At 44.8% G+C, this 72,089-nt stretch overlaps 1 protein-coding gene across 2 annotated transcripts; it reads right to left on the reverse strand.

Annotated features, from left to right (window-relative positions):
• Positions 1–1,551: 1,551 nt before the first annotated feature.
• SLC1A4 (solute carrier family 1 member 4) lies at positions 1,552–38,917 on the reverse strand. 2 transcript variants are annotated; one of them, XM_030557898.1, is made up of 8 exons: positions 38,382–38,917; positions 26,266–26,308; positions 23,448–23,510; positions 15,961–16,127; positions 11,088–11,321; positions 10,206–10,400; positions 8,412–8,546; positions 1,552–5,180 (listed from the first exon to the last, which is right to left on the reverse strand). In XM_030557898.1, exons 1-8 carry the CDS (start codon positions 38,900–38,902, stop codon positions 4,946–4,948), a joined length of 1,593 nt encoding a protein of 530 aa, XP_030413758.1. In that variant the 5' UTR covers positions 38,903–38,917; the 3' UTR covers positions 1,552–4,945. The 2 variants fall into 2 exon arrangements, with proteins under 2 accessions (XP_030413758.1, XP_030413759.1); XM_030557899.1 differs by lacking the exon at positions 11,088–11,321 and having other exon boundaries at positions 38,382–38,720.
• Positions 38,918–72,089: the final 33,172 nt, after the last annotated feature.

A 72,089-nucleotide genomic window follows, 5' to 3' on the forward strand; every position in this document is an offset into this window, starting at 1 on the left:
TTTGCCCCAGGCCCTGGGCCCTGCAGTGGCCCCCATGAGAGTTTTTCGGGGCCCCTGGAGTGGGATCCTTCACTCGCTTCGGGGGCCCTGGAAAACTCTGAAGGGCCCAGGACCCCAGAGCTTCTTCCACTCCAGGTCTTCAGCGGGGAGGGGGGTGTCCTTCCGCTCCAGGATGGAAGGACCTCCCCGCCACCAAATTACTGCTGAAGTGGGGGCCCCCCACTGCCGAAGACCCCAGGCCCCCTGAATCCTCTGGGCAGCCCTGTAAAGTGTCTTCACCAGACACACTACAGTGGAGCAGCTGCATCAGTGAAGTTGTGCCAATGTAGCGCTTCTAGTCAGCGGCAGCTCCAGGCACCAGCACTCCAAGGCTGCCTGCCTGCCGTGCTTGGGGCAGCCACAAAGCTAGAGCCGCCCCTGCTTCTAGTGTCGACCTGCCCTATGTATAAATGAGAATCTGGGTCAGACAAGTCAAGTGACTTGAGTCAAGTGGCAGAACTGGGACTAGACCTCAGGGGTTCCTGGCCACCAATCCCATACTTATGCCTAGCCCACACTGCCCCTCACAGGCTGTGTCTCTGAACCAGAAGCCTTCTCTCCCGTAGTACATCCCACAGCTGAATCACAGCAAACTGACAAAGACTTAATTGGGAAAAGGGCCACACCACAACATTATACTAAAAACAGCAGCACTTTGGAACTGCAATACAAAGATTGCTCCTCACACTGACAGCCTGAGGGACGTTCAAAGTACCAGAGTGAAACCGACAGGTCCCTATATGCTGACACCTGCTCTCCTAAGAAGGTCTAGAATACTCCTGTTTGTATAACTTCTTGGACTGTTCGAAACTAAGAAACTTTAGATACCTCCCATTACAGAGGTAGCCTCCTACCCAAAGCAAAGGCAGGCTACTTGAAGTCTCCAAAGAACCTCTACCCACTCAACAACAATGTGGCACTCTCTTCTCTGATGCCACATTCAGAAGTGCCAGCAACCTCTGCAATCAGTATTTGCACGAGCGTTGCTGGCTGGAATAGGCTGGTTGACGGGTGTAGTGAGGTCATACTGTGGAAATATCGCTTTGTAGAATAATGTTTCCAGGAGTGATATCAAGAAAACAATGGTCTTGTGTCAGAGAAACCCACCACTAAACCAGAGAGTCTGAGATAGCTGTGGATAACCTGGTAGATCTTCTAATTCCACCTATGGTCCCTCTTTGCCTCCCCTCTCACTGGAATAAATCAGTAGTAACCTTAATGAAATCCCCGCACCAGTGCTAAATAGGGTTAAGTGAGGGCCTTAGAACCTAAACTATGCCGTTATGATCCTGGTCCCTGGCTCCCTCCCCTTAGAGAGTGCAGCCACAGGAAACGGAGGGCACAACCTCAGAAAATGCATAGCAGCCTGGAGTCTGTTGGGGGAAGGCTCTCTTTCAACTCCTATGGAGTACACTGGCTCCAGGGAGAAGGGACAGTAACTGCCCCTTCTGATTCAAAGACCAAAAAATACTTATTTCATACAAAGGAACTGGTATATTAATGGCAGGAAAATCAATTGACTCAGCATGTTTTCAGCCTGGAGACAAATTGAGGAAGGGACCAGTGCAATTGTACAACTCAATTCTACACATTAATGCAAAGGAATTGGAATTGTTTACAGACCATATCAATATTACAAAGAAATCCTGGTGATCTGTGCTGGCAGCAGTACAGATGTGATTGGCTTTACTGGCCTGGCTGCTGAGCACACAACAGCTGCTTTGTCTGCCAGCATGCAGTCCCTTTGCCACAGCTTCTGTAAAGTGCTCTGAAATACAGTGTTCTTTGTGTAATACGGTCTGGTGCATCATAAGTACTATAGCCGAATACCAGGCCAGTCCTACACAGTAAGAAGACGCTTCAAGGACCTTTTATAGAATTTTTTTTGTAATGATGTTATTTTAAGGACCCAATTTAATGTCAAGAAAAGTGAACAGAAAGTTTCTCATCAACTTAATTGCATTTTGGATCAGGCCCCACGTTACAAGAACAGATGCTAAAATGTACAATCTCATTTGCATTAAAGATACTATAACCTTGGCTCCATTACAATTTTGCATTGTACATGCACCTCAAAGAGTACAAACTACCCAAGTAGAAATGACAAAGCCGTCAAATAGGACTGCACAGTGTTTAAGGCAAGTAACATCATGTGTAAGAGCAGACAATGAGAAATATTACTTATGACAAGGATTATCAAAAGAAATATGTAGTTTGACTGGCACTGAGAAAGTGATTTTCCAGGGAATCTCTTGGATGTCTCTTGCTACATTAGAATAATGAAAGGACTGGCTCATTGTACAAGCTTAAAATAGTTTTGCTACCTGCAAGATTCCAGATTTCTTGAACATTAAGAAGAATGGTCCTGAACAATCTTGTGGTCCATACAAATTCTCTGGCACTTCTTTGCACAAGCAGGAGTGTTGGCCTTGGTTAAATTCCAGCTCCAGTAATTAGCCTAGCTCCCTAAATGTAACTAATGCAATGTGCTTTACATGAGGCTCCATCTAAAATCTATCTAGAAACTGAAGCTGCTGCAGAATTCCACAGCTCGTTTGTTACAGGGTACATCCTGTGGGGAACACGACACCCCTGCTTTTGGATCGGCCCTGGCAACCTATCAGGTACCGTGTAGAATCTGAACTATGCGCTTTGCCCTATAAGGCGCTCAATGGCCTGGGACCTAATGAACACACTATGCTGCCACAGTTGGGACTGTGGAATAGGGACAACTGAGTTGGCACCCCAGAGAGAGGGGGCAGGGTATTCTGCCAGGGGCCCGCCAATCTAAGAGTCATACCCCACGTTGGTCCAAAATATCCCTAGTGTGTTGACCTTCAGGACAGGTGGTAAGGCCCTTTCGTGTTCCTGAGCTGAGGGGAACTGGGAGGAATCTTACGGGGGATTGTAAGATTGTGACATTACTGTCAGGTGCTGGGTGGTGAACACGTTAATTATTGGGCAAAGGGGAGTCCCGCAAGGAGTCTCTTTATACCACTATATTTTTAAAATGAGTCAAGGAGTGTTGTGGGCTCTTTCTTTATAAACATGGGTTTAAATCAAAAGAATAAATTCTATGTGCAGTTTCAGAGCTGACTGACTCTTTCATCGCTTCCTATCTTAAGCATGTGTGTAGCATTGCTGTGCACAATTCATTTCACCTCACAGATGGCTGCGTTTCATTGGTGTGGGCTGTGATCCCTGTGTACACCTTGTGTAGCAGTTTGTAAAGGAAGACTAAGGGAGAGAATTGCTGCTTTTTACCTAGGGTAAATGTTCATTGCTGAGACAAGCCAACAATAGCACAACTGCTCCCCTCTGTTCCATAAGCAATAATGATGCTAACCACGCCTGGGAGGCTCACACAGAGAGGAGCTGGGACCATGCATTGCATTGACTTGTGAGGAAAGGGAAGCCCCATCCTTTGAACAGTGTTCATTCTGAGGCCCTGTCTCAGTGGCAGTCTGGCCATTGATTCCAATGAGCTGTGGCTCTGGCCCTGTGGGGGCAGTGTAGAAGTCAGGGAGCAGCTGGTTCAGTTTCAGGCAGAAGACCCTGTGGGAATTAAAACTTGCACCATTAAGTCTTGGCCTATGGCTTCTTCCACCTCCTGTGGTAAGAACAGACACGATGAGAGCAAACTGCTGCAGACAAGGGGTCCAACAGTGGCACTTCTGTCAAGCTGGCTATGCTGCTCAAAGGGACAGGGACACCAGGGCAGCATGCAAAGAGGGGCAGGCACAGCGTGCCAAGAGCCAGGATGATTACCAGTAATCATTGGATTCCACATGCCTTCCCCTCTCATGCCATCAGTAGTCCCTACTCAGGACAGCCAGGGGATAATGCTCTGGATTTTTCATCAGTTTTCACATTTTGAGTTTTTAATATTCCTTTCTCATCTGAGAAATGTTGCCTGGAAAAGGATGTGTCCTAATATGTCTGACTTGAGCCATTAAAGAAACAGGAACAGTTTCTAGCGGCAGTAGGTGCATGTGTGTGTTTAGGTGCGTAGAGCTGAATTCTTTATCACTCAGGGTTGTTATAGACAATTCTCTTGTAGACGCAGTTATACTGTAACTTGCTATAGAAGTTTTCAACCCGGTGTAATTACTTTGCCAAAACTGGCTTAAAATTGGTTTGTCAGTTTTAAATACGGAGCAGAGCAGATCTTTGGTCTGCATCCAATCTTTGTTATGTTAGAGTTTAAAGTTGCGGGGCTGATTTCTATCACTGAAAGCTAGGAGAATAGAGAGTGAACACTGCCACAATGTCTGCTTCCTGGGGATGTTTTGATAAAGTTGCTTGGCAATAGAATGAAGATCAGATTCCCCTGAGCTATTAATTTGGATTCTAAAATGACTGGTCTTCAGCATTTATTTGCTGTAACATGTGCACAAAGGACAAGGGGGTGTGTCTGTTAGAAATGCACTTTCTATTTTCCCATTAGATACTATTAAATAGGTGTTTCTGAGAAAGTACTGGCTCCTGCATAACATTACCGTGCCATTCAGGATCCCCTAGTTCTCAGATCTGTTTGTGGTGCAAATTCCATCTACAACCAGTATGTCCTCTCGGTTTAGCCTCTTTTCCCCTCCCCATGGACTTTTACTAATAAATATATTTTTAACTCCAAAAAAGAATCCTTACTGGTACTGTTGTCATACACATGTATGCATGTACACACACCACACACATACCTGTGTTGTAGGAAACATCATAACATCATTATGAAGTGATCGCTCTCTCCAGGGAGACACAGACAGCCACACGCCTAACAAGTCTGTAGCTTCAAATCATTGCCACTGAAACTCAAAAGATGAACACACAGCCAGTTCCTAACTGCAGTGCAAATGGTCTAGCATGTTAACAAGGCAGCAGTCCACCTGTTTGCAAGTTTTCCCCGAGTTCACAGTACTGATTCTTTTGAGTCTGGCTCCGCAGTGCTGGCTGGGGTGGGGACTTGGTTCCTGTGTGTTACCAGAGGCGATGTTTCCCCTTCAGATTTGTAGTTGGGAATCGCTTCTACATTGACTTCATCTAGCTCCTCCTCTTTCGCTGTCTTTTCTTTTTGATTCAGATAATGGAGGATACCTGCTCCTAAGGCATCTCCTTCAACATTCACAACAGTGGTGGTTCGGTCCCTGGTCAATGGCAAAAGCACACAGGCACCCTTTTAACTTAAGCAATACAAATGATTAGGGGGCTGGAGCACATGACTTATGAGGAGAGGCTGAGGGAACTGGGATTGTTTAGTCTGCAGAAGAATGAGGAGGGATTTGATAGCTGCTTTCAACTACCTGAAAGGGGGTTCCAAAGAGGATGGATCTAGACTGTTCTCAGCGGTAGCTGATGACAGAACAAGGCGTAATGGTCTCAAGTTGCAGTGAGGGAGGTTTAGGTTGGATGTTAGGAAAAACTTTTTCACTAGGAGGGTGGTGAAGCACTGGACTGGGTTACCTAGGGAGGTGGTGGAATCTCCTTCCTTAGGGGTTTTTAAGTTCAGGCTTGACAAAGCCCTGGCTGGGCTGATTTAGTTGGGGACTGGTCCTGCTGTGAGCAGGGGGTTGGACTAGATGATCTCCTGAGGTCCCTTCCAACCCTGATATTCTATGATAATTCAATATATAGGGCCAAATTCATCCCTCGTGTAACGCCACAGAAGTCAATGAAGACAGAAGGAATACTCATGGATTGACAGTGGTATTAGCTGTTCTCTATAGGTATCATCATAGTTTAAGTATTATAGAAATGTAGAGTGCTTTATGGGTGGCTCCAACTATTAGCGTTGGCTGTTCTCAATCTCTATGCTTCCTCTTCAGCTGCCAGTGTAACACTTCACCTCTAGACAAGGGGGCACTCACAAGGGATCTCCCCTAAGACAGATGTGCTTTCTCCACTATCCCACTGCTTCCACTTCTCTCCCTCCACAGCTGTCCCCACCAGCATAGGAAGAGTGAGCCCTGAATCCATTCCTGACTTTGAGTCCCCTGAATGGTCACTCGTGGCCCACTGCTAGTCTTCCATCACAGAGGTGGGAAAGGCTGCCAAGTTTGAGTATGGATGAATTGGGCTCTTTATTTTTAACTAAAGAGAAGCCTGTAGTCTGCACATCACCCAAAAGCTCAGTGAGCACACATGGGAGCCTGTTCCAGGATGTAGACAGGCCCTGTTCATGCCTTTCCTTCTCCTGCGCTGAGCTTCTTTTCATTACTGCCTCTGTCCCACCGGGCCCAGCTTTTCATCCAGCTTTCACTGGATTGTTTCGCTGCCTTTGCTCCCCTAAGCATAGTGAAACCTGGCCATGTTCTAGCCTGAATCAGACCTTCCAACCCATGATGTTCAGGTGAGTATGAAATCAGACACCAAAGCACCATCACTAGTGCTGCTGTCTGAGCTTTGGCACCATGTCCCATCCTGCTGCCCCTGGGCCATGCACCACAAGCGAATGTGACAAGGCTACAGAGTAATGAAAGGAGGTTTCTGGATCACGTTGTTGCTCTGAAGTGGGAGAGAGGATTAAAATGACGGCTATCTGCTAAAAACGGGCATATTTCTTCCCTCTGTGCTCTGGGACCTCACTCAGTCTACTCATGGACTAATTTCACCATGTGCTTAACTTGTGACTTGGTACTATTTGCTTATTCAACGCTTTGCAATAAAATAGGTCACAAGGTTACTTCCCTCCCGCCCCAACATCCTCATCATTATAATCACATCAGCTGCAATAACCAGGCTGCTTCCCGTGCAGTACTGACAGCAATGCATCGCGGTGTACTATGAAGGGAAGGGGACTGTGTGGAGGAGGCACGCGATACACAGAGAGTGCAGTTTATTACTCAAGGAGGAAGGGGCTCAGAGCCATCCAGACCAAGAGGGAGCCCTGGGAAGCCCTATGCACAACTCCTGCAGCTTCCTGGCCCACAAAGGATGGTGCAGCCACTGTCACACCTGTCAGGAAGGTGCATCATGTGTGGCCACGTGTGGAGGGAGGGGGCTAGGGTCACTGCTCAGCCTCCTCCCACAACCCCTTTTAAAGTGGCTGGTGCCCAAGGTGACCAGGCCAGTGCCTCTAGGAAGCATAGGGACTGCGACTATGCCTGGCCCTTCACAATGAGAACAAAGTGGGTGGGGGTGAGGTAGGAAGGGAGAATGATTGTTGCTCTTTTCCCTTGCCTTGTGCATCCAGCAATAACCTGGCCCAGGGATTTGCCTCAATAGCCTTCTCCAGCCAATGGTCTTGACTGCAGACTAGGTCAGCGCACTCTAAACCTTTTATTTCACTAGCACTGAAAGGTCGGTGTTAAAGTACTTTAATGTTAGGCTTTCTGGGTTATTAAGATTGATTGATAAATTTCCTGGGCATTGGGGCAAGGAGAGGTTCAGAGTCAGTGAGTAAAACTCTGCTGTAAGTGGAGAGTTCGCAGGCGGACAGCAATGATTAAAGGGCGTAAGAGATTGGTTGAGCGGAAAAGGCTCAAAGCCCCATTTTAGACAGCTCAGTTAAAGTGACAGAAGAGCTATCTACACCTCTCAGGTATTCGCAGATGGTACCCATGTTACTTAACTGAGCTATACAAATGGGGTCTTTTAACCTTTCCCTCTGGGAGTGAAGTTATTTAGGGCGGTACAAGAGGGTAAATCTAGGAGTCATGAGAAGAAAGTTAATCTGAATAGCAGGATCATGATTTCAGAAGGGAGATTTGTCTTGGTAAGAACTGAGCAGAACTGAATAAGAACGTCAGAATTTGGGCCTTATCTGGCTCTTTCCAACAGCAAAGAAAGGAGAGGAGCAAAAATAGCTAACTAAACTCCTGATGAAAACTGCTCCTGTCCAATAACATGTTCATGCAGCAATATCAGCTCTGTTTTATGAGCACCGCTTGTCCTCTGACTCCACTCTTCTGCCAGTGTAGGATTGTTCCCAGCCCTTTGTCTACCCTAGTTTTAAATGTCTGAAGCAACAGGGTGTGTACAGCTTTCCCCAGGAGACCATCGCACTGCCTAATAAATCCAATGCTCAGGAAGCTTTCCCCATTATTCAGCCTCAGTCCTCTTTTTCTTCTATCCCCTATACCCTTCGTACAGCTCTAAATAATTCCTCTCAAGAGAACTAGCATCAGCGGGAATTTCATCTCAGCAAAGATGAAGTACAAGTTGAATAAGTACTCCAGGATCTGCCCCATAGTTCTTATTTAACTGAAACTGAATTATGTTATTCTTGGCCTTTTCTGGGGAAGAGAGAGAGTGTGTAAACTCGATATACAACTGTTTGATTTGCGTTTTTGTTTTCTAGACTATTGTTTTTGTTCCTCTAGTGCTCTGCTTCTAATTACATATGCAGCTGCAGATGATATATATTATACAGTACTTACACAATCCAGTCTACTGCTAATATCAAGGATAGATCGTTGGTGGGAAGTCCAATGGCCTCCAGGATAATAGCAATGGTCAGAACTCCTCCAGCTGGGACTCCAGCCGCTCCAACGCTGGCTGCAGTGGCAGTCACACTGAGAATGTTTTCAAACACGAGTTAGTGCAGTTTCACTAACACGCTCATTCAACGGTTACAGTGCCTATTTTCCTACAGTGGCAATTTTAACCAAAGCAAAAGGAGGGGGGCAAATGTAACTTCTTTGTCTACAAATTCTTCCGTATCAGGCCATGTATTCTGCAGATGTCCATACAGAAATTAATACTGTTGGGTGCTGAGTGCTGTTATTCTGCAAGAATCAAAACTAGCTATCCAAGTAATGACTCTGCTGCGAATACTACCAGTGTATTTTCAGATGAGCAACGTGCATCACGGTGCATCACTGACATGTACATGAAAAATGATCACAGCAATCAAAGTGTGCTGGATGCTTTGCACTCAGAATCAGACCTGTTCCTGCCCAGAGGAGTGTAAGTGATCCAAATGGACAAGATGCAGGCAAAAGAGCAAGGGAAGGAAGCAAATAACAGGAACAGGGGTGGCTGGAAGGAAGGAAGCGGAGCACACAGAATATAGCCCAGGGATGTCTGCGGGATGCAGAATGTTGGTGTCTTAGAGGTGTTAAAAATTATTTGTGGGATCACTGAGAGATTTTGGAGGGTCTTGGGGAGGGATCTGAAGGAGGAAAAAGACAGTTCATGGTATATAGGTTATGTCAGGTGTGGAAGGAATAGCTCAGCATGAGGGTGCTTGTGGGAGAAGGTGCTTGATTAGCACAGGGATGGGTGCAGTATTGATAGACAAACAGGAGGGCACAAAATGAACATGCAAAATGATAGGCGGAGAAAAGGCTCCCAACAAGGCAGTTGTGGAAAGCTAGGGATGGGTCACAGGCCGGGGCAGAGGCACCCAGCACGTGAGGGCAAGGTGTATGAAACTGATGATGTGCAGCTGCCAAATGGAGCGCACAAGGGGAGCAATGTGGTCAAAGTGCTGCACGCAGATGACAAACTCGAGGGCAGCATTCTGGGTAGATGGGAGGGCAGTGGCCTGGGCACTGAAAAGGCCAGAGAAAGAGAAGTTACCGTAGACAAAGTGGGAAATTATCAAGGCAGGGAGGAACACAGCAATTAGCAGTGAGGACAGGAAGGAAAGGATGGGGTTTGGATTGATTGTAAAGAAAGAAGTGACTTATTGGTATCCGAACACGAAAGGTAAAAGAGAACAAAGTGTTAAGGAGGATATGGATGGCAGGGGCATAGGAGAGGCCATGGAATTACCTAGCTTGATGGCTAGGGGATAGGGACAGGGGAACTTGAGATGGAGAGAAGAGTTCTGCACAAATGATGTTTTTGAGATGCTCAGCATCCATTTAAGATTCAGATCTAGCCTTTAATCTCCAAATCTATCAAACCTCCCTAAATTTCAGTACACGTCAAAACGAGATTTATAAAGCTTGAAAGACTCCTGTTGTATTGTTGAACAATATGTTCCACAGAATTTACAGACTGCAGTTCAAAGGTCTGGTCTGGGTTGTCCTGGAGTCTCCAGGAATTAAAGATTCTGCCATATGATGAAATCTCCAGGAATACGTCCAACCAAAACTAGCAACTGAAGGTCTGGAATTTGAACTGCTAGGTATTAAAAAATGATTAGTGTTTAAAAACAGAAAGACCTCAGGCTTAGCATGGTGTTTGGGGGCCAGGGAAATGTGTTTGAATCACAAGCAACTTACAGAATAGTAAAGATCTGTCCAGCATTGAGGTCAACATTATTCAGCTGAGCAATAAACACAGCTGCCACGCACTGGAATATAGCAGCTCCATCCATGTTCACAGTGGCCCCAATTGGAAGGATGAACCTACTGATCCTCTTGTCTACTCCATTGTTTTCTTCAATACACTTGATCATTGACGGGAGAGTAGCTGAGCTAGAAACAGACAGGAAATAAGACAATCATGGAGCAGCACAGTCCTGTCCCACCCAGTGCATAAGCCGTCAGGTTACTAGCATTTTTATAATTTCCATAGTACTGCTACATCGAATTCTAGGCCAAGATTTTCAACATTAACTAGTGACTTTGGGTGCCTGACTTGAGATGTCTTAAAAAGGCCTGATTTTCAAAGGGCAGGTTGGGGGTCAGCACTTTTTGAAAATCAGGACCTTTTATAATGCCTCAAATTGGGCACCCCAGATCACTAGTCCCTTCTGAAAAGCTTGGCCAAGAGCTATGTGTAACTATCCTCAGCAAGTGCACAGCTTGTTTGTGAAGTGGTGTTGCCTTCCTCCTTGGTTATGGTTAAGAAAGAGATTTCCTTTAAATGAGAAAGCAAACAGATTCCCCAGTCCCACACACTGTGTCGCTGAAATTGTCAAAATATGGGCTGCACATCACTGCTAATAATGGCATCAATATTGCAAAAGGTTATGCCCGGATGTCTAGTTACCCCTGCTGATGCCCTACTGGCATCAGTGGAAATCTGTAAGGGGCATACCGTATGCCTAACCACAGTCCTTTGCAGGATCAGGGCCAATATTTGCATCTGAAACTTGTTCACATTAAAACATTGATTTACCATACCATCATTCGATACCAGAAACAAGCACAATAGCACACCTTGAACACGTGGCAAAGGCTGTTGCGAATGGTGTTATAAGTCCTAAGAGAAAGCTGAAAGGATTTTTGCGTGTGAATGCAAAATATATAAGTGGCAAAATGATTCCTCCATGGATAACGTGACCCAGAATTGAGGCAAAGATGTATTTTCCCAGGCTGGTTACCAGAAGGACAATATCTTCCATTTCTACAATCTTGCTTCCAACAAGGAATGTAATGCCAATAGGCACATACCTGCACAAAGAAAAACAAGGGTTGTCTTTCATTAATATTAAGCAAGAGGAACAAACCTTAAAAAGCCACATACCACTTTCATTTTTAGGGACCAAATTCTTCCCTCCAGGAAACCTGTGTACAGCAGTCTGCCCCTCCTGAAGAAGTGGAATCTGCAGGGAATTCCATGCCTCCAGAACCACAGAATACACGGGGCCATGCGCTCTATACACTTATGCTAAACAAATTTACAATGGTTCGAGTTCTCTCTTGATTGATAAAGGGGATATTGTCAGCCTGGATAAGTTGCCATTGGCCCCTGGCCTGAATGAAACATCGAGGAAGGCTGTAAGTGGCACTGCCAGGAGAGGCGATGGTGCAGGAATGTTGGCAGACGCTATCAGGGAGATTGCATGCCCATAGGAGAGAGTGCAGGAGAAGATGTCTATTGTGGAGTTTTATTCCACCAGCGAGGGTGCCAGGTTAGTTCCTGAAGCTCAGAAAGCGCAAGGCCAGTCCAGGGAAGGCATTTAATTCTAGTATTTGTCTACAACAACTGAGTGTCTGGAGCCTCACTCAGGCCTATAGCTCTATACACACAGCCATCCGCGGACACAACAAATCTTCGGACATCAGTAATTTGTTTGTGGTTTCCTTTGTCAGCAACAGTTTACAGTCCTCAAAGGGAGCTCCTTGGGAGCTGCATTTAGGCCCAAAACACGTCTCCAGCTCAAGGAGCCTCGCTGTGTGCTGGGGAATTCCCTGGTCTGAGAGAAAGAGAGAAGAAATTCTCACCACATCACAGCAGCTACTACTCCAGTTTCCAGGCTTACTCCAGTCCATGGCCCCTAAAGCAACAGCTGGTGGATCAGAATATGAGTAGATCCACCAACATGTCCCTTCCTCTTCCATCCCACAATCTGCCCCAGCCCTCAGAAGAAAACCAATGTCACTTCTTGTACAGCACCCCAGTCCTCCCCCTGGCCTGTGTGAGCAGCAGCTCCCCCTTCTTGGCTGGTATGATGAAGGCTTCCCATCTTATTTCAATTTACTTTAGCCACTGGCTGACAACAGCCCTTAAAGGTTTGACGGTTGGGTTTGGTTCACAGAAGGCGAGGAGATTCCAGACACTTCTTATCTTGTAAGAACAGTTTTGCCCACCCCTAACTTTAACTCGAAAAGTGTGAGAGATTTTGGGTAAATATCAGGACGACACCGATAGCCTTACAGAAGGAAAGAGGAGAAGTGAGAATTACTGTACATTGCCATGTCAGGCTCAGAAACATTCCAATAATCCACAAAGAAAAGGATTACACACAGCTGATTAATGTGGAGAGTTAGCTTCATAATGAGCTGAGTACAAGAACCACCACCTATCAGTTTTTGATAGCCTGGGAATTACACTCCAGAGTGAAAGCCGTAAGCTGCTTTGATACTTTTACATTTAAATCCCTAATGACAGAAATGAATGTAAAGGTCTGTATTTATAAGGTCAGATATTTTGTGGAATCCATTCCATTTCTTGGGGGAAAAAATAGCAGTTCAAGTGAAAAAACTCACCTGTCAGGATGTATATACATGGAGTTAGAAAAGGAATGAGCATAATTTGAGAGACTTTTTGAATGGTTACAGGTTTCAGAGTGATAATCCTGATTATCACTACAAAAGTTTTTTTCTCCTGCTGATAATAGCCCACCTTAACTGATTACTCTCATTGTACTTAGTATGACAACACTCATTTTTTCATGTCGCGCGCGCGCGCGTGTGTGTGTGTGTGTCTCTCTCTCTCTCTCTCTCTCTCCTCCAACTGTATTTTCCACTGCATGCATCCAATGAAGTGGGCTTTAGCCCACAAAAGCTTATGCTCAAATAAATTTGTTAGTCTCTAAGGTGCCCCAAATACGCGTCGTTCTTTTTTCTTGAATGGTTGTGGTTCTTCTCTACAGCAGTTTCAGCACCTAGAGTAACATGTTATTGAATAAGCATTGTTTGACTGGGCTTGGCAGAATGATATTCCCCACAGACAGTTGAACAGTTTGGGTCTCTTATGTAAGATGTAACCTCCAGCCATTCAGCATACAGTACATAATGAATGGGAGGCATGACATTAGGGGCTCTGGTTTGGATCTCACATAAACAGGTGTAAATCAAGTGATTCTTCCAGCAGTGATTTTAGAAACATGCTTTGAAACTGCAGAACTTTTCAGAGGTCTTTGCTGAGTATGAGCTACTCACTGTGACCTATCTACGGGGACCTTGAGTCTTTCAGCTGGCAAATCTGATCTGAAATTAACACCATCTCTTACCCTCCCATCAATAATTACACCTCAGATTATTAAACCGGGAAGAGTGTTTAAAATTCCACTTTCCTCTTTCCACTGTTTCTTTACTTCTATTTTGCTCTCAGCTTAGACAATGAAAAACAAATCAATGGATTCACTTTTACTTTCCTTTATAGTCTTAATGTAGCACTGGTCAAGTTGCAACTACCACATGGTAATATTTACTTTTTAAAAACTGAAATTAAAACAACAGATTTCCACTGGATTAAAATATATATAATCTTGGAAACATTTACGTTTGACCTTAGCTTTTGTAAAATGTTGGGACAAATCAGTTCCAGCTATCTTTTAATGTAACTGTACTTATGGTTTTTCATTTCTATACTTTGGATAGTAGGATAGTTAGTTCTCCTCATACGTTAGCAGGGATCTAAAACTCTTATGGCAAATGTCAAACAGAAATGTAGGCATGGATTCCAGAGAAGTGGGTGAAGGGAAGGTCCTGCTAATTACAACTCTGCAGAGGAGATAAAATAAACTATCATCAGAGGTTCAGCCTCCTTAGAAAATACATAGGCATCCAGCAGATGAGGGAGCAGGGTTATGGAGGGCTCTCTCGGAGATTAGGTAGGGTTGCCAACCCTCCAGGAGTGTTCTGAAGTCACCAGGAAGAAAAGATTAATCTTTAACAATTACGTAATGTGATGAAACCTCTAGGAATATGTCCAACTAAAATTGACAATCCTATCTGTATGTTGAAAGTATTGGCTCCCACATTCCCTTCCCACCCAGGAACGTGAAAGAAGTCTTTCCTATATGAATTGAGACCTAAGATCTAAGGTGAAATCCTGGCTCCACTAAAGTCAATGACAAAACTCCTGTTGACTTGAATAGGGTCAAGATTTTCACCTTTTTTGTCACTTTAATGCAGTGGTTCCCAAACTTCAACAACCTGTGAACCCTTTCACTAAAATATCAAGTCTTGTGAAACCCCTCCTAAAAATGAATAATTCCAGGGATTTTCTCCTTTATCTGAGTATAAATTATAAAAGCAGTGATCTGGGAAATATAAATTTTGTTATGACATGCATATTACACACTATTATTATTTATTATTACAGTATTGTTATTACATTATGAAAATGGCAACACTCTTCCAATATCTCACTTTCATAGCTTTATCACCTTGAATAAGCCTGTTATAAAACAAGGCTCCTATGTTTCATTAAGGAGTATCACATGTGAAACATCATGATGGTATTTAAGAAGCCAACTCAGAGTTCCTCCTATACAAGCATTCAGGTCTTGAGCAGTCCAGGCAAACAAGGCACATTACAACAAAGCTTAAACTTGTTCTTCATAATAATTAAAAAAAAAATACTATTTAATTTAAAAAACAGCAAAAAATATCCACCTCCCTTTCCATTTCTTATAAGGACTATTGAAGTTTAAATCTCCTCAGTGTGATAGACACGCTTGCTTTGATCTGCTTAGCTCTTGGAAGTCCAGGGGCTCCAGGCTGCTGGCCCCCTGGTTTCTAGGGCCAGCTCTGTCCGGCATTATGGAATTTTTCCCTGAGAATCCCCTGTAACATTTCATGGATCCCGGTTTGGGAACCACTGCTCTAATGGGAACTCCTAACTACTCTTGTTATATGAAGGGATTGAGGTATTCAGTTGTGATTTGTCAGTTCTGCATTCTGTAACCAAGTACTTCTTCAACAGCAGACATTTCTTGAAACCCAAATAATGTTGTGTTATTGTTAAACATCTTTTTTTTTGCGTGTATTGCTACAGCTTAGTTTGTATTCAGGGCCTGAGTTTCAAATAACTGTAATTTAAAGGAATGAACTAAAATATGTGATCACAGCTGTGCACCTAGTTTGCACATGCAATTATTTCAACTGTGCATGTAAACTGGGGTTTTGCATGTACAAATTCCCAACTTCCCTGTGCAGTCACAGTGACATCGCATAAAATTAGGCACGTAATTGTGTGCTCACCCAGGTTTCTGATGCTTAGAAAAAATAGGGCTTGATTTTCAAAGTAATCAAAACTGAGTCCTGCAGCCGATTCCTAGAGGACTGTCTGTCATTCTCAAGAGACAGCCTATGGTGCGAGCGACTTTCTGCATACTGCTCATGTGCAAAGAAAGAGGCTGCATTCTTTATTTTCAAGAGGCAACACTGATAAACACGGGAGAAAATATAGTGGGCAAAACAGCCATCGAGTACCAGACTCATTGCACTGATGCCAGGCCACTCACTCTTTACTCTGGTGATGGATGTGGCACCAAAAACCCAGCTAGGTAGGTAAAGACAGACACTCCTAAACCAGGAAGCACTGCTGTCATGGTAACATACTTACAACCACACTTACCACATAATCCAAGACACCAAGACCATAGTTGCCTCATTGAATGAGTTAAAGAAACGAATCAGTTCTTCTCCTTCTGGGCCAAGTTTTTTCAAAGCTACTCCCAAAACCAGAGCAAACAAAACCAGTCCCAGAATATTCATCCCTTCAATCTCTGTGCCAATAGGGATCTGTGATAACAAAATAAACAACGTGTTTGTTAAGTATCATACTGATGTGGAATTGAATAAAAATGAATCTCTTGTTATTTTGCTCTCTGATAAATCTGAAATCAGCATGGCAGAACCTCCCAAGGCACGGAAAAGGACATTATGCAAAGCAACCCAACAACACTGCAGAGGAAATAAAAGGAAATGTGCTTCTGTTTCAGTATTCATGGGAACTAGTTACCATCTGATCCTGCAGTTCTTGTGCATACAAAAACTTTCCCACTGAGTCCAGTAGTAGTTATGCAGGCATCAGGGCAGAAGGACTGGTACAGGTCAAAATGGTGACAAATGACTCATGGTCAGGACAGAACTGGGGAACTAGTTAAAGATTAGAAAGTCTCTTCTCCATGACTCTGAAAGGGAGCATGGTCTGTAAGATATTTCAAGTATTGAAGCTATTCGTATAGTTTTGTAAAGCAGGTATCAGCCATAGCTAATTACCCATCTCTACCGATAATACATAGCATTATTTTGTGGGAGGAACCAAAACCCATTCACACTTATTACACCTCCTAGAATAATTCATTTATGCAAACAGCCTGCTGCAGTCCATGGTTTGCTATTGGTTAGCTATGGATACATTCTACAGGTGGTATTTAAAAAAAAGATGGGAAATAGTGAAAAATTCTTAATCCATCTCTCTCTGTCAGCACCATCAGACTTGGGCGGTGCAGATGAAAAGATGTATCATGTTCTCAGAAATAGTTTGGCTAATTGGTGCAAGTTAGAGGATAACAAAACTGATCTCGCTTTTCACATAAATGAGCTCACTATGTGCTGACAAGCGCTCTCTGCCAGTCCTTTTGAACTCATTTCCCTAGAAGAATGGTGGACTTGTTTGACATAATAACAAAAAATGATCTGACTGAGTGCTCTCATGGCTTAATAAAAATATAATCGTTTTGACAAACCATTTTTTCCCATTGGCAACACATGCTTCTTAATATCCCAGGTTGTTTTATTAGCTCATCTAAGCACAATAAAAGATTAGATCAATGACTCACAGAAGGTTTACACTTCTGGCTAGTTGAAGTAGACATTTGCTCTACACCAGAAAGATAAATATATTCCCAGATAAAAGTTTAAAATGTAGAATAAATGTAGACAAAAATTCAGAACACTGATGCACTTCAAATAAAACCAGCAATTTTAAGAGAGAAAATCCTTGTTTGAAAAGTGGCGGAGGTTGGGTGCCAGGGTTTCTCGATGCACAGGGGTTGGGCCGACAGGGGGAGCAGCTCCCTGTACAGTGATCCCTCCCCTGCCTGTGCACTTCCCACACCCAGAACCCCACCCCACTGAGCCCCAACTAGCTGCACACTGCCCCCCACACCGAGTCCCATTCCCCCAGCCCGCCCCACCTCACACTAATCCTTAACCACCTTCACCTGGACTCCCCTGCAGAGTCCCATTCCCTCTGCACCCAGAATCCCGCACCAAGCCTCTGTGCATCCAGATTCCCCCCTGCACCCAGACCCCCGACTAGCTGCCCGCACCCAGATTGCACCACACAGAACATTGGTACTCTTGAGGGAATGCTGCACCAAAACATTTTAAAAAATTAAATTCTGCAAAGTTCTGTATATTTTAATTGCCAAAATAACACAGAAATACTAACAATGTAATCGCACCATTTTCAATCCTTTTGGTAATTTACTTCAAAATACTTGTCAGCAAACAGTTGAAAACAGTGTGATTATATTGTACTATTTTGACAAATAAAATATGCAGAATTTAAAACTATTGTGCAGAGAATTTTTAATTTTTTTGGTGTAGAATTCCCTCAGATGCAGGTGATGTACAGGTCAGAAAGAACCCAACTTGAATCTCAGATTCCAGTCTGTTTGCTTGCAGGCAGTAAGGAAAAAGAGTGTCAGTAGCGCTGCTAAAATTTTTTCCAACCGAACATTTTTTCCATCAGAAATCCCTTTTGTTAAAACTGAAACTTTTCATGGTACTGTGTTCATTTTGATGAATTTTCATTTTGGAAAAAAATTGAAAAAAAAATCATTTTAATAAGGTCAAAATGACCTTATCAGAACATTTTGATTATTCACTTTGAAATGACTTTTTGTTTTGAAATCTGATGGTATAAAAATTTAAAACATTAAAATCAGAACAAAATGTTTCATTTTTGAACTTTTTGTTTTGCAGGAAATGTTGAAGTTTTCTCACCTCTACATGAAAGGATTTATTTAATTATATTTACTTATGTATGCTTATTTACATAAACAGTGGAGTTACTCCTAATTTACACTGGTTCATATGACAGAAGAATTTTCATTACTAGTGCACTAGGACAAATTTTGCCAGGAGTTGACACCCCAGTAAGCTGCATGGACTCAGGCCCACTGTACTTATCTGACTGGGATTCAGCTGCCCAGCATGCTTTGGGATGCACTTGGAAAACCATGTTTCTTTTTCTTTTTCTCAGAAGATCTGAATGTGACTTTTGGCAGCTTAAAGGGTGGAATTCTTTACTATTCTCTTCTCTTTTAACTTTTACACCTTGCAGGGCTCTTGTTTGATCGAACTCTGTGTTTCCTGGAACACCATCAAGTATTCTTACTCTGACATTAATATCTGGCTGTGATAGACAGTGATGTCTTGTAAAGATTTTCCCCCATCATGTATAAAAAGTTTTTTTCCAAACACTGGAATTATGCCAGGGTGGAGCCACTTTAATTTCGCTGGGAGTGGTCCTAGTGCCTCTAGCGAAGGGTGGCCCGACAAAAGGAAACAAAGCACCATTCAGCAGTTAAATTTCAACTCTGCTATCATGTTACTTATGGATGGATGATAGTTACATTTGAACAGGGGTGCTTTTTTTTTTTTTTTTTTTTTAAACAATACATAGCGTCAGTATCGAGATGGGCTCCAGACTAGATCTGAAGGTGACAGGTGCCTCACAGCAGTATTCTTCATCAAGATATGAAGTATTCAGTTTAACACGGGGCAATGTTTTTCCTCCTTCTCCTTTTTGTGCGACCAATGTTAATTATATTACGGGCCTGATTCAAAGCCCACTGAAGTCACTGGAAAACCTCTCATTGATTTGAATGACTCCTGGATCAGGCCCTGTAGTATCGGTGGATTATGCTAGAGGGGAGTTATATTTCTGCTCAGCTATGTTCATTTATTATCTCATGTTCCCACTCAACTCCACCCCATCTATCTGTTTTGTACTGCTGTTGCACCCTCTCTGTCACTTTCCATCTTTATTACTTGTCTACACATTGCCTACCATAGTGGGGCCCTGGACTGAGATTCACAGATGCTACTGTGATATAGTTAATACTAATCATGTTTTAATAGTTATATTTCTTACCTACACCATATTGCACATGTACATCTTTTTTGATGTTAACTACATACTGAAACTGGATAACCCATATCTCAGCTGACCCTTTCTGGGATATAGATTTCATTCAGCGTGCTAAAAAATAAACAAGCAGTAGGATCTTCAGATAGTTTTGAGGAACAGAACAATGATCAATAATGTTTCTGCTAAATGCCTAAATTAAGGCAACAAGATGTGTGTCCTGTATATCACCAGGGAACAAAGCTCTCATGAAAGCTATTTTTGTTTTCTGTCCATAAGGCTGCTCTGTTGGGCAGTGTCTCAGGGGTGATGCACTCTAATGTTAGAAAAGAAAAGGCTTTTCAGTGTCAGACAGTTTTAGAGACTAGAATTAAGAGGATCTTCTTCAAAGAGTTTATCAGTGGGCATTTTTTATTTCCCCATCTTTTTCAAGGTGTAGTGAAATACTTTAAATATCACAGCTTACTCACTGGGAGCAAACTCCTGGCGTAAGGTGCTAAGGGCTTGGCTACACTAGAGAGTTGCAGCGCTGGTGGTGGGTTTACAGCACTGCAACTTAGTAACTGTCCACACCTGAGAGGCACATCCAGCGCTGCAACTCCCTGGTTGCAGCGCTGGCTGTACACCTGGTCTGCTTGGGGTGTAACGCTTGCAGCGCTGGTGATGCAGCGCTGCTCATCAAGTGTGGCCACCAAAAGGGCTGTTATTGGCCTCCAAGGTATTAGGAGGTATCCCAGAATTCCTGTCCACAACAAACCGGAAGAATGGCTGAACTCCGAGCTCCCCGGAGCTACTTATCTAAAAAACAAACACAGCTGCTCTTTGCTCCAGAGAGCGAGCGGAGGCAGGGGAATTGCTTTGGAATGTTCACAGCTGTTTGCTTGAGGAGAGAGGGGAGTCCGTGTTGAGCCGCTGCTTATGGGGTCTGAAGGCTATTTAGGAGTGCATAATTTGCATTTAGTGAATAAGAGAGGGGTGGGGGAAGGGGTCAAAACTTTTAAAATGATTGAAGGTAGGTGCAGTGTATCTTCCAGTTCTTAGAACTTGCAAGGCAGGGAGCTGAGAACAGTGTCAGCTCCAAAAATCCACTCTCTCTGTCTCCCCCACGCTCCCTGTCACACTCCACCCCACCCCCGTTTTGAAAAGCACATTGCAGCCACTTGAATGCTGGAATAGCTGCCCACAATGCACCACTCCCAACAGCGCTGCAAATGTGGCCACATTGCAGTGCTGGTAGCTGTCAGTGTGGCCACACAGCAGCGCTTTCCGTACACAGCTGTACGAAGACAGCTGTAACTCCCAGCGCTGTACAACTGTAAGTGTAGCCATACCCTAAGACTCCTTAATGACAACTGGCAAGGGGATTACAAGGATAATCCTGATCCTGGTACATACATTCTGGTTCACCAAAGAACGTCATGTGAGGTCTCAAATGAAAGCCAGGATCACACTGGTCATTGATATCATTGTAAAATGTTTGTACAGATATCACTTAAGGAGTTATGTATATATATTGAAATGTGTTCTTAGATTCTGTGTCACAACAGAGATGGAGAAACAGGTTTTCTGTCAAACAAAAGATGTCTATTCACCTGTCTCTGTGGAGATGTTAATTAAGCATTGTAAGCGAACACAATGGTTGCCCATTTACACAGAAGCTATCAAAGCGAGGTAAAGCCCACAGGGCAGCAGCACATAGGAAAACAAACCAAGGGGGTTCTGCTGTCTCTGAAACATACACGAACTTTGGGGATATAAGCAGAAGGCAAAGAAGACACCTCTAGATCCTGCACCTAGGAAATAAATGGGCTTCGCCTTTACAGTCATGGAAACGGGATGAAACCGTGGGTGAAATGCTGCACAGGACTTCGGGTGAGATAAGCTTCTTTAGGCAAGATAACTTGTGAAGTCTAGTCTCGTCTCTAGAAAGCGTGTTATAGTTTTGTTTTATATATAACCTTTTGTTTCCAGTTTCCTTACTCACTATCACTTGACTCTTTTATAATAAACATATTGTTATTTTCTCTATAAATAAACCTCAGTGCTGTGATCTTAAGCAACGTGCTGATCCCGCGTTGGATAGTAAAAGCTGGTGTGTAGACATCAGACCTGGTATTTCTGTAAGTGTTCAGCAGATAAGGGGTTGAACACTTCAAAGGGACGTGGGGACTGGAGTACACCCACTGATAACCTGCACGGCAAAGTAAGGGCTGGCATAGCTCAGAGGAGAGTGCTTGGGTGGCTACTATGCCGGAGGAGACTCTTGGTCCTGAGTACCCTGAGAACCATCACAATGAGTACCTGCCACTTCCACTGCAGTCAGTGGGGGAAGGGTTTGATCTCTCAGGAGTCAGCACTGCTCAGGATTTGACCCAATGGGAAGAAAGTGACTTCTGGAGGCAGCAGGATCTGGGAGGGTTCTGACAACAAAACAGGGATGAGGGAAGCAGTTGACAAGCTTGTAGCTGCCATGCACAGATCTTGCTGTGGAGGAAGCACTCTTCTCCTTGCCTCCAAGAACTAGGATGACCAGATAGCAAATGTGAAAAATCGGATGGGGGTGGGGGATAATAGGAGTCTATATAAGAAAAAGACCCAAAAATCAGGACTGTCCCTATAAAATTGGGACATCTGGTTACCCTACCAAGAACTGAGAATCCCAAATGCCAGCAGGTTGCAGACCCAAGGGGCCAGCCAGGATGAGAACCAGCAGAAGAGGGCAAGCGACAGCTGCTGCTCTGCTGGAGCACATTAGAATCATGGATCCAGCCATGGAAGAAATGCAGTGGGGATTCCCAGTCTCGTTATCCTGGTGGGTTGAAAAATAGGCTGGCCAGTGCACCTTCAAGCCAGTCTAGGTTGTGGGTAAAGGCTGCTGCCACAGCTACCAGCAAGGGGAGAAGGAGGTGCTGAAAACCTGAGGGAGAGGAAGGCCATGGCTCTCTTTCTGCAGCACTAACAGGATCCACCTCCTATCTCCATTCCTCCACTGCCTTCCCCAGTCCCTACTGCTAGCAGGGAGCAAGGGCAAGCATGGGCAACCCCCCTGTACCAGCAGCTATGAAGCAGACTGGAGGTGCTGCTGCTGGTGGAGGCTGCGAGAGCCTAGACTTGAACTGGAAATGCATGCAGGGGCCTGCTGAACTCCAAATTCAGGCTAAACATTAACTGATTAAAAAATTCCTCCCCTACCCAACAGAATGGGCTGAAAGTGCTGTTATGCCTGGGAAAGTGAACATGAAAAATAGTATCCTGGAATCTTGTGTTGGTCTCTAAATAACTTCCAGGTCAAATATACTTAGTTTACAAGACTAACAACAGGCATGTTTGAAAATCTCACCCTATGGGCAAGATTCCCCTGAGTGGGGAGCAGAGGTAGGTCAATGCTGGCCACTTCTGGAAATGACACCCAAAGTCTCCACAGGCTATACTTTTGAAAATAAGGATGGCTGCCATCTCCACCACCTGCAAATCAGATGTAGTTTTCTGGCTACTTGCAGATATGCCTCTGTTCTGCTTTAATTTGTCATGTTCATCCTCTTGAACCAACTGTTTCTGCCTTAAATCAGCGACTAAATAAAATAAAGATGCAATGAAGCTGTGACTAGAAACAATCTTAACCAATTTACTGGTGTAAATAATGCAAGGAGGATAAGAGTCATGTCTGAGTTTCTCTTATATTGTTTATATCCTCCAGCGAGTAGGGCACTAACCTCGGACTCTGGAGCTGTGATTTCAATTCTCTTCTCCTCCACAGACTACCTGTGTGACCCTGGGCAAGTCACTTGGCTTCTCTGAGCCTCAACTCCCCAGCTATAAAATGGGAGTATTAACACTTCCCTACCTCTCATGGATGTTGTGAGGTAAAGACGTTAATGACTGTGAAACATACAGATACTACAGTAACACATGCCAGAAAAGTATGATAGATATAGAGCGAGAGATAGAAACTGCCTTACCTTCTCAAACGTAACATTTCCAACGGAGATGTTTCTTACTATTATCTTATAATCCGTTGCATACTGTGGATACAAAAAACAACACATTTTCTGTCCATCAGATTATCACTGTGACCCTATCTGTGTTAGTACAACATTTCATCACTGTAAGGTCACCAGTATGATTTCACCAGATTGTTTTGATCTGGGCCCAAGCTCTAGATCAGGATAAAAAAGGATCTCTACAAACTAACTAAACTTGCATAGAGGGAGGGGACACTAGTGAGAATTAGAAATAATTCTACTGATAATAGATAAATGGAGTTATTCCTAATTTACACCAGTGCAATAGAGATCAGAATCAGGCCCACTAACCCGGCTTGACTTTGGCCCTTCTTGCATAAGAAATGGGAGCAATTAGGTATAAAGTTTCCTCCTTGTGTGGAGATACCAGAGCACAATCTTCTAGTGCACAGCTTTAAAGAGACAGTGCTCCTTTAAATTGTCCAATAGCTGTAAACTTTCCACTAAAGTACATTGTCTATAAATATCTATTTCTTAAATACCAAAAAGTTTTAAATTCAAAGTCATGACTTATATTTTCAAAACTGATGCGTATTTTGGGATTGGCATGTATTCTGGTATGCAGTGTTGTAGCTGTGTTGGTCCCAAGATAGCAGAGAGACGAGCTGGGTGAGGTAATAGCTTTTATTGGACCAACTTCTGTTGGTGAGAGAGACGAGCTTTTGAGTCTTGTCTCTCAAATATATTTTTGGCAGCTTTTCAGACAAATGTACTGATTTCAATTAGTATTCTTTGAAAAACAGACAGCAAATGGTCCAGAGAATTAAGGTAAATGAAGTTATTATCTGAAAAGCTCTTGCTGGCTGAAATTCACCCTGATGCAGAGGACAAGCACAAGACCTATGTAATACCTACATCCTATTTTGGGGGCTTAAGTGGAATGTATATGGTGTTTATATTGGCCACCTATACAAATATAAGTGTCATCCTTAAAACTGACCTGTAAGTTAGATTGGGATATCAAGAATATAAAGTAACACACACAAAAATAAGGCCATAAACGACAGGTTTGAGAGTAGCAGCCGTGTTAGTCTGTATCCGCAAAAAGAACAGGAGTACTTGTGGCACCTTAGAGACTAACAAATTTATTTCAGCATAGCTTTCGTGAGCTACAGCTCACTTCATCGGATGCACAGAATGGAACACACAGACAGGAGATATTTATACATACAGAGAACATGAAAAGGTGGAACCAGGCATACCAACAGGAAGAGTCTAATCAATTGAGATGAGCTATCATCAGCAGGAGAAAAAAAACTTTTGAAGTGATAATTAAGATGACCCACAGAAGGTGTGAGGAGAACTTAACATAGGGAAATGGACACAAATCTGACATCAGGAATCATAACATTCAAAAACCAGCGGGAGAACACTTCAGCCTCTCTAACCACTCAGTGACAGACTTGAAGGTGGCAATTTTGCAACAAAAAAACTTCAAAAACAGACTCCAAAGAGAGACTGCTGAACTCGAATTAATATGCAAATTAGATACAATTAACTCAGGCCTAAACAGAGACTGGGAATGGTTGCAAAGAATCCTGTGGCACCTTATAGACTCACAGACATTTTGGAGCATGAGCTTTCGTGGGTGAATACCCACTTCCTCAGATGCACGTAGTGGAAATATCCAGTGGCAGGGAATGGTTGTGTCATTACACTAATTGAATCTATTTCCCTATGTTAAGTTCTCCTCATACATTCTATGGGTCATCTTAATTATCACTTCAAAAGTTTTTTTTTCTCCTGCTGATGATAGCTCATCTCGATTAGATTCTTCTTGTTAGCATGCATACTTCCACCTTTTCATGTTCTCTCTATATATAAATATCTCCTGTCTGTGTGTTCCATTCCATGCATCCGAAGAAGTGAGCTGTAGCTCACGAAAGCTCATGCTGAAATAAATTTGTTAGTCTCTAAGGTGCCACAAGTACTCCTGTTTTTTTAAGGCCATAAATGTATTTTGACGCTCAAATTAAACACATCCCAAGAGCAAGGCTTTTGATTTTTATTTTTTAAAATAGGGAAACAAAGAATTTGAATAATTGTGAATTGTGTCAATGACAGTGTAAAGAAATGCAGACTCTCCCCACTTAAACCTTATTACAGAACACCACTACACCAAGGAATACTGTGACTGTATTTCCCACTTTTATTTCATATGGGATTTTGACCTGTGCTATTTTACGGTTTTATATGAAACCCGATTTTGGAGTTTGAGCTTGCTTTGAGGAGAAGAGCACAATGGAGCTAACAATGCTTATTTTCCAGCTCGGCTATCCGAGAGAATTACCCTGTCTTGTAGCAATACAGTATCTTCAGCAGTAAATATCTTTTACATACATCTAAAATTAGAAATAGGCCCAAACCAACACCTTCTTCAAACTATACAGCTCAGGCTCATCTAGTTTAAATATGTTCATATGTTCTGGTGCCAGCTAGTGTACGACTATCACACTTAACTCATAGCACTGTACGTCAGATGAGAAATGACACTGAACTGGGGACAAGTGACGTAATGAAAAATATTAGGCAGCAAAAGGAAAAGCCAGGCACCTAACTCATACTGGCTTTCAAAGGGTGCTAGGTGCCAAGTTACCACATGTGCTTTTGAAAATGTGGTGAATTATTGTGGTGGGGTTGTTTTTTTTTGTTTTGTTTTACAATCTACCACATCTCCAGTCATTAATGAGAAGCCAGCATTCTTTTGGCCTGCCTGCTCAGTGCAACTCATTTCTGAAAGCTACATGGGACTTACCGTTCGAAAAGCTGCAACAACCAGGTTGGAAGGAAACAGGTTTCTGTAAAAATAAAACAAAACAAAACGAAGTAAAATATTTCCCCGTTTAAAGAATAAAATGAGTGTATCATGACTTTTTATTTTGGAGAAACACCAAACCTATAGCAAGGGCAAATATTTTGGCATTAAAATGCTGTATATTTAATTAACTTCCACCAGTTTTATGCCTGAGGGCTCGTCCAGACTAGGGGGGGAAATCGATCTTAGATACGCAACTTCAGCTACGTGAATAACGTAGCTGAAGTCGAATATCTAAGATCGAATTACTCACCCGTCCAGACGGCGCGGGATCGATGTCCGCGGCTCTCCGTGTCGATTCCGGAACTCCGTTGGGGTTGATGGAGTTCCGGAATCGATATAAGCGCGCTTGGGGATCGATATATCGCGTCTACATTAGACGCAATATATCGATCCCCGAGCAATCGATTTTAACCCGCCGATACGGCGGGGTAGTCTGGACGTACCCTAAGTGAAACTATTACTTTCCTCATTACTGAATAGCAGATAAATTAATACCCATTCTTTCTCCTAATTCTCATGCTATTGTTTTTTCATAGCAAGAACTTGACATCATTATAATCAGCAAAATCAATCTCAGGGGACCATTTCACCCTTTAATACTGCAAGGGCCATTGAGTAGATCCAGGAAATCCGCTTCCCTAAATAGCCAGTATAAAGCCTGACAATACCACAGACAGCTCCTGCCTGCAGCACTGAAGTGGTTAAAAGTCCTAGGTTTAAGAAGGTGCAATCCCATAGAAATCTGTAGTCTAAATTCAACGGTGGTTTAAAATAGTGGTGTAAACTGCACATCAGACATAAGAGTCCTGAAAATGGGTGTAAAGTAATAACAGTCTAACAGTCTATGAAGTGTAAAGTAATAACAGTTTATAAGGTGCTTTACAGATCCAGACTAACACGGCTACCCTTCTGATACTTTGCCAGAGCAGTTTATTTCACTCACCAAATCACTATACCAGCAAAAACATACACTACATGCATCCGATGAAGTGGGTTTTCACCCACGAAAGCTCATGCTTCAATACGTCTGTTAGTCTATAAGGTGCCACAGGACTCTTTGCTGCTTTTACAGATCCAGACTAACATGGCTACCCCTCTGATAGTTTTGTCAGTATAACTGTATCTACACTAGGAGGGTATAGCTGTAACATCAGTAGACCTCTGTCTACACTATAAAGGTATAGCTTTATAGAAAAACTTAAGTTTAGCTGAGGCCTTAGGGTATAGAAGAAATGGAAGGTAGCAAATCCAGGGAGCAGCAAAGGGAAACTGTGCAGAGAAACTACATCTTTGAAAGGAAAGAGAAGCTAGTTGAAGGTAAGGGTATGTCTACATTAGCACTTTTGTCGGTCAGGGTGTGAAAAAAACCAACACACCCCAGACCAACATAAGTTTCACCAATAGAAGCAGGGGTGTGGACAATGCTATGTCAGCAGGAGAGCATCTCCCACCAACACAGTTACCACCACTTGTGGGGGTGGTTTAATTATGGCAAAAGGCGAGCTCTCGCCCACCCATCCCTTCAGCGCAGAGCAGCTCCAGGGGAGAACTTACAGCAGCACAGCTGCAGCTGTGGATGCAGCCTACCATGTGCTATCAACTCAACTGATAACCTATTCACAGCTCCTTTATCCAGTCACACCGGACTTTCCCACAGCCTTGATGATACTACAAAGTACACAGACTTTCACAAAACAACTGGTTGTTAACACTCAGGGCCTTTCTATTGCTTTTGTCAACAGCATTGAAAGCATGATAGGAATAATTTGTGGCTTATTGAGTCAGATCGCATTACAGCTGAGAAATATGATTTTATTTCATAGAAATTCACAATATAAATGTTTTGCTGAGCTATGAAAAGAAAAGAAAAGAAATTCAAGCCGGCTCCAGTACTGCAAACAGTTATGCACATGATTAACTTGATGCGTGTGAGTTGTGCCACTGACCTCCATGGGACACCTCATATGCATCTAGTTAAGTGCAAATGTAACTGTTTGTAGGATCAGAGCATTAAGCCCAGAACTTAAGCACATATTTAAATTTAAGCATGTGCTTAAATCCCCATTGTGTTTTAGCAGGTGGCTTAGCTGCTGAAAGCCCCAGTTCAGCAAAGCAAGTGGCAATTTTTGGCTTTAAGTGCTAGATAATGCTTCAAGGCCATTCTGAACATTGGTGAATGCTTCAAGGCCATTCTGAACATATGCACAGAAATGTGACTGTACTTCTCCAATCACCTGACCTGATTTTGACCCTGAAGACAGAAAAGAACATTTTAGTTTAGAAAAGGATAGAATTATGGGCCAAATTAATTAACAATGAAAGATCAAATAAAAGATTGGATGTTTTGTCTGCTCAAATAATAAAGTCACTTTTGACTACCATGGAAGCATCTAATTTAATGTGTTATTCTTATTTGTTGTGGAATCTACTATTTAGGAAAATATTTTTAGCCATAAAAGCCTATTATCAAATAAGTGATTTAATCAGCTATACACTAAGATGCAATTTTACACAAAGCAGAGTTATAATTCATTAAGATAAGTCAGCATGTGAATTAAATCAGCCTTTGATGAGAGACAGGACACTGTGAAAGTGCACAGGCTTTCAACTTCATCAGAGGGTGAATCTGTGAAGACACTCCCGCAGTAAATAGTTTAATCGAATGTGTTCCATAGGAAAATGCCATCCCACAACTGACTGGCTATTTGGGCTGATCACGTGCTCACATCAGAGGCAGTGTTTATCATGAGCAGTGAAGCAAAACTAAAAGACCTTAGAAAGCCAGCCCCAGTTCTGTCAGTACGAGTCTGTGTTCATTATGTCCCCAATTCAAAATGGAAAATTCACACACAGAAGCACAAACATACTTCCTGTCATTACCCCCACTTTACAGAGGGGTAACGTGAGGCACAGTGAAAGGAAGTAACTTGCCAAAGGTCACCTGTTAGGCCAGTGGCAGGAATAGAACCCAGGTCTCCCAAGTCACAGTCCAGTGCTCAATCCACTAGGATCCACTGCTTCTCTATAACTTTTTTTTTTTTTTGGTGGCGATGGGGAGGGAGAATAGAAGTAATTCAGGTGATGAGACAAAAAATAACTGCCAGAATCACTACAAACACACACATTCACTCGCCCCCGCATCTATTGCTCTTTTCCTAGCCTACTTTCTGCCATGAAGGATAGACAGCCTCCCACAGTACGCTGCTCCAATTAGAGCTTGTCTAGACAGGGAAGTTATTCTTCAGAAGTGGATTATGTTAAACAGGAACATGGCACTCTTATTCTGGAATATGAGTGTTCACACCAGGAGATACTCCTGAACAGCTACTACACTTCAAATTCTCACCCTTAATCTGAATTACTTTTCAAATATTGACAACCCTTCTTTCCAGAATTAAGGGTGTCCACATAGGAAGTTATTCTAGAATAGCAATTTCTCCAGGCAGACAAGCTCTTAGAAACCTGTGAAACAGGGCCAATCCAAGCTCAGGGAGGGAACCACAGGGGAATGGTCCAGAAGGTCCACAGTAGTTGTGGATAAGGGGTGTGATGAGCTTGGGGAGTAGGGTTAGATTAATAGGTTATTTGAATGTGTAACATTCAAAGTTTAGTTTGCTCTAAAAAGACTCCAAGCCCTGAAGTGCCTGTTACATCTTACTAAAGCACATGAGTGTTATCACTCTGCTGGCCACCCTTGAGCAAACATTGGGATTGTCTGATACTGAGTACGCTGTTTATCCTGCCAGCATGTGGTTCAGTGATAGTACAGTCCTTGCTACCATTACCGAGGTGGTAGAACTGAATGCTGTCAGTGCTGGGAAGGAAGAGAGTTACATAACTTATATGGTGCATGTTTCATTCCTGTTTAACTCCAGAGGATCTGCTACAGATCCTCCCCTCCTCAAGAAAGGGGAGGATCTGCTACAGATCCTCCCCTCCTCAGGAAAGGGGGATGCCTTACACATAGAAGCCACTTTAGCCTCAGGGAAGTGGTAGCAAATGCAGACCACCTCTGTACTTTGAAGGGGAGGAATGCTTCTCATTGTGCCTCTCCTCAGTGCCCAGGCCAGCGACTATGGCTGTGAGCTGGGCAGAGAACTCCCCACTTGTCACAACACAATATACATTTTGCAAAAAGAAACAGAGCCACCACTCATGTGGGCATTATTCAGCATGAAAGGACAGCGCTGCCTCAGGTCTCGGGCACTGGCAGAGCTCAATGAGGAAGCTTGCAAAATAACTGCCCTATACCTGATGCAAGATAGCACAGTCACCTAACTTAATTTCATCATTTAAAAAGGAACCTAGATAAGGAGACAACTACTGTTAGAGGAGATTAGACTGGGGTCTTCTGTTATAGGTATACACCCACTTAGAAGCTTTTCTCCTGTTCACAAATGTACAACCGTGTAAAAACAGCAACTGTTCCATTCCCTAATAATTATAAAGAATCGGTTCCACCAATAATGCAGGGGATGTTAGTGTCTGAATCAGAATGCGGCAAAAAAACAAGTGCAGACTGTAACATTTCTCGTTTAACCTACAACATTCCCTTTTTCATAGTGTATGCAACAATCATGAGGTATCAGAAAAAGACATCGCTGGTTGCCAATAAAATGACACTCTGTGTTTAGCATTTCTTGAAAATACACAGTTCAAGCAACCGTATAATTGTAACTACAAACCCACCATTCCCTATCCCACATCATGGTCATTACAATGCAAGACTTTTATCCCTTTTGGTCTCACAGTAGTGTGTTGCTATTTACTGATATTCTCATTTTTATAACTCTTTCAAAAACAGATTGAAAGTTTGTCTCTGTTTGTTTCTAAGGACCATTACTTCACCACAGCTGCGTAGGGCTAGCCACTGGAATCTATGAAACCCTGTCCATCCCTCAATTTACAGGGCTAATCCATGGCTGTGAGATGCAGTGCCACTAGATTGTTAATTTAAGGCCACTGCAGGCAGGCAGAGTATTCTCTGCAAACTCAACTGAGAATGGCACTAAGAGCAAAAGTACTCCCGCATTCTGAGCCTGGCTCTGATACTAACTCCTGGAGTCTTGATCCAGCCTGTTTTGGTTTCTCCATCTATAACATGGGGATGATAATTTTCACTCCCTCCCAGGGGTGTTACAACTAGAGCTAGCCGAAAATTGGAACTTCCATCCTGCAGGAAACTTTGAGATTTTGAAATCTGGTTTCACTCCAACAGGGAGGGGAGAAAAATATTCTTTTTTGTTTTGACCTTCAATAAATATTTCATTTTCATAAAGTCAAAACATTTCATTTAGACTTTTATGTTAAAGTATAAAATACATAAAAGTCAAAATCATAAAGTAAAAATGAAATGTTTTGGCATTATCGAAATGAAAGTTTTTGATAATTTTTCATAGAAAATGTCAGTGAAATCAATTTTGCTACAAACAGTTTCAACTTGATCAAATCAGTATTTTCCAATGGAAAACTGTTCATGCAGAATTTTTTTGACCAGCTCTAGTTTATGACATGTTCATTTGTATCTGTAGAGCGCTGTATAAATTCTAAAATTCACCAGAACAAAGTGAACCCTGTACCTGGATGCAATAATTGTTTTCCCAGAACTTTTCTATATGCTGGCAGTTATGCCTGGATCCCAGCACCAGCAGTTACCCTCCACTTCCACAGCAGGAGGCTGGCAAAGATCTGAAAATACATGCCTTAATCCCTGATTTTTTAAAAATATAAAACAAGTCAGCTGAATTTGAATCACTCGCTAGCCTTCCTCAAAACTGCAGTGTGAAACTAGATCAGCGAACTCAGGACCAGATCTCATATTATATGCCAGCCCAAGCGAATTTAATGGCAGTATAGGAGAATCAAGGATACAGGAAAGGGCAAAGTGGATACAAAGCATCCTCTAAACCTGTATTTCTCAGGAGCCTCTGTATTTTTGATGGAGGCCTCTGTATGTGCTCAGATGTAGCCCTAAACCTTTTTCTCCCTTTGAATCTATCCACTCATTAGTCAGCTTGCTGTTAAACCAAAGGAGGACCTACTTCTGCAGGAGCTGTGTGTCTGTATCACCTCTTCAGAGGTCTGGCCTAGTGAATGAGTGATCAGTGGCCAAGCCAGGAACAGAGCCAAGCCTCAGCCTCCCATGGCACGATGCAAAGCACTACCTCTGGCCACCAAGCCAACAGACTTTTTAAAAAAACAACAAACAGAAATGGCATGTCCTGATAAAGGACATCTTTTCTAATCGCCAGAGAATCCATGTTAAATATTGAGTCTCCAGGCTGGGCCCAAGCTCCCATTCACTCTTTCCACCCACAGGAAGGTTTACACTAGCTTTCAATTCTGTGTTGTGCCTAAAAAGTGCACTAAGACTGTGAGTGCCACTTACGCTGCCATTAATAATCACCTCATGGTCCAATTCACAGATACATGGCTTCTCAGGCCAGAAGGAACCATTATGATCCTCTAGTCTGAACTCCTGCATAAAATAGGATATAGCATTTCACTGTTCCACTAACTCCTGCCTCAAGCCCATAACCTCTGGTTGAGCTGGAGTGTATCCTTCAGAGAGCCGATCCAGTCTTGATGTTCAGGTGGGTCACAGCCACCTGTTTTTCACAAGCTAATTATGAACTGCCTTGGTACCAGTGAAAATGTTTTAATTGATTTTTGACTGAATATAATTATGACCAGCCTACATATTTTGGAATTTGCTGTTGCCCCAATTTGAACTGAACTGAGTAGCAGAATCTGAAAGACACCACAGATTATAGCCAAAAAATCAAAGCCATACATCTTTGTGTTCAACTGAAGTGTTTCATGCTAAAAAAAAAAAATCATAGTGCATCAGTGTTGTGTGCTTTCAGTGTGAAAGTGATTTTGCACTGGCTACCAGCTGGATTCCAGGCACAGTTCAAGGTCTTGATTTGAACCGGTGAAGCCCTAAATGGTTTGATGCTTTGCCAGCTTAAAGACCTTCTCTCCTGTAGCATTCTGCCACAGCTGAGATCAGCAAAACATTTTAAAAAGCAATACTTGGGAGAGAGGGAAACAACCAGTGGGGTGTTTTCCATGCAAGTTCCTCACATAACTTACTCTACTCCTGGTCTGCCAGAGCCTGGATTTGTTAACCTTCAGGACATACTGCAAAGCTGTTTAAAAAACAAAAACAAAACAGGTGCTTGGGGAGGGGACAGAGCAACAGTCTTGGGATGGTGCTTCCAGGTTTCAGGGTGGGATTCTGTGTTGAGCTGGCTAGTGTGTTGGAGGCGATACATGGGGGTAGGGGATGGCGGTGTGTGGGAACAGTCCATTTCATCTGATATTTTCAAACTGGATTTTGTCCCATCAGCGCAGTGGCCCGAGTGTGTTTTAGAGGGGTGCTTATTGCTAAGGATTAACAGACTGCTTCTCTCCCTGTGGGACGTTGCCACAACTGAAATCAAAGCAGAGGGACAGAATTGGAGCACTGCTCCCAGAGCATGCTCCTCGAGGGATTCTTGACTTTGGAATTTGCTCCCTTCCCTCATTCACCAAAGGCTGGATCTGTAAATCATCAGGGCATGCGTCATGGGTCATCTTTTCTCCAGGACATTTGAGGATAGGTTGGCTGAGGTACAAAGGGGTTTTTCTATCTGCTGGGGGAGGTTTGTATGATTAGTGTGTATTTCTACATATGGATGGGAAAAGCAGTCCATTATCTTAGGATATTTCATTAGATTAAACTATGTATGGGCACCCTGAATATAAGATAGGCACTTAGTTATGTCTGTATAAACCAAAATAGGTGGGAAACCAGTCAATGTTTTTTCTCTAGAAATGGCACCAATGTGCAAACTAGTGTTGTTTACTGAGCCAGCATGTGTATTTTATTTTATTTATTTTTTTAGCATAAAGGATTAAATTTCATTGACAACTGGGACACAGACACCCATTAGGCAAAGGGATCACTGCTGTTCTTTACAAGCAGCTCCTGTCTCAGATCTGACTACACTTACACCTACACCTAATACTCTGCTTTCATGGTATTCACCCATAAAAGGTAGCATGTAATATCTCTACTGAAGGCTTGTAACTTATCAATACTCAATCACTGTGAGATGTATTTACACATAATATTTAAGGAATAACGAAGTTATATTGAAAACTATCCCTATGGGATTGGAGTAAAAGTTAGTCGCCAGAGGATAATGTGGCCCATTCAAGCACGAGAGAGTTGTCATCCCTCCTTGGTCAGCCAGAGATGTAATATAAGGTTCAGTTGTCTACCCTTGACCCACCTCAGAATAGTCAATGGAAAATCGTCAAAGACAACTGCAAACAATCAAAACCACTTAGGGGTAAAAAGGAACATTATGGGGGTCACCCTGTCTATGACTAAAGACATAAGATAGATACGAAAGACACTCTGCAGCCATTCATTGAGGAGACATCTCATGGAGTGGGGCTGTTTCATGAAAGACTGGATCCTGGTTCCTGTGAAGCCAGCCAGCTCCAAACCATTTTTTTTTTTTTTGGGGGGGGGCTACTTTATGAGATAAAAAAATGTAACTATTAATAAGGATGGGCCCTAGTTTGCGTTTTAAGATTTTGTTTTGTATTGTTACCATTCGTTTCCATCATTCCCTTGTTTCTAGTGGAACCTCTATTCTTCTTTAAAAATACATTATTTTGTTTTATTGTAAGTGCTCATAAGTGCTGTGTGTGATACAGCAGCAGTGGTTTAAGGTAAAACTGGTAAAGTGGGGTACACTGCTCCATTGGGAGCAGAGGATCCGGGATTTCTGTGAGTAGGCTGTGTCAGGGGCTGGATATCAGAGGGGATCACTTCAAGGGGATTGTGGTGCACCTCTTGTTTATCTTCACAGCAAAGACAGGATACTGGCACAACCTGGAGGAGAGTGAGTGAGTAGCTAAAAGGCTGGTGGTCTTAGGAATCGAACACCCCACTACCACAGCAAGACTCCCTCTCGCAAGAGGCAGAAGGTAGGGAACAAGATGACTCAGTCCTGGGAGCCCCACGAACCATCACAATATACCTTATCAAACCCGACTCTGAGTTCTATCAACATCATTTAAACTCAGCATTTGCATTTAGATGATGCTGGGGGAATCTGTCCACTGCTCCCAAGTTTAGGTGGAACTTCAGAAATCCTGCCAAGCTCCCTTGGAAGTGCCCAGCCCCTGTCCATCATGTATGCATTCAGAACACTCAAAACTAAATATAAAGAAACCACCACACACACCCAGCACCCTATGAATGTGCAGCCTCAGGCTTGGGTCATTATAATGGTCTTCTAGACTCTCACAGTTTAGCATTGAGAGGTCGATTCTTTCTACATTTTAAACAAATTGTTTTTGTTTTTCTTAGGGTACATCTACACTACCCACTGGATAGCGATTGATCTATCGGGGATCGATTTATCGTGTATAGTGTAGATGCGATAAATAAATCCCCGATCGCTCTCCCGTTGACTGCTGAACTCCAGCTCGGCGAGAGGTGGAAGCAAAGTTGACGAGGGAGCCACAGCGCGCTACAAAAACGCAAAGTAAATCATTTTAATTCGATCTAAGATGCGTCCACTTCAGCTATGCTATTCTCATAGCTGAAGTTGCGTATCTTAGATCGATCCCCCCTCCACTCTCCTGTGTAGACCAGGCCCTAGATTTGTTTCCCCAGACCATCAATTCCCATTCATCTGAATGGGCATTCTACACTCCCCACTTTTATTTTTTAATTAGGACTCTCAAGATTTCTCACAGTCAGTCCTTGGGAAGTATGGGATGAGGAAAGACCAGAATGTAGCTAAATACATGCATGCTGTTGAAAGTGTAAATCAGCACCACTGATTGCCGTTATTATCACTAATGGGCCTGCTAACAACACTGTGTGAATCCATATTTATAGCACAACAAAAACAGGATGGAGAGCTCAAAAGTATTCAGTCAGATATGCCACTAGTTTTTACTGGTGATAAACAAATTTCCCTCAACAATAACAAAACGTATATTTAAAAACAAGAAAAACACTAAACCTTTGAACTAATATGTTTGTTAAACATAAGTGCTCACTTTGCTTTTATATTGTAACTCTTCTCCCCAGTCCAAAATATAGAAAAGAGATTATCAACTCTTATAAAAGGGAATTTATCTCCATACATTCACACCCATGATACTGTATCAATTTCCCTCAGTATATTTTTATCTGGAGACACTACACTGCAACTTGCAGGTTCTCATTTATTCTGCCACTTTTTTCAGATTATGTAGTAATTTTCTCACTGGTTAATCTCCGCAATGGGACTACTCACAGAGTAAAGCATTACTCAGTGTGAGTAAGATGACGCTATCAGGTGCTGAATACTGCTAATATATTGTGCGTTACACTTTCAAAGTGTTGAACAAAGATTAATCAATGAATAAGAGATTGCATTTGGAAGTAATTTTGAGAATACTGTATTAAAAGTCTCTCCCTTTGATGAAGAAAATGTTGGGTCTTGTGTTTCACTGAAATGTGTCTTTTTTAAAAACAAATCTCTCTTATTCAGATTGTCACAGCATCTGCACACTAAAAATAGTGAACTGTAGAAGTGTTACAGGCAGATCCTGATCACCGCCCCCCCAGCACCTATTTAAAATGAAAAAACAACAGCTACTATGCAATAAGACAAAATAAGAATAACTGCTCTGTAATTAGAAATGGAAACCTTGCCTTTGAAGGAAGTTCTCACAGGGATGTAAACTTTGCCGCTGGCCACCTTTCTCTATAATAGGTGGAAGGAACCTACCAAATGTCAGGATGAAAAAGGAGTGGGATGGAGGATAATACAATCATGCCCCTCTATAAATCAATGGGATAGCTTTAACTGGAATACTGCGACCAGTTTTCATCACCACAGCTCAAAAAGGATACTGCAGAATTAGAGGGAGTTCAGAAATATGCAATAAGAATGATTTGAGGGCTGGAAAAAAATTCATATGAAGAGAGAATGAAAAGACTGGGTTTCTTTGCCTTCAACAGGGGAATCTTGAGTAGGAATAGAGAGACTATTTTAATTCTCTGTTTGGCACTGGTGCAACTGCCACTGGAATACTGTGTCCAGTTCTGGCACCCACAATTGAAGGATGTTGGTATATTGGAGATGATTCAAAAAACCGCCACAAGAATGATTAAAGAATTAGAAAACAAGCCTTACAGTGACAGACTCCAAGAGCCTAATCTAGTTAATTTAACAAAGATTAAAGGGTGACTTAACTACAGTTTGTAAGTACCTACATGAGGACCAAATATTTAATAATGGGCTGTTCAGTCTAGCAGAGAAAGATATGGCATGATCCAATGTCTGGAAGTTGCAAGGGGGCAAACTCAGACTGGAAATAAGGCGTAAATTTTTAATGGTAAAAGTAATTAATCATTGCAACACTTTAACTAGTGGATTCTCCCTCATTGACAATTTTTAAATCAATACTAAACTATATGCTCTGGGAATTATTTAGGGGAATTCCCATTGCCTGTGCTATACAGGAGATCTGATAGATGATCTCTTCTGACCTTAGTGCTATGAATAACAGGGGCCAGAATAAAAGCATGCAGACTAATGAATGGTCTACACCCTGTGTTAACCCAAGAACCAGGGGGCTTTCAAGGAAACCAAAACGGAATCAAATTCAAAACTGAACAAAGGAAATCACTTTCTCACACAACATATAACTAACCAATGGAACTCACTACTACCAGCTATTATGAGGCCAAAGAACTTAGCAGGCTTCAAAGTGGGATCAGACACTTCCATAGGTCATAAGTGGAATTATAATAGTAAAAAAAAAAAAATTCTAGAAACCCTCCCGCTTCAGGGCATAAACCAACCTCTAACTAAGGGGCTTAGGAGAAAACTTTCCCTGGGGCCAGGTAACTGCACAGCCTTCCTGTGAAGCATCTAGTGCTAGCCACTGTCAGCCCGGGGACTGGCTGGGGCTGATGTACCGGTGGGTTCCTAGGCTCCAGGAGCAGCCAGCTCCCGCCTTGGCACGGGTAGCGGCGGGCAGGCAGGTACCTGGCGAGGTCCAGGAAGGAGTCCACCGTCTCCTTGTTGCTGGGCAGGGCGTCGGCCAGCCCCAGGGCGTTGGTGTTCAGCGCCTGGGCCCCAGCCCCCGGCCGGATGATGAAGGCCAAGGCTACGGCCAGCGCGGAGGCCACCAGGGTGGTGCCCAGGAAGTAGGCGATGGCGATGCCCCCCAGCTTGCCCAGGGCCCGCGTGTCCAGGCTGGCGGCGCCGGAGACCAGGCTGCAGACCACCAGCGGCAGGATGACCATCCGCAGCATGCGCAGCAGCAGCTCGCCGGGGAAGGCCAGGGCGGCCACCTGCGCCCGGCTGAGGTGCGCGCCGCGGACGGCCGCGCCCAGGGCCACCCCGAGCAGCACGCCGGCCACGGTCAGGATGACCAGGCAGTGCTTCCTCAGGCAGCGGCCGCAGCCCCGGGCCGGCTCCGCGGGCAGCCCCCGGGCCGCCGCCTCCAGCCCGGCCAGGGCGCCGCCCTGCACGTGGCCGTTCCAGCTCTCGCCCGGCTTCTCCATGCCGCCGGCCGGTGCTGGCCGCTGCCGCCGCCGCCGCTGCAGCCCCGGCTAGACAAGGCGCCCGCGCCGCCGCTGCAGCCCCGCCGGGGATGATGCAAGGCTGGCGCTGGCCCTGCCCCTCGCGCAGGCCGCCCGGCCGGCCCCCCCGAGCACCAGGGGCCCCCCGAGCGCGAGGGGCGCTGTCCCAGCGGCAGGGAGCGCGGCCGCCACGCGGCGCGAGCTACTTGTCCGGGGGAAGCCGAGCCAAAGGGGGGAGGGGGCGCGTTGCAATCCCGGCTGAGGTTTGTTTAGGGCCAGCGCCTGCTGGTTCTTCCCATAAAGGGGCAGGCAGCCGCCGGGAGAGAGGCTCATAGTGACCAGACCGCAAGTGTGAAAAAAGGGACAGGGGCTGGGGGGGTAATAGGAGCCTATATAAGAAAAAAAAACCCAAATCAAGGCTGTCCCTATAAAAGTGGGACATCTGGTCACCCTAGCTGCACATCACGTCTCAGAACCTCCCCTGGCTCACAGCCTCTTGCACCGCACATTTCCTGAGGGGTCTGTCTAAACAGGGCCAGGGTTCAGCTTTGATTGGGCCTATCCAGCACATTAGCCCAGTGAACCCCTCCTCCTGTCTGGGAGGCTAGTCGAAACTCTACCTTACCATACACAGTAGCAGAAATCAATCCCCATCATCACTGTGGGCCCAGGCTCAAGGCAACAGCGGCTGGGGGTGGCATTTCCTGCTGCTGACAGCCTGCTTGGAGAAGAACAGTGCAAAGCAGGCAGAGTTACAATCTCCAGCCAGGCTGCTAACACTGAAAACTGCCCCGAAGGACCATTGGAACAGATGGAAAGATGGGCTCCATCAAATGGAAGTTAACACCCACGGAAATGTAGTGGGCACTCATACCTTTTCCCTGGAATCAAGGACAACTTGTTTATCCTTTCCACCTTTTCCTTTGTTCTCCTGGACTTTACAAAAGGGATGGCGAACGCGTCTAGAACAATGGAAGTGCTGCGTTGTTTTTATTTTTATTGCAACATCACCCGGGTAGCCTACTCAGGATCAGGGCCCCATTGTTCTAGGAGTTGTCTTAACGTACAAAGACAAAGGAAGAATGGTTCAGTGGACTGGGTGCTACCTGTAACCCCTGCTAATGTGAGGTCCCCAAGAATATTCCTAATGTCCTACTACATAAATAATTACTACTAACAATTAAAAAGCCCCTCCAGTGTAATCCTGTCCATGTCGATCCACCTTCTTTTCAGGCTTTTTAGGTTCTCACACGCAGTGGAAAAAATTCTGATTAAACACACGATTGCACCTGCAAATTTTCAGATGGCAAAAACATGCAGTAGTTTTGCAAATATCACTTGATTGCCCAAACTCCAACTAAATATACTCTTGACAGACAGGGCTGATTGACCTAGGGTGAATATTTAACTTTATTCCCCAAAGCCAGGCAATTTTACCAGGGAGAAAATGACACAATAAAAACCCTAAGGGGGTGAGTCTCATTTACAGTAAGGCCCCTTTCCAATGCTTTGGCACTGTAAAGGGGGCTTGAGGTGAGTCACAATGCAGCGTAATGTTCCTTTTATGCTGCCAGAATGGTGCAAAGAGGCCTTAGGGCAAATGAGAATCAGGCCTTAGAAGACTACTGAAAAGCAAAGTAGACCAGACTGTAAACAGCAACAAAGAGTTCTGTGGTACCTTGTAGACGTAAGCTTTCATGGGTTGACGAAGTGGGTATTCATCCACGAAAGCTTATGCTCCAATACATCTGTTAGTCCAGTGGTCCCCAACCTTTTTGGCTGGTGGGCACCAGCCAAAGGACCACAGCGGCGGCGGAGTACCTGCCGAAATGCTGCGGCAGCGAAGCCTCTTGATGACACCACTTGCCATCGACAAGCAACGTCATCAAGAGGCGTCCCCACCGAAATTCAGGGGCGACGCCTCTCGATGACATCACTTGTCAACGGCAAGTGGCGTCAGTGAGAGGTGTCCCCGCCGAAATTCGGGGGCGACGCCTCTCGATGACATCACTTGTCGGTGACAAGCTTCATCATCGAGAGGCGTCCTTGCTGCGGCATTTTGGCGAGTGCTTTCCCAGGGGCCAGGATGCGGGCGTTGGGGACCACTGTGTTAGTCTATAAGGTGCCACAGGACTCTTTGTTGCTTTTTACAGATCCAGACTAACACAGCTACCCCTCTGATATTAGACCAGACTGTGCCCCAGTGAAGAAAAGCCAGGGCAGGGAACAAGGTCCTCCTCTGTGGGGTCTTCAAGGAGTGTTATTTTGGGGGCAAGGAAAGGGGACAGTGGGAAGAAGGAAGGAAGAGGAACAAGCAGGAAGTAGAGTCCCCCCCAAACAGGGAAACATACCACAGTAAGAGATAGGAGGTATGAGTCTCCCCATTAGGGTGACCAGACAGCAAGTGTGAAAAATCAGGATGGGAGGTGGAGGGGTAATGGGTCCCTATATAAGAAAACACCCTGAATATCAAGATTGTCCCTATAAAATCGGGACATCTGGTCACCCTACTCTCCATAATGCTGGGTATGTAGTATCCAGCATGTGGTGGGTAGGGAGTGCCAGGCTTAGTCTTTTCAAAACAAACTGGTCTTAAAGGCAATGTAGTCACCTCTCTTAAGCTGCCTGTGTGGCAGGACATCCTCAAGCTCTGGATGGAGAGCGGAAGAGAAAGAAAGGGTCAAAGGAACAACTTCAGTTGATGCTGGAACCGTTTTAGTTTTAATAGTTTGAATGAAGAGCTCGCATGTGTGTGTCAAAAGTGGAGAGTGTCAATTTCTCCTTTGGTTGTATAAGTGTTAGATAATGTGTGCTCCCAGTGTTGGGATGTTACTATTGCATTTAGTTTCCTAGAGGTTGTGCTTTATCTGATATTCTTGTTTTTTACTTAGACCCACTTTAGCAAATACAGAAGAGGGGCATGATCCCAGAAGGAAAAACTAGCAGACCCTGTGCTGGCATATGTCAGCTATGCTCTACTGCAGTCAGTGGAGTTACGCTGAATTACACTAGCTGAGGAGCTGGCCCTAGTATCCAAATTAATACCCAAGCTAAATATAACTTGGAAAAGTGTAGTATCAGCCTGATTTGCATAAAATGAACACAACATTCAGTAAAAAGCCACCTTATGGAGAACAATAATATGAGCTATTTTAAAACTATTTCGTGTGTGACTTAGTACAGTGGTTTTCAACCTAAGGGATTCTGTAGTGGGATGGTCACCCACTCCTGGCCTGAAAGGGTTAAAAACAGCCCTGGGAGAGCACTGTGGTAGGGAAAAGCTGGGCTGATTGGGAGAAGCAGCTTCAGCTGGGGGCTATGCCCCAATCAGGGTCCAGCTGGCCCTATAAAGGCCAGTGAAGCCAGCTGTTGATAGTCTCCTCTAGCTGTGGAGGGAGATGGGTGTGGTTGCTGGGGTGCTAGATAAGGTACTGGAGTGGAGTAGGGCTGGGGGAAGGCAGGGGAGCTCCAGCCTGGAAACTCCCAGGCTGTAGCCTAGTATAAGGCCAAATAGGAACTGGGGTTGCAGGGGACAGCCCAAGGCTAGGCTGAGGTGGCAGATCCAAACCTCCTTGCCTGTGATGAGTGGCTTATATTGTGGTCTGCCCAGGGAGTGGGGGCTAGTTAGTGACTGGCAGCACCCTATGACTGAGCTGGGGGTGGAGATTCCCTGGGGTGGGGAGACCCAGTGGGACTGTGGGGTACTGCAGGGGGCAGCACCCTAGTCTGAAAGGGACTAGGGACCCCGTGGGAAGTGGGACACTGGCCTGCAAAGGGTGCTCCTGGGTCAAAGAGCTAATTCCCAGGATGACCAACAGGAGGTGCTGCAGGGGTGAGTTGCTGCCCTGTTACAGGTCTGTGAAAGTTTGTGTTTGTTTTTCAACCTGTGAACACCTTAGGGATCTGAGGACTATGCCTAAGATTCCAAAGGGTGTGCACCTCCATTCAAAATTGTTTAGATGTCCACAAATGAAAACATGTTGAAAACCAATGACTTAGTAGATGTAAGTAGCAAACATAATATTTATTCTTACATATTTTATCCTGGACTCTGGTATGTGGTAAAGCAGCTGTCTGTACTGTGCATCCCTAGGGGCAACCCCCACATGTAGTACCTCCAGGCTTATTCTGTAGAACAAAGCCCACCCTACATCACATGATGGTCTGTGTAGTACTCCTCCTTGCACTCATGGCCAGCTCCAGGGTGGAGGAGACAGTGGGGTCAAACAGCCATGCAGGCATCTTGAGAAGGTGGTCAGCTCTCAGCTGTAGGAAGCCACTGGCCAATACAGGAGGAACAGAGGCAGATCAGCAAATGACACATGCCAACTTCTCTTTCTCTCTCTCCCCTCTGCCAAATGTTGGCCTAGCAATGTGACTATTGGACAGAAGACCACAGAGATAGCTGGACACTGGGGTTATGCAGGCATCTACTCATGTCCTTGTGTGTTTTGTTCCACTTCCCAGCTGCGATTATGTGCTATGATGCATTGCTATATGAATGACATGGAGCTTTAGTAGCTTGGAGGGGGGGGGAAGGGTTGTCTCGGGCCATGGGTCTTTGCTTATCTTAGTCAAGCTATGTATATCCCCGATGATTGACCATGCTTTGGCAGACTCACTGCCAGTGTCATCGGTTTGTGAAGAAGGGATTAGTGAGCAGCGTTTACTGCAGCTGGGATGGATAATTGGCTCAATGAGCAAGATCCCACATACCTCCACTTCAGATAGATCCTTGATCCCTGCCTTAGACAGAGAGGTAAGCACACACCAGCACTAAGCAGTGTGTACAGAAAGTGACTCTTCCTTTCTTTCCTTGCCCAGGGTTCTCTCTGTACCACGGAGTAACTCTCTTTGTGCAGACACAGGTAACTTAGCTCCATTTAGGTGTGGGTTTATGAAGTGGCTGAGAACTATAAAAACTCAACTGCTGTCCTTAGTCTCTGTCCAAACACTACAAATATTGCCCCCATGCCAGAGTGTGTTTTTATGGTTTATTGTCTTTTAAGGAATGAAAGTTATATGCAGGGTGAATCACTTTAATGGGAGATACAAAAATCTGTTTGCATGGACGAAGAAGGGCAAACAATTGTTCACCGCCTTCCCTTGGCATAGGAACAGAGCTAAATATGGGGGAAAGTCAAAACACTGATACGCAAGCCAAGCGTAACATGAATGCAGCCCAATGTCAAAGTAGCCTATGAACCATTGGAAGGCAATAGATAATTACAACAAAATGTCACATAGGAGCCAATGTCACTCTGCCTGGCTTTCCAGTGGAATGTTTTAGGTCACAGTAAACAAACTGCCACTTTCCTTTTCAAACCTTGTAAACTTGCTGACAAACTCCCAGGAGAGCGACTTGGCGGGTGTGGACACACACAGAGGATAAACAAAGGGTACCTGGTGAGGGCAGCATGGCAGGGGAGAGGGGTAGGAGAGACCCTAAGGAATGCTGAGGAAGTGAGGGATGGATTGCAAAGCAGCTGGTAAGCAGGTGGACCTTAGTGCTGCCTTGGACAAATGAAGATGGCAGATGCTTTTGGACAAAGACCTGATCCCAGTTGATGTGATAAGGGGAAGAAGAAGTAAACATTACTGGTTCTTCAAACACAGCTATAGCAGTTAGGTTTATGGTCCCAGTCCTGCTGCTGTTGAAGTCAATGGGTAATTTATTCAAATGGGCCTAATTGACTTCAGGCCAGATTTTCAAAGTGTTTAGCTGCGTAAGGGTGCAGATAGGTACCTAGTGGGATGTTCAGAAACACCTAGGTCCCACTGATTTCAAGCCATGAACATACTGAACATCAGCAGAAGTTATATCTAATAGCAATTCTCAGTCCTCAAAATTGAGATGAGTGTAACTCTGAGACAAGTTCAGTCTTTGTGTCCTTTGCAATATCCCTGTCTTCAGTGCTATTGAAAGGAGGGGTAAATCAGGGCAGAGCTGGGTCCTTTCCCTAACAGTCATTGTGAACTAAATGAATTTGACATCTGGTTTAGTAGCACCAGTATCATGTGTGGCACGTGAACCACTGGCTGGAGGAGTCTCACTCCCAGCCCCCCCCTTCCATGCACCCCTACTGGAGCCCAGAATTCCCAACCCACTTCAGCCACCAGCCTCTGCCCCAGACTAGCCCCTCAGCCACGGAGCTCAAGGAGGGTGGGTGGCAGGCGGCGGTGGGCGGCTGCAGCCCCCCCCGCCCTGAAGCACCGGGAAGGCAGGCGGTGTGGCCCAGCTCCAGCCCCAGGAGGGGCAAGCACTGGAGGAGTGGAGCTGCACACGGAGTGGGAAGCAGGATGGGGGGACTGGAGGTGGAATGTGGGAATGTACACCTGGCAGTTTTGGGAGGCACAGCCTCCCTCAGCCTATGCTGTAGTGTAGCTAGGGGGGAGCAGGGGGAGTGGCCGCTCCCCCACTGAGCACAAGTGGCGCCTTGTCAATTTCTTGGCGCCTTTGTATTCACCCAGGGGAGTGATTAAAAAAAAACAAGTGCCACCCACTGCAGTGCTTTTATTTTACTCACCCAGCAGTGCTCCGGGTCTTCGGCGGCAGGACCTTCACTCGCTCTGGGTCTTCGGCATTTCGGCGGCAGGAGCTTCAGTGCAGCTGAAGACACCCAGAGCGAGTGAAGGACCCGCTGCTGAAGGCCCGGAGCTCTGCCGGGTGAGTAAAAGCACTGCAGTGGGCAGCGCCTTTTTTTTTTTAATTGCTCTCCCTGTTCCCTCCACCTGGCTACGCGACTGAGCCTATGATACCTGCAGCCTCTGACCAGTATTTAGATTGGGTGGAGGGAAATAACACAGAATAGCTCACTGGTTCTCAATCTTTCCAGACTACTGTACCCCTTTCAGGAGTCTGATTTGTCTTGCCTACCCCAAGTTTCACCTCACTTAAAAACTACTTGCTTACAAAATACAGAAGTGTCACAGCCACACTATCATTTTTCCATATAACTGAGTACATCTGGAAGAGGAGTTTTCCCTTTATAGCTGTAAGATTCTTCTGGCTTCAGTGCTGCACAACTTGTGTGTGTGTATGTGTGATTGTGTGTGTATGTGTTTGATTTTTCAAGGTTTTAGCTCCATTTCTAGAGTTTCCGTCTTTCACAATTCGCAGAGTTCTTGCTCTGGTCACTCAGGAATGCTAAGGATCTTAGATTTATGCCTGAGGAGTTGAGGGTGGTGGAGGGGAAAGGAGGCTGGAAATCAGGCTCCACATTTTCAAACAGAGACTTGTATGTGTGCCCATAATCAACCCTCCAGGCAGTGAGTGAGAGCAATCCCTCCTGAGTGCTGCTGGTAGAATTTAAATGTTGAAACTACAGTGCCATGGATGTGCTACTGACACTTATTGAATGGAGTCCAGGAACATTACTCCTGTCACTGTGTATGGAGAGGGAGGGAAAGAGAGTAAGATTTGTGGGATTCTTAGACTCTGATTTAGGCAAGCCTCTTTATTCAGCAGAGCAGGGAAGCATGTGCTTAAATCAATGGGACTTCAGTACATATTTAGATGCTCCCCTGAATCAGGGTCTCAAGGAATGTGGTTCCCCTTGTGCACCTGGATGTCCACAATGCAGCAGTTATAAGCTCGCAGATGTAGCCAGTTGACAGGCAAGGCAGAAAAGCCCATCTTGAACAACATGTCTCTTGCAAAGGCGCTTTAGGACAGTAGGCACTTGCAAAGCCAGCCCCCCTTTTAGGGTGAAATAGTGGCTGTATTAATACAAGAAATGCGGAGCATGGCTGTTGCCCTTGGTTTCTGATGGATAAAGAGAGGCAGCAGAGACAGCAGCTGGAGCAGGCTGAAAGCTTTCTGAGGGCTGCAGGAAAATACCCCATTATTAGAGAGCAGGAAAAGCCCTTTCATTGCTAAGAAAAGCCAACTAAAGAATATCAGATGGATGCCTGAAGCTGCCAATCAGAGCAACTGGGTGGTTATTAAGCCCTTTGCAAAGACTCCTCAACCTCTTGGCAGTGGTGATTTTTGGATGAGTACTTGTGCCAGACCCACCTATTGAAATATTTTAAAAAGGCGTCTATTGAGAGGGGGAACTTGGATTTCTGTGGGGGGCCCATTGACAAAGCCATGCCTGGGAGCTATAGGTAAGTGCTAACATTGCAACTGGTTCTATGTGAAATGGGGGAAGAGAGGGAGTCCCAAGGAAAGCTGGCTGTGCTGAAATTGGGGTTGTTGATTAATCGCAGTTAACTCACGTGATTAACTCAAAAATTAATTGTGATTAATCGCAGTTTTAATCACACTGTTAAACAATAGAATACCAATTGAAATTTATTACCTACTTTTTGCCTATTTTGTTGTTGATGTTTTTCTACATTTTCAAATATATTGATTTAAATTACAACACAGAATATGAAATGCACAGTGCTCACATTACATTATTTTTATTACAAATATTGCTCTGTAAAAATGGCAAACAAAAGAAATAGCATTTTTCATTTCACCTCATACAAGTACCATAGCGTAATCTCTTTATTGTGAAAGCGCAATTTACAGATGTAGATTTTTTTTTTACCTAATTGCACTCAAAAACAAAAGTGTAAAACTTTAGAACCTACAAGTCCACTCAGTCCTACTTCTTATTCAGCCAATCCCTAAGAGAAACAAGTTTGTTTACATTTACGGGAGATAATGCTGTCGGCATCTTACTTACAATGTCACCTGAAAGCGAGAACAGGTGTTCGCATGGCATTTTTGTAGCTGGTATTGCAAGGTATTTATGTGCCATACATGTTATACATTCATATGCCCCTTCATGCTTTGGCCACCATTCCAGAGGACATGCTTCCATGCTGATGATGCTTATTAAAAAATAATTTGTTAGTTAAATTTTGACTGAATTTGGGGGAGAATAGTATGTCTCCTGCTCTGTTTTACCCACATTCTGACATGTATTTCATATTATAGCAGTCTCGGATGATGACCCAGCACATGTTGTTTGTTTAAAGAACACTTTCACTGCAGATTTGACAAAACGCAAAGAAGGTACCAATGCGAAATTTCTAAAAAGATAGCTAAAGCACTCAACCCAAGGTTTAAGAATCTGAAGTGCCTTCCAAAATCTGAGAGGGAAGGAGTGTGTAGCATGCTTTCAGAAGTCTTAAAAGAGCAAAACTCTGGTGCACAAACTACAGAACCCAAACCATCAAAAAAGAAAATCAACCTTCTGCTGGTGGCATCTGACTCAGATAATGAAAATGAACATGTGTTGGTCTGCACTGTTTAGTATTCTTACTGAGCAGAACCCTTCTTCAGCACAGAAGCATGTCCTCTGGAATGGTGGTTGAAGATGAAGGAACATATGAATCTTTAGCGCATATGGCACGTAAATATCTTGCAATGACAGCTACAACAGTGCCATGTGAATGCCTGTTCTTGTTTACAATGTCACCTGAAAATAAGAAGCCAGCAGCACTATCTCCCGCCAGTGTAAACAAACTTGTTTGTCTGAGTGACTGCCTGAACAAGAAGTAGGATTGAGTGGACTTATAGGCTTTAAAGTTTTACCTTGTGTTATTTTTGAATGCAGGTTTTTTTGTACATAATTCTATTTTTGTAAATTCAACTTTCATGAGATTGCACTACAGTACTTATATGAGGTGAATTGGAAAATGCTATTTTATTTTTTACAGCACAAACATTTGTAAAAAATAAATATGAAGTGAGCACTGTGCACTTTGTATTCCGTGTTGTAACTGAAATCAATATATTTGAAAATGTGGAAAACATCAAAAATATTTAAATGGTATTCTATTATTGTTTAACAGTGTACTTAATCACACAATTAATTTTTTTAATTGCGCTATTAATCACGATTCATTTTTTTAATCTCTTGACAGCCCTAGCGGAAATGTGTGGGGGTGGGGAGGAGGAGTTGCTGTGGGAAAGACAGTAGAAATTGAGATGCAATGGGGAAGCACTTTAATGCCAAAGGGTATGTGACTCTTTCCCTGCTGGTTTTGTTTTCAGTTTTCCTACTTCATGCTTCCTACAGCCCTGCCCCATCACTGCTGCGCTCCTATGGCTTGTCATTTTGTATTAGAAGTAACCAATTATTTTTAATATATCTGCCCACTGGCTATTAGCCAAATTTCTGTTCTTTGTTAAATAAATGCATACATGTTTTCACTGACTGCTCCGAGTTAGGCACAGCGGCGATCCTGAGGTGAAACTAGTAAGCTGGGGAGTCCTGCTGCTTTGGGACCAGCGTAAACACGGGGAATCTGCAATGGAACCGGAGCTGGGCACTCCAGGGGGACACTCAGGGTTGGAGTGTGCCTATTGTTAAGTTGCAGAAGGACAGCGGAGCCTGTGCAGGCTAAGAAGGGAGGGCTTGTGTTGCCCCAGGGCTGATGGAGTCAGGGGAGCTGACCCGCAGTGGGCACAGACAAGGGTCCCTCATGTAAGGGCGGGTGGCAGCAGGGAGCCTCACAACCCAGGGTATCCCTGGGAAATGTCGTGTTCCTTCCTCCTCTCCTGTCCTTCCCCATTCCTGTTTCCTTCCCCCATCTCCCTTCTCTCCTCTGCTCCCTTAGCTCTTTCTCCCCTTCTGCAGCCCCTCTGTTGGCCGGCCACATCCCTCTTCACTCTGATATGCAGCATAGGGGAGGAAGAACTTCAACCAGACCGAATATGACACTTCCTCCTGCACGTGGAGTTGTGGAGCAGCTCTTAAACTGGCAGACAAGGGGAGCGGGACTCAGGAGTAGCACCCCCATTAAGGTTGCCTATAAAGGGTCATCATGGCCATAGGCCACTAGGCCACCTTGGCTATATGGTGATCGACACCCATATTTCCTGCCCCAAGAGTTTAAAAATCATCAATCTGGTCTCCCTGAAACAATTAGAATAGTTTTTAAATCATGAGATTTACAAAATGTGGCGGGAGGAAGCTTTCTTTTATCTGCTTTCTGAGGTTTGAGCCGCTTAGGTTCAGTCAGTTCACATTTTCAAGGGTTTCTCTGAGGGCTTGACCTGTACTTATATTTTAAATGTAAGCTGAATTTCTCACCTACTCACAAGCCTCCAGGAGCTGGGGCTGTAAGACACCCAGTAAATATCACCAGACACCCGGTAAAATTGCAAGAGTTGGCAGCACTGATGCTGAGCCCAATAAACACAAAATTAAAATGAATGAAGCAGGTAACAGGAGTGCAAATCCGGAGTCTAAAACTGGCCACTAAAATAGACAGAGATGTAAAAAGTTATTAGTACCACTAGAATAATCTAGAGGAAGAAATAATAAAACTGAGTCTCTGAAAGCAAAGGAGAGGAAAGACATGGAAAAACAATGTCTTGGAACAAGAGCCCAGGGGCCTGGGCCCTCTTTCAGCTTGAGGAGTCACTCAAGCAAGAACATTAAATAACCACGCAGAGCTGCAGAAAACCGTAGAAAACAAAGTGCCTGCTCCTGGAATTTGGGGAAAGGGTCAATACTGTAAAAGAGAGAGAGTACAGAAAAATATTTAGTTCCAGTGAAAACAGAGAAGAACATTCGCTGAACATAACAGAGAGGTGCGTTTTTCTGTTGGCCAATGAAGAAGAGGGAAAAAACCAAACGGCAAACAGAACATTCTAAGAGATGGAGAGAAGTTAGAATTTCAGGCTTCCACCTCTGCATGTCTGTCAAACTGTAGGTGTTTACACATTTTTATGAAGGCTTATGCAGAGAGCAATAGTAAATTGCAATAAACCGTCAATATCAACACAGTAGCTGTACCATCTAACGCTATCACTAGGGGAAAGAAGGGTTGGCACCTGGGTTACTGACTTACAGTCTTTAGATTTCTTTCAGTTTATCACACAGCTGTGTGTTTGAGCATGCTCTAGGCAGTCATGGACCCTGTCAATGAGTCCTAGTGAGGCAAGTGGGGAGAGAGGATGAAGGGGTGCGAAAGGCAGGCTACTAATTCTAGCTAGAGGTTTGGAATTCCAAAGCTAAGTGCGTCCCTGGAAAGTGGCTGAGGAGTAAATGCAATGTGGATGTACTTCCGTGGCAAATTAACAGTCACAGACCAACCTTTTGTTCTGTAGCCTCAATAAGGGCTTGTCTACACTTAAAATGCTGCAGCTGCGCGGCCGTAGTGCTTCTGGGAAGACACTACCTATGCTGACGGAAGGGCTTCTTCAATTAGTGTAGGTACTGCACCTCCCCGAGAGGCAGTAGCTCGGTCTACGGGAGAATACTAGACGGGGGGATTAGGTTGGTGAAACTGTGTTGTTTGGAGGTGTGGATTTTTCACACCCCTGAGTGATGTAGATACACCGACCTAATTTCCTAGGGCAGACCAGGCCTTGTTTCCTCTCACTCCAGATTTCCTTCTTTAGGTCACGTCTCATTCTTATCACTTTTCTCTCCCTAAGTCAGCTTTTTTTAGAAGCTGTGATTCTTGTCTGGGACTGACTGGGAGACACTATCTCCGATGGGATGGATTTTCTCCATCTCTTTTCTCCGGCCTCTGTCTCTCATCTTTAGTTTTGTTTTCCTTTTAAAATGAAAATAGAGGGGGAGTTGTACTTATTCATTGGAGCTGGATTGTGCTCAGCCTTCTACAGGAAGTGGCAACTGTGAGAGGGAGAGAAACATCCATCTCCTTGCATGACCTGCACAAGGGCTGATGATAACAACTAGTCCTGTGAGCAGGGCCTGCTTAACCCTTGTTCCCTCCATGAAGCAAATCATCCGAAAAGGGGTTGGGGGAAATTGCACAATCTAGCTCTGGGTGGTTAAGGCAAAGGGCTTGGAGCCAGCAAGTTTGTGTTCCATTGTGTGAGACTGGACAAATAACTTTCAACTGTCTGTCAGTTTTCTAGTCTGTACACTGGCAGCAAGGAAGTCACTTAGCTTCTTCACAAGAGCCTTAACATTTTTAAAGCTCTCTGAGATCTTTGCATGAAAGGTGCTTTAGAGGTGAAAACTATTACTCATGCAAATGTAGGTAGGAGCTTTTCACAAGTCGCCACGTGCCATGCACAAATCTTTACCTGGAGAAATACGTTGAATTTAAAATGTTGGGAAGTACCAAAATAAGTTTAGATGTAAAATGAGTCAATAACAGATCTTGCAAGGTGGAGAATCCCACCATAGTGGGACCATAGGGACCAAAGGCTGCACCAGCGTTCAGATTTGGCAGGTGGTAAGGGTTTAGGTACTAGAGACAACACGAAACTGAGAGCAGAGCTCAAGGCAGTCTGGAGGGAAAGACTGTACCTTGAATATGTAAAGGAAGAGGAAGCTGATGAAGGCATTCAGATAACCGAGTTAGCACGAGACATGAGAGCAGCAAGAGATCAAACTGGCCTCATGATTTTTAATAGGCTGAAAGCTGGATAGGCTATAGAAAAGCGACTAGAAAAGTTTGGCCAGAGTCTTATACACCATCCAAATGCACTCTGTTGGAATTTATTCCTTTATCACTACGTGATGGGGTAATGGTCAGCCCCTAGCCACCATGTGTGTGCACACACCTGCGTGTGCCTGCACTCTGTAGCGGCAAATAGCGATGTACATTTCTGAAGTGACCCAGTGTTTCTGACCTTGCAAAATGCTGAGGGCTGTCAGCTCCTATTGGCTTCACCATTGCTCAGGCTTTATATGATTCCCCTTGTGTGCACAGTATCAAGTGTTGTCCAGAATGTATACAGTGTGGGTTAACTTCAAACAATGAAAATATATTAGTGTGGCCTGATTCTTCACTGCCCTGTGTGTGTGGTCACGTACACCTGTGCAAAGTAGGTGAAAATAGGGGAACTTCTATGCCCACTTGTCACAATGTAAGTTACTTGGACATAGGTGCAAGTCAGCATGGGATCAGGGCCTTCATGGTCTATACCTATCTCATAAAGCTGGAAGGAACCCTGAAAGGTCATGGAGTCCAGCCCCCTGCCTTCACTAGCAGGACTAGGTAATGATTTTGCCCCAGATCCCTAAGTGGCCCCCTCAGAGATTGAACTCACAATCCTGGGTTTAGCAGGCCAGTGCTCAAACCACTGAGCTATCCCTCCCAACAGCTGCAGGCTTTTAGGGTCTGCCTAGGCATTATCAATATCCTTCTTTCCTTCATTTTAACAATGAATCAAAGCACCCTATAGTATCTAAAGCCACATCCTACCCTCAGATGCACACATGCAGCTTCCATTGAGTCACTTCCTTCAGAATTCAGTACGCAAGTCTTGGGGCAGAATTTGACCCTTCATCCTGGAATAAAGAAGTTTTCTGTAGTTTTTCAACTGTAACACTCCATGTACTGTAAAATCTGAAACATTGACCGTTAAGTGCTCTAATACCCACCATAAAATCTACTAGGACTTTGTCCAGAGCGGGCTACGCAAACAAGTAGAAATGCAATGACCTATGTGCTTCACTGCTTTAGTTTTTACTGTACACAGGTACAGTTGTTTTAATCATCATAATTTATGAACTGGTCATTTTACTTATTTATTCAGATTATCAGTGAAAGGGACGTGTGTGTCTATAATTCCAGTTTACATAGATCTGATTTGAGAGTTTTGCGTGCATCTGCTCTTTGTAATGCATCATATGGCTGTCTATAAGGATGTTTATACAGTACACACAATGGAGAAGATTCAAAGCCAGAGAGAGAAATTGAAGTGTTCAGTAATATATGAGCTAACAATCTTCAAACGGAAGTCAGAGGTGGGCTGTATGTGATGTGCATGACAGGGTTAATTTGAGAAAGGAGAGTTTCAAAAGGTGCTAGTGTTGTGCCTTCAGAAGGGTTGTGTCCATGAAAAAATTCTGCTGTGTTTGTGTGTGAGTCTCCAACGTGGCTCCTACCCGCTTTATCTGGTGGTGAAGTGATTGTCCCAGTGGAGTGCGGTTGGTTATCAGAGTTCAATGCCCTTTACAGCAAAGCCAGGCTGACCAGTTCTATCAGGTTTTGGTCACATTTTCTTACCAATTATGTTGATCTCTGTTGACCCCAACCCCATTCACATGGAGCAAAACTACATGACTTCTTCTGTGCTGCTATGTGTTTAGAAAAAGAACACGCAGGGAAGCTCGCAAAGATTTTTAAAATTTTGAAACTTAGATGAAAAAAGTTGTTGAAACAGTGAGTCTTGATGAAAAAGGGTAAGGGTTTACAAAAATGTGAAAAATTCTTTTGTGGTTTGAGACCAAATGCTTCTTATTTCAAAGAAATTTTGAATTATCAAAATTTCACCCAAAAAAACCAGAGAAACATCATTCTAAAACAGGGGTGGGCAAAATTTTTGGCCTGAAGGTCACATCGGGATATGGAAATTGTATGGCAGGCCATGAATGCTCACAACATTGGGGGTTGCGGTGCTGGAGGGGGTGAGGGCTCTGGCTGGGATTGCGGGCTCTGGAATGGGGCCAGAAACCAGGAGTTCAGGGTCCAGGAGAGGGCTGTGGGTTGGGGCATGGCAGGTAGGGCTCTGGGGTGAGGCTGGGGTTGAGGGGCTTGGGGTGCAGGAATGGGCTCCAGGCTGGGACCAAGGGATTTGGAGGGTGGGAGGGGGATCAGGGTTGGGGTATGAGGGAGGAGTGTGAGGGCTCCAGCTGGGGGTGTGGGCTCAGGGATGGGGCTGGAGATGAGGGGTTTGGGGTGCAAGAGGGGGCTGTGGGCTGGGATCAAAGGGTTCGGAGGGTTGGAGGGAGATCAGGGCTGTGGCAGGGGATTGGGTAGTTGGGAGGAGGGGATGCTCAGGGGTGCAGGCTCTAGGCGGCACTTACCTCAAGCAGCTCCTTGAAGCATGTCCCCTTCCGGCTCTGAGGTGCAGCCAGATGGCAATGTGCGCTGCCCCATCCACAGGCGCCATCCCTGCAGCTCCCATTGGCCGGGAACCACAGCCAATGGGAGCTGCGGGAGCGGTGCCTGCGGACAGGGCAGCATGCAGAGCCGCCTGGCCACGCGTCCATGAACTATGTAGGAGGGAGGTTAAGCCGGAGGGGGGTTATGCCAGCTGCTTCCTGGGAGCTGAGCAGAGCAGGGCAAGTCCCCAACCCTGCTCCCCGGCTGGAGCTGAGGGCTGGATTAAGTGCTCTAATGAGCCGAATGTGGCCCACAGGCCATAGTTTGCCCACCCCTGTTCTAAAACATTAAAGGCTATTTGCTCCCCTCCTCCCACCTTTTTATTGACCAGTTCTACTATTGGAGAATTACACTGAGAATAACTTGAGCTGCAAAGGTGCAGCCACAAAGTACCGTAGAGTTATTTCACAGGAGACTGAACTGTGTAAGTGAGGAGGGAGCATTCCCAAATTAGCGTGTGCACATGCACAAGAAAATTGTTGGGGTACGCAACTCATAGGGGACCTGTTGAAACATTCCCTGAGAGCTGCATTCTTTGGAAAGTGCTCCATGCTGGCATTCCTGGCGTTCCTTAACAAAATGCTTAGCTTTTAGTTTACACAAGAAAAACAATTTCAAAGGGCAAAAGCTCCAACTACCTTAGGAGCGTCCCGTCTCACCGCTGCACTTCTCAGCCCCCCGAAAGCTCCCAGGCAAACACAGCGCTTTTTCCCTATTAATTCATCAAATCCAAGTGCTGGAAAAATTGTTAGCTGAAACAATGTATGTGACATTTACTGTTCCTATGCTTTTTTAGCTAATAGGAATATAGCAAATCACATGAACTCCAATTTAACATTGTGCATACTCTGGGATAATTGACCTTCAGTTATCAGCCCACCATGCACAAAGTGCATGTCTGACAAGAAGGAGAAGTTTGACAGGGTTGGGAATTTGTACCTACTGTTTTGCCACTGCTCGTTCTCCTCCCTTTCATGGAAGCACCAGCCCGCCCTGAACCTTTCAACTTCCACAGGGATTTGATTCTGTGTGCACAGTGTTGGCTTGTGGGCTCAGGAAAAATGAAGACTCACTGGAAGGGCTCTTGGGGTCACAAAAAACAGCCCAAAGATTGTGTTAAGCCACCAAGGCTGCCCCTGAAAACATCAGCCTGCCTCTGAGCAGCAACCCCACTATCTCACAAGCTGAGAGCTCCATTGGATGATGGGGAGTAAGAAGTCCCATGCAAATTGTGGATGGTTATTCTGAACGTCAGGTCATCGTTGTCCATGTTGTCCCTTTCCACCCTCTCTGCACCGCACTGGGTTGTTATTTTTGGCTCATAGTAACTGGGACAAAATTAAATTCCATCTCTTTCTGCTAAAGGAAGGAGTTAACCAAAGAGCCCACGTGCCAAACGCCACTCGTGTAGCCAACTGGGCTGTGGGCGGCTAGGCCTAGTGGTTGAAATGAGAGTGTGGGCTCTATCAGTGAGATCTGAGGTCTAGAAACAATCCAAGGTCAGTACTGGAGGGACAGAAGCTGAATGCCAGAGCTGGAGGGTGAACAGAGTTATAAGCCAGAGGCCGAGCCGCAGATCAAAGCCAGGGGCAGGGCTGGAACAAAGGCAAGCTCAGATGCAGGCATGGTACAGCTCAGCAGCCACTGACCTGCTGTGGGGGCCGCTTAACTAGCAACTAATCAGGGGCTATGGCCACTCTGTCAGATCCAAGGAAGTGCAGCGGGGCTTATTGGTTGCCTAGCAGCAAAGTTCGGCAGCTGGTCCAAGGCAGTGCAGTTGGTCCGGCTGCTGACAACTAGCCACCATCTGGGGGCTTTGCTAAAGCCTGAAGTGAACAAGCTGCCTATCCGGAATGGAATCCACATCATGAGCATATCTATCTAGCTGGATTCACTCAGGCCAGTGGGTCGCCAGTTGACTAATCTAGTGGACAAAAGCCACTGTTTGATGTTGACATATCATGGGTGAAATCCTAGCCCCACTGGAGTTAACAGCAAAACATTCATTGAGTTCACTGGGGCCAGGATGTCACCCCAGGAGCTTTTGAGTGAGGTACAGCACACATCAAGAGGCCCAGCAATCTGTAGAGAAGTGTGTGTTGTAAATGGCTTGTTTAGGTTTGTTCTGTAGAGAAGCAGAGTGTGTGTTGTAAATGGTTTCTCTAGTTTTTGACAAACTGATCTCCCTGGTCACTCAATAACAGACTTAAAAGTGGCAATTCTTCAACAAAAAAACTTCAAAAACAGACTCCAACGTGAAACTGCAGAACTGGAATTAATTTGCAAACCAGATACCATCAAATTAGGCCTGAATAAAGACTGGGAGTGGATGGGTCATTACAAAACCTAATTTTACCATACTATTTTCCCCCTACCATTACTCACACCTTCTTGTTAAGTGTTTGAAATGGGCCACCCTCATTACCACTACAAAAGTGATTTTTCCTCCTTTGGCATTCTACTGTTAATTGAATTGTCTCATTAGACTGATCCCCCACTTGGTAAGGCAACGCCCATCTTTTCATGTACTATGTATATATATTCCTGCTATGTTTTTTCCACTCCATGCATCTGATGAAGTGGGTTCTAGCCCACGAAAACTTAAGTCCAAATAAATGTGTTAGTCTCTGAGGTGCTACAAGGACTCCTCATTGTTTTTGCTGATACAGACTAACACGGCTACCACTCTGAGAATATTTGTTCTAGGCCTGATCCTGTTTTGTAGCTTGGGCCCTTCTCTTGACCCGAGGTAGAGAGTTTTTTAAAGTAGGGACAAATCTAAATATAAGGGACCAATTTTAGCCCTCACAAGACCTAGTGCAATTCCTATTAAAGTCATCATTACAATCATTGTTATAGTGACAACAGGTGCTCAGCACCTCTCAAGGTCCAGGCCTATATTTCTGCTGACATCCTGTACATTTTGTGAAAAAAATGGGGATAAGCTAAAGAATCTTCAACCATTTTTAACTGAAGCTTCCTGTGCCCAGAAAAATGTTTCGGACATCACAACCCAAACCAGACGCAATCCCTGCATTAATCATCATTTCTTATTTTCTTTGCAAAAGGTCATTCTGTCAGCGCACTGTGTACTGTGTGAACTCCCCTACCATTAGCAGGGTTTATCAGATGTGATCAGCGATTAAAAAAAAAAAAAAAAAAAGCAAACCGAACCAGAGACAATGAAAATCGTTTAGAAAAACCTGATCCTTTCATTCAGGAGTCTACTGATTGTTGTTGGAATCCAAGCTATGTTGAGTGCATAGTGCCACTTAGTGGAAGAGAAAAGTACAACACTCCACATGATGGAAATGGTATGTCTTCTGTCTTTCTAAATTATTCTCCCACAGGACAAAGGCTAAACCAGATACATACAACAGAGCTCTGTAGTAAGGGGAAGGATAGCTCAGAGGTTTGAGCATTGGACTGCTAAACACAGGGTTGTGAGTTCAATCCTTGAGGGAGCCATTTAGGGATCTGGGACAAAAATCTGTCTGGGGATTGGTCCTGGTTTGAGCAGGGGGTTGGACTAGATGATCTCCTGAGGTTTCTTCTAACCCTGGGATTCTATGACTTAAATCCTCATCCTGCAAATGTTTAAGCTTGAGTGAAGGGCTAGAAGGAAACAGGAAGATAAGGATCCAAACAAAGGGTGCTAGAGGTGGGGCAGAGAGGGGGATTAAGACAGGGCTGCACAGAGGTTTTCAGGGGTCTGTGGCGAAACTGAGACCCCTACCCTACCAAAAAATTACCACTGAGGTGGGGTGGGTGGGTTGGTTGGGAGGGTGGTGGGTTTTGAGAGTGTGCCCACAATGCACTCGCCCTGCTGCAGCAGCAGCAGCTTTGGTCCCCCAGGGCAGGGTTGCAGTGCCACTTAGGTTTGGCCTGGCAGTCTCTCCATTATGACAGAGGGCCACTGGGCCAAACCTGAGTGGTTCTGTGACCCTGTGCACCAGGTTGCAATGCCTCTTGGTTTGGGGGCCCTCTCAACTGGGGGGCCCAGGGCAAACTGCCCCCTTTGCCACTCCCTCAGGCATCTCTGGCCTCAGACAAGTGGGAAGCATTAGGAAAAACTTCAGAATGCCCTGGGTGGCCAAGGTTGTTTCTGCTGCAAATCAAACAAACCAACCAAAAACATGCTTCTGGGAAACCAGCCCATCGTAGTGGTAAGTTCTTGGAATGCTGATGAGAAGATGGGTGGGAGAGAGGTTCTGTGTGTGTGTGTGTGAGAGAGAGAGAGGGTATATGTGTAGATATGGAAGCGTGTGTGTGTGTGTACATATATCTGGTGAGAGGATGCAGAGAGAAGCTCAACATACATTTGTCATTTGCATTTGAAAAACACTTTTATTATTGGTTTGTTTTTTCTGAAAATTGTGTTTAATTTCCTTAGCCAGGTCAACAAATGAAAAAAATTGAAGAGAAGTAACATAACACACACTTAGCTATGATATTATATATATAGTGACCTCTTACGTAATGCAGGCCACAGTACCTTACCTGTTTTATATATATACACACATACACACTCAGCTATGACAGTAAATATGTATATATAAAATAGGTGAGGTACTGTGGCCTGTGTTATGTAGGAGGTCAGCCTAAATAATCATAATAGTCCCTTCTGTCCTTAGAGTCTATGAATCTATGAAACCCATGTATCCTGAGAAAAGATGCCTTAATATTTATTTAAAGCCAACAGGCAAGTAGAAGAGTCTTTTATAAAAATGATAACAGGGCCATAATGAACAACGAGTTCTGGAATTTTGGCATACGCTTCTCCTGAGATGTTCTAGGAGGGGGCACATTTAATTAAGATTGTCATCTGCCCCATTTCCATCCCCCAAAGAGTCTATCCTCTTGGGATGTGCTGTCTCTTGAGAGTTACGGTTGTAAAATTAAGTTTTAAAGTATGGACTACAGCAAGGTTGCTGAATAGCGTGAGCACATCCATCTGAGTGACAACAAGCTAAAGACATCAAGAATGACAGATAAAAGGAGGTCTGCCTGCCAGGCAATCAGCTTCAAAACCACCAGATGAACCTTTTGCTGCAGAAAGGCAGCAAATGATTTTGATTATTCAGCCATACTTATGCGTCAAGAAAACCTGAACAGTCTGTGTTATAATTTTAATCTGGTGTCTGCTGACCTGCCACAATGCCAGGTTGGGGAGTGGGGAATACAGTAGCTCCTGGAAATGTGAAGTTGAACCTGCCCTCACTCAAGAGATGGCTGAATAATACACCTCTACCCCAATATAACGTGACCCGATATAACACGAATTCAGATATAACGCAGTAAAGCAGCACTCCGGGTGGGCAGGGCTGCACGCTCCGGCAGATCAAAGAAAGTTCGATATAACACGGTTTTACCCATAATGCCGTAAGATTTTTTTGGCTCCTGAGGACAGCGTTGTATCGGGGTAGAGGTATATGTGTATTTGTGTCTCTATGAGGTTGGAATATGATCTCACTGGAATGCTGCATGTCCCCTTTTAAACCAATTAATTGCAAAAGAAAAACCAGCTGAGAGAGAGAGAAGGAATGAATGTGGCAAAGGGAGAGGGGGCACAGGTGAGGCCAAGGGCTTTGTGTTTTGGAACTGCAGAATGAGGGAAAAAAAGAGAGAGGAAAAGAGGGCAGTGGGTGGAGGTCACAAATGGAGTGTGCCATCACTTCTGCTCCTAGGTAGCACGCTGCATAACAAAAAAATTGAACTGATAGTTCTTTAGTATTTCTGAATGGAAAACAGGGTTAAATGCCAATTTTCTAGATATGGTGTGAGGTGCAGGACCGTGGTACGTGCTGTGTTAGCCGCTGAGTAGATGTCTACACTGTGTTACAATTAGCAGTGAATGTTGCAGCACAGCAGGCAGCAATGGTGAGCACCCAAATGCAGAGTGAATTTTTTTAATTCACTATTTTGTTTGGTTATGCTGTGATTTGTACACCATTTTGGTATCCTTTCCTGTTGGGCCAGTTGGTGTCCTTTTAGGTTAAAGCGGGAAGGATAGTGTCACATGACCTAGGTAATCTGCCCAGTAACAAGAGGGCATAAAAGGTCTGTGCGCCCAGTGCCAAGGGCTGTCCATCCTGGTGTCCTGCATGTCAACAAAAAGGAAAGATCTGCCTGCCGTTCCTGTTCCTGATCCTGAACATGTCCATTCCTGAATCCATTGTCATGAAGTCATGTGTCTCCAGTTCCTGACGCTGTTGGTGACTCCGCAGTGCCCCTGGATCCATGTGTGCATGTTCCCTGTCTGTGATAGCCTCTCATCCAATGATGTACTGACCTACCTGATTTATTTGTATACCTACCTTATGTTTGCTTGGGGTCCCAGGCTTAAGGCCAATTCGTTTGAATTAACAACGGAGTGCTTTGTGTTACCCTTTTTAATGAACTGTCATTAGTTGGGAGTTCTGTTTAATACATTTGGCTTTGTGTATATTCTATATCGTGTTTACTTCGAGTCATTCCCATGAATATCACCCCGGTGACAGATATGGGAGGGAGTACGACTCTGTAGGGTGGGGGTTTGTTGCTAAATCCCGTAGCTCCCTGTTGAATACCCTTTCTGGCTTAGCACAAATACAAGCCTGCCCAACCCCTTGGGTCTGTATTCAGGTGGCTAGCCCATGCCACAATGTCCACACTGCTATTTTTAGCATGCTTGCTTGAGCAGACCTAGTGTATGTCTGTCTAGCCGGGCTGGCAAGGCAGGGAAGCATGCTCCCAGCTGCAGTGTAGCCATACCCTAAGCAGCTGGCTCTCCAAATTAACGTTCCTGCTTTTGAACTATGGGTAGGGTTTGGACACTCCATTTGCACAGGTGTACGTGATTATTAAATGAAGGTGCAAGATGCAAAAATCAAGGCTATGAGGTATACCGCTTCAAAGCCAATGCTAAAGGATTGCCTAATCTAGCACCTAAAACAACGTAGCTGTATTTAGGTCCAAATTCATCCTTCCATCTCATAATATAAATTAAGCTTCTCTTGAAGCCAGCTCATCAGAATCAATATCAATTGATACTGATGAATAGCTCTGAATAGGCGGGAAGGCTTTGAAATTCCCAAATATTGGGCCAGAATTTTTTTCCCAGGGACACACACACACACACACACACAGACAGATATAAAATACAGGAACAAGTCTGACTATTTTATGGCCTGACATTCTCTGTCGGCATGGTAACGTTCAACTCCCCGTCCCTGATGGATGCTACTTAAAACAGAAGATTAAGCAAATCCATACATCTTGCCAAATGCTCAGAAAATCTTACTACAGCACCCCACACAAAAAGCCCAGTTCTTTTCTCACTTCCATGAGTGCATCTCCTGTAGGCAGTTGGGTAAGAAAAGGCAGATTTGGGACCCATGTGCTTAGATAACTAAGATTATAGAAGATGACTCATGGCTCATCACCACCCATAAGCCACAGCAGCTTGTTACCCTACTCTTTCTTGGGCAGTCCTTACTTGAGGTCCTGCCTTGCAAAACATAAACCCATAAACCCCGTATGTTCCTTGGGAGAAAAACCAAACCTTTATGATCTTTTCAAACTAAATGTACTCTCCCCCCGGTCAATATAATTAATATTCTTCTCTCAGTATAATTCAGTCTGATTATTCTCAGGCTGTGTCTACACTTACAACAACATGTAGGGTACATACCTGGTACATCCCCCTCGCTTGGGTATAAATAGCAGTGTAGACAGTGAGGCACTGCTTAGGTAAGTAGAATAAAGAAACTCCAGAGTATGTATCCTACACAGCTCTCGGTGCACCCAAGCAATGCTTCCCATGTCTACACTGCTAATAATAGCAGTGTAGTGTCCTGTGGACAGAGCCTTTTCCCACCACAGTGGGAGAGGAGAAGGGCTCTAGAAGGTGGCAGTAGTGAGGAAAGGTTGTGGGAACTCCCAGTGGTGGAGAAAAGTTACAGCAGTGGGAAGGTGCCAAAGCCTTTACCCACCACAGTCAAAGACTCTGGCAGGTGGCAGCAGCAGGTAGAAACTCCAGCAGCTCCTGCTGCCAGGGCTCTTCCCTTGCTGCCACCAGTGTAGACAAGGCCTCACACTCTCATGTACATCAAACACATCCATTTTTCCAGGGACACTAGCTTCACTCTCCTAACTCAGCTCACACATGCTTCCCTCAGGCCTTCTGGCTCCTTAGCTCTCCAATGTGCTCACTTGGCAGCTTTGAGAAAGCTGCTGCTGACGTATCCCACTCTCTCCTGTTATTTATTTTTTTGTTCACCTTTGAGACCCTCTTAATTTTCAATGAACAGTTTAAAAACCTGTTTTCTTTAAATTAACATATAAACAATCCTGGCTCCTATGGGGCAGGACAGGTATTTGCTGTGCCTTCCCTAATCCCTGCTTAACCTCATTCCTTGTCTGTTTAAGAACGAAACTCCATGAGATTCATTCAAGATGCCTGGATTATGCCTCTGTAACCCTGTAATATGCATGTAGGATTAGTGATTCGAAAACCTAGAAGTCACTAAACCTACAACAACCCAGACACCTAGAAAATCCTTTTCGATTCCTGGCTTTCTGCGAGGAGCCAGGATTCTCAATGTGGTAGAGAACCTCCCCTCTACTCTCTGACAGACCTAAAAGCATAAAAATGATGGGATAGAGCACTTGAGTCCTTGTGCATAGTAGGGAGCTTTCCAATCAGGGGCTGGGACTGTGGTGAGAGGAGAAGCAACACCAGCGACGGCCGGCAGTACAGGACCTTGAAATGGCATCTAGGATCCCAGTTCTGAGAGCGCTGGGAAGGAGGAACAATCTCCCCAGCCCCCACAGTGTTTCCTACTGAAGGAAGCAGGATCCTCAGGGTTCCTGCTGCGTGGGTTCCTCCAGAGACTGCACTATTATTAATGACTTGGCATGGCCACATTTTTTTGTTTGACTGAGACAGCACATTTGTTCAGGGAGCCCCGAGCACCTAGACAGCATGTATATAAATCTAAATAGGTGCAGCATAGAAACTGTTATCCCAGAATATCACTGTGCATTGTGGGATTGAGGACCCATCTGTGTCTGACACTGTGCTCGTCCCCAGAGCCTTCTCATTGATGAAGTAGGATTTAGATTCGGCACTTTGGATGGAAATGTCTTCATTAACCGTTGGGGCCTTTCAAAGTCCTAGTACATGGGAATTTTCCAGGTTGTCCCTTAGGGCTACTCTGTGCGGTGTTGGGGAGAAATAGGAAGAGAAGGGGCCAGCTGCAAATCACCTTGCTCCACTATACCTTAAATATGCAGTGCTGTTGTAGCTATGTCGGTCCCAGGATATTAGAGAGACAAGCTGGTCGAGATAATATCTTTTATTGGACCAACTTCTGTTGGTGAGAGAGACGAGCTGAAGAGCTCTGTGTAAGCTGAAAATTTTGTCTCTCTCTCAACAGTAGCTGGCATCAATAGAAGCTGCTCCACCTACTTTGTCTCTCTAAAACCAGCAAAATAACAGAGTCTGATGTTGCTTTTACAAACTTTGCCACCTGAGGGCAATGTGATTATGCATATACTTAGCAAGCTAATAAGTAAGTGAGAGCCTGTGAAAGTCATTGTCTGGGTGTGTTTCACTGTGGGCATTTTGAATATTATTTAAATAATTGGTAGAGTTTCAGTCCTTGGTTTTATTTCCAATTCCACACTCATCTTTTATCCACAATACACAAAATAAGTCCTATTCAGAGCCCCAGTCCTGCAAACAGAACCGTGCTCGGTATGCACTGTTTGCTCTTCAGGGAAAGCAGGGGATACACAATAAAAAATGATTCTGTTCTCATTTCAGAATCCCTTGTGGCTACAGGAAGCACTGTTCAATGTTCACAAAGCCTCAAAACCTACCACAGGCTCTTGACTCCAGGGGGTACCGTGTTTCTGATAGGAGAGAGAAACACTCAAAGATTGGACATGCAAGAATCAGTTTTGGTAAGGACTAAGAATTAAGCCTACTGACAGCCACCTCTCTTTATGTATGTTGACTTCCCATGCTCTCTAGGTACAGTAGCCTAGGGGATACCACTGCCCCCTATGGATAGAATGTCAAGTGGTTGTAGCTAGATTGACCTCTTGTGGCTCACACTGGAGTATTAATTAATACTGCCACAGCTCACAGATATTCTTTTTTAGCCTAGGTGGTACAAACTCCCATTTATGGAGCCTGAGTTCTATTCCTGCTAACAACTCGTAAGTGTTTACCGTAGGAGAATTGTCATAGTCCCAAAGAAAGATTGATAGAGTGGCAGGATTCCAAGCAGAAGCAAGCAAACCAGACAAGATGGGTCAATATACCAGTCCAATGGCTTTGCTGATCAGCAGTTTACTTATATTGCTCAGGGGAAAATGGAAATGCTGACAGTATATGTCCTGGATTGCCGTTGTGCACTCTTTGCAGACTGTCCAGGAGTGATTTGTCAGAATATGATGAACTCCAAATATAAGTAATCTTAGAACTATCAAACAGTGAAGCAGCATGTTGGTGGAGGGATGGAGTTAATAGCTATATATTTAATTTAGAGATCAATAATAATTAGAAAAACAACTTTAAGAGGGTGGTCTGCCCCTTTAAGGGCTAGAGGCCTGGGGCCAGCCAGCCTTGTTCATTAATTAAATGCAGCTGAGGAGGGGGCGTGGACAGGTGTTCCCTATAAAGAGCAGGGCTGTTACTAGGGTGGGGGAAAGGAAAAGCAGCAGGGAGTTCCTTGGGAGAGCTCAGCTAAAAGTGCAAGGAAGAGCTGTGCAGAGTAGGAACAAACAGCTTGGAGGTGCCCAGGAAAGAAGCTATATTAGCTTTTTTAAGTTTAGCAAGGATATGGGAAGACCATGGTTTCAGTCCATGTAGAAGAGGTGCCTCGGTGGGGGCAGAAGACCCTCTATGTGTGATTTCTAGTCTTCTGTCTGTTGTCAGGTTTTAACTCTGAGGACTTTATTTTTAGACTTGAAAGGCTTCTCTTTGTCTTAATAAATGGCCTGGAACCAGGGTGTTATTGAAACATTGGGTTCGTGAAGTCCCCTGCTCAAGAGCCTGATGGGGGAAACTGAGGCAGAGTGCCCCAATGCTGGGGTCTTGCTACAAGGGGGTGTTATGAGAGGGCATTACCTGGCACTGCCTTTACAAGGCTGTAGGAATCCTATTACATCACATTTAATAATATCCTAAAATCCCAGGAGCATTCAGATATTAGAGCATATTGTAACTGACACCAGTGCAGGGTGTCATGGCCAGTGCTGTGGTATACCAGGACCTAGGGGTCTCTGAGAGAGCTGGGCACTGTGACTTCAGAGGCAAGCGATCTAGGTGCTCCATTTACTGGGCCCCTCAGGAGACTGGCCTTATGGCAGGAAGTGGCCAACCGGTGGTTCCTGAGCCGCATCCAGCTCTTCAGAGGTTACTATCAAGGCCGCCCAGAGGATTCAGGGGGTCTGGGGTCTTCGGCTGTGGGGGGCACCCACTTCGGCGGTAATTCAGCGGCGAGGGGTCCTTCTGCTCTGGGATCCACCGCCAAAGTGCCCCAAAGACCCGCGGCAGGGGCCCCTCGCCACCTAATTACCGCCAAAGCGGGACCCGGCACTTCGGCAGCGGGTCCCACTTCGGCGGTAATTTGGTAGCGGGGGGTCCTTCCGCCCTGGAACGGAAGGATCCCCCCCACCGCTGAAGACCCAGAGTGGAAGAAGCTCCGGAGGCCTGGGCCCCGCGAGAGTTTTTCAGGACCCCCGGAGTGAGTGAAGGACCCAGGGCAAATTGCCTCACTTGCCCCCCGTCCACCTCCCGGGCGGCCCTGGTTACTATGCGGCTCCTTACCTAGGCACGGATTCTGGGACTGGAGCTAGAGATGCTAACTTTACAGTATGCTGTGGGGTGCTCACTGCTCAACCCCCTGCTCTGCCCCAAGCCCTGCCCCCACTCCACCCAGTCCCCCAAGGTCCCTGCCCTTTCCCCTGAGCCTGCCATATTCTCATCCTCCTCCCCCACAGCCTCTTGCACATGTGAAACAGCTGATTGCGGGGGGAGGGGGAAGTAGGTGCTGATTGGTGGGGGCTGCCAGCAGGCAAGAGGTGCTGGGGAGCAGATGGGGGGCTTCTGACGTATTACTGTGGCTCTTTGGCAATGTACGTTGGTAAATTATGGCTCCTTATCAGGCTCAGGCTGGCCGCCCCTGCCTTATGGGTTCCCATAAACACACCCAGATAGGGTTGACAACCCTCCAGGATTGGCCTGGAATCGGCATTGATCACCTGGTGACTATCAAAAGCAATCTGGGACATTTCCAGAAAATGACTTTACCTCATGTTAGGGGGAAAAATCTCCCAGAATAGCTTCAGTCTGAGTTGGCAACCCTACATCCAGAGGCTGGAGAATGACAAAGGATTGCTGTACTAGGGCTGCTAGAAATACACCTTGCAATTACCCAGGCACAACTACACTAACAGTTGCACTAAAGAGAGAGCCCACAATTCCTAACTCAGCCCCACAGGCCAGGCCAGGGATGCAAAGTCCCTCCACAAGCTGCTGCCCTGTACCCTTTGCTGTGATTCCTGCCAAATATAGTGTGTCTGTCCAACTTGCAGGCCTTCCAACTTCTACTTTCAAGGCCCTCAATTCCTAGACCCTAGTCAGGCCCAGCTCCTAAGATGCCTGGCTTCTCCGCTGCTGCTCCCAGCCTGCTGCCCCTGGCCTGCTGCTTCTGTTCTCACGCAGCCTCTGGGTCCATCTCTGACTATTGTTTCCCCTTCTGTACGGATGTGTTGTTGGGCCCTTTGCTGGCTGGGTGTTGTGTTGAGGCTTAACACATGACTCCGTAATGAATTGTTAGACCTACTGAGCAGTGTAGTAGAGTGGTGGTGGAGGGGAAGGTCTGAGAGTTAATATTAGAGAATATATACTACACCATGAGGAAGGCACATAATAGTTAATATTGGAGACTGTTTTGTTGTAAAAACCAAACAAATTAACACTTGGCCTCTGTGACAATGCGTTTCTAGCAGGACCCAACTGAGAGTGCCAATTCAAGACCAATTGCTTAAACAGGGCAGTTACAGCCCAAGGCTGGGGTTTTTCCACCTCTAAGGCAAACCAGACCAGCCAGACCAAGAGGACTTTGGTTTTACCCGACTGGCTAACCACAAGTCACACAAGCAATTTCCTTAGACACTCCAGTCTCTCAGTATCACCACCAGTCCCACTCTTTCTGGGGATGAATGCTTATGAAAACCAACACCCTAATAAAAGAAAACAGTTCTCTCGATCCCAAAGAATCAAGCCTCAGCCCCAGGTCAATATACAAATCAGATCTTACCCACAAATCATGCTGTTGCCAACCCTTTAGAATTTAAAACCTAAAGGAAAAAGATAGAGGTGAGAGCTAGAATTGGTTAAATGGAATCAATTACATACAATAATGGCGAAGTTCTTTATTCAGGCTTGTAGCAGTGATGGAATAAATTGCAGGCTCAAATCAAGTCTCTGGAACATCCCCCGCTGGAATGGGTCATTCAGTCCTTTGTTCAGAGCTTCAGTTTGTCACAAAGTCCCTCCAGAGGTAAGAAGCAGGATCTGCTCAACAATTTTAAAATGAAAAGGTTAGTCAAAATTTTGGTCAAAAGTTAACTTTTTTTGCCTTTCAACAGTTTTTTGCAGTTGTTTTTCCTGGGTTTTGGTCAACTATGCAGGCAGTAGAAATTTTTTTGTATTCCAAAATTGTGATGAAATTTCAGAGTTGGAAATTAAAATTGATTTTTTTCCCTCCAAAAATCCCTGTTTTTTAACCATCTCTAGTTAATACCGCCCACAAAAAGCCTCCATATAAGAGAGCTTCCAGAGGTGTTTACTGTATTGTTTACCATATATTTGTTTTCTCCATGATTTAAAAAAAATCCCAATGTGTACCAACATAAAGAATACTTCAGACAACTTAGTCCATTTTGTCTTCTATGTCCTTTCAAAGATAGAAATCTGTGAAGGAATTTTTTACAGAAAAGACTAAAAGCCTTCTGATTATTTTGTTCCGTTGTAGTGGAAAGATATGAAACTGTTTTGTTTTGGTTTGGCTGGGCTACAGTGCTTTCTATGGAGGCTAAGTATCATTCTGTACAGAGTACACTGGTTGAGACACTCTGCATCTCGGAGGAACACCCAGCACCCACGTGTTTATCCTTATAATATGATTGTGTGGTATCCAGTGCAAGCTTTGTCATGTCAAGTGTCTTCAGAGGCTTATGATGCACTAAGCATTGTTGTTATAGTAATGTTATAGGTTGTAATTTCAGGTATATAGTTATGAGGCTGAAACTGTGTCCTCGTGGCTTAAAACAAGGCCAGGCAAAACTCTCTAGGAACAGAGAGGCAGTTCACATCTTGTCAGGGCATGTATGGGACAAACCCAGCCCAGCCTCACAGGAACAAAGGACACTGGCCCAGGCAACAACAAAGGATCTGTTGGACCCTTGAGTGAGTCACCAACCTTCCTTTGGTCAGTTTGGGACTGCGATGGGGTAATGCTCACCTGACCCTGAAGCAGGGGTAAAACCTAAAAGGGAGAGACGTTTGCCATGCTCTTCCTCTCTCTTCCACCTTCATCTACAGACATCACCACCAAGCAACTGAAGCGCTGATCAAAGGGGAGAGCCTGGCTGAAGGACAATCAGCCAGCCTGCGGTGAGAAGCATCTAAGTTTGTAAGGGCACTGACAGTGTTAAGATCAGCTTAGAATGTGCTTTTCTTTTATTTCATTTGACCAAATCTGACTTCATGTGCTTTGACTTATAACCCCTTAAAATCTATCTTTTGTAGTTAATAAATTTGTTTGCTTTATTCTGCCTGAAGCAGTGTGTTTGGTTTGAAGCGTGTCAGAGGCTCCCTTTGGGATAACAAGCCTGGTACATATCAATTTCTTTGTTAAATTGATGAACTCATGTAAGCTTGCAGCGTCCAGCAAGCATAACTGGACACGGCAAGACGGAGGTTCCTACGGTTGTGTCTGGGACCGGAGATATTGGCTAGTGTCATTCGGTTGCACAGTCCAAGCAGCAGCTGGCCAAAAGTGCTCACTCACGTAGCTGGGAGCAGCTTACATGCCAGATGCTGTGCGTGAATAGCCCAGGAGTCGGGGTTCTCACAGCAGAGCAGGGTAAGGCTGGCTCCCAGAGTCGAGGATTGGAGTGACCTAGCAGATCACCAGTCCAGATAACACCAGGGAAACGTCACACTGGTGAACTTCTGAACTGTAGGATCTCAGTGTTAGCAAACCTTGTTAACAGACCACGCAAGTGTTCATGTCAATCATCAGATTAATAGGCTACATGTCTTATTGATTTAATGGCAGCTATCACTGCTAAGAATTGATGCTTTCATTAGACAAATCAGGTTAACAACAGGCTCATTGAGGTTTGGCGAACTCTAGAGCTGGGGGCAGGGTGGTCTTGGGATTGTTTTCCATACTGAAATACAACTGACAGGAGATGTCTAGAAGACGTGAAGCCTCTCTTAGTATCCAGATGTAATATGACAAAAACTTACCCAGATGACTAGAAACCTAAAGTAATTGATGATTTATGAAACAGAGAAATGGTTACTGTACCTTCTGTCTGGAGAACAGCCGTGGAATAGCTGTTTGATGGTGGGGTATGCTCTGACTGATACTTGTCCTCACATTCCTCAAAAAGAAATCATTCTGGTTTGGTCCACCAGGCAAATCACTGTGAAAATAGTGGAGTGTTCTAAGAGGACAGTGATCCTATAGAGATGGTGGCCCTCAATGGCAGACTGGGGTAGGGGTGCAAATGGGTAGCTCTAGTTCTAGGCTGGCTGGGCACTAGGCTAGTTCAGGGCTGGTTTAAACAACTCAGGGGCCCTAGGCCAGGGGTTCTCACAACAATTTTTTTGGTGGCCTCAGAGTGCAGCCACCAACTCTTGCTGGTGGCCGCACTGACACTTTTTCCTAAAATTATTTATTTTTCCTAAAGTTAATAAAGTAATATGCACAGATATACATCCAAATCATTATAGCTTATTTATGTAAGGTTTTTTTGGGGGGTTGAAGACTAAATAAAAAAATCATGCACAGTTATCTCTATTTTTAACTGACCTGATAGAATAGAAACACAAATAAGGTGCTGTCCTTGTTCTTGTCTTTTTTTATTATTGTTTCTTTTGTTTTTTTGGTAAAAGTGATTGTCTAACAATTCTGAAGTAAATTTAAAAATGCTTTGACATAAACGAAGTCCAAATAATAATGAAAAACTTATCCGGGTGGCTTGGGTCTGGGGAGGGGAGGTACGGCTGCAGCTGGCCCGGGGCTCCTCCGGGCAGGTTGAAGGGGTGTGGGTCACAGGGCTTTGGCCATCCCAGGGCTCCTCCGGCTGCAAGTGGGGACACTTTGGACTTGTCAGGGCAGGGGGCTTGTGGCTCCAGGCTCAGGGGTTCTTGGGGCTCCAACTGCTGGGGGAGGGAGCATGGGCAAAAGGGGTGGAGTTGGGGGCTAGACTCCCCAAACGGAGGCTCCGCCCGCTGTTCATGCACCCACTGCTCACCACTTCACCCTCTGCTTGCCTCCTGCATCCCTCCTCACCCCTCCATCCACCTCTTGCCTTCTGTGTCCCTCCTCACTCCCCTACCTGCCACGGTCCTCCTCACTCCCCTGCCACAGACACCTCCTACCCGCCACGAGAACTCCTGCTCGCTGGTGGCTCACTGCTCATCTCCAGACCCCCCTGCCCACCTCCTAACCCTGCCACTGGATTGCCGCTTGCCTCCTTACTCCTCCACCATCCCCCCACTCACCCTCTCAGCCCCCCGCATTGCTGCTTACCTTCTCACCCCATCCTCGTCTCCTCACTTTGCGCCTTAAGTGCTGTGTGTCCCACCTATGTCTCCAGAGGAGCGGGGCATGCAGGACCAACAGAGAGGAAAGAGAGGGGCTGATGCTCTTCCCCCCTCCCCTGCCCAGGAAACTACCATAGCTGCATTTGAGAAACGGTGCCCTAGGCATACCTTCACATGCCCCCCCCCACCCATGCCCCAGCCCTGTCTACCCATGTGTCATCACCCTGCAGCCATGTTGTCTGTGGTCCCACCAGCCCTCCCCCAAGTCTGCACAGCAGTCCCAGCCTGGGGTGGGGTAGTAAGCGGCAGGACCCACACACACAAGTGCAGCTTGCTGGGCAGGTACAGATGCTGCCACTGTTCCTTTTTGCACAGGCTAGAGCCTTTCTCCCTCCTTAAGTGCTGCTGTCGTTAGTGGAGTGTGCTTCGTCCAGGAGGAGCAAGGACTCACTCCCCACCCACCTGAACAGAGCACCCAGCTCCCCAGTGGAGGGAACTGTGTGTGAA

This window comes from Gopherus evgoodei, chromosome 3 (assembly GCF_007399415.2).
Source record: "Gopherus evgoodei ecotype Sinaloan lineage chromosome 3, rGopEvg1_v1.p, whole genome shotgun sequence".
Classification (NCBI taxonomy): Eukaryota; Metazoa; Chordata; order Testudines; family Testudinidae; genus Gopherus; species Gopherus evgoodei.

What these genes read in the sequence shown, in the direction of transcription:
- SLC1A4 (XM_030557898.1), bottom strand. Translation starts at nt 38,902, where the DNA reads ATGGAGAAGCCGGGCGAGAGCTGGAACGGCCACGTGCAGGGCGGCGCC. An exon ending in TCCTTCCTGGACCTCGCCAG is followed by an intron (nt 26,309 to 38,381) that starts GTACCTGCCTGC and finishes TTATTTTTACAG; the next exon opens with AAACCTGTTTCCTTCCAACC. An exon ending in TTGGTGTCTTGGATTATGTG is followed by an intron (nt 11,322 to 15,960) that starts GTAAGTGTGGTT and finishes TTCTTTGTGCAG; the next exon opens with GTATGTGCCTATTGGCATTA.